General features: G+C 45.4%; 3 protein-coding genes, 2 non-coding genes and 1 pseudogene across 6 annotated transcripts; 4 read left to right on the forward strand and 2 right to left on the reverse strand.

The window, feature by feature from the left end:
* Positions 1 to 561: 561 nt before the first annotated feature.
* LOC139398825 (nucleolar protein 58-like) lies at positions 562 to 6,279 on the reverse strand. The gene is made up of 7 exons (XM_071144603.1): positions 6,087 to 6,279; positions 5,390 to 5,466; positions 5,190 to 5,242; positions 3,506 to 3,767; positions 3,152 to 3,216; positions 1,056 to 1,463; positions 562 to 842 (listed from the first exon to the last, which is right to left on the reverse strand). The coding sequence occupies exons 1-7, from the start codon at positions 6,129 to 6,131 to the stop codon at positions 595 to 597; spliced, it is 1,158 nt and encodes a 385-aa protein (XP_071000704.1). The 5' UTR covers positions 6,132 to 6,279; the 3' UTR covers positions 562 to 594.
* On the reverse strand, positions 925 to 1,002 carry LOC139398828 (small nucleolar RNA SNORD11B). The gene has a single exon (XR_011631657.1). It is a non-coding gene; the product is annotated as a small nucleolar RNA SNORD11B (small nucleolar RNA).
* A 2,238-nt stretch (positions 6,280 to 8,517) lies between the features above and the next one.
* LOC139398826 (FMR1-interacting protein NUFIP1-like) lies at positions 8,518 to 23,767 on the forward strand. Of its 2 annotated transcripts, none has more exons than XM_071144604.1 (10): positions 8,518 to 8,875; positions 9,398 to 9,468; positions 10,191 to 10,295; positions 13,953 to 14,015; positions 15,782 to 15,858; positions 21,346 to 21,438; positions 21,609 to 21,796; positions 21,896 to 22,027; positions 22,219 to 22,460; positions 22,608 to 23,767. In XM_071144604.1, the coding sequence occupies exons 1-10, from the start codon at positions 8,665 to 8,667 to the stop codon at positions 23,226 to 23,228; spliced, it is 1,803 nt and encodes a 600-aa protein (XP_071000705.1). In that variant the 5' UTR covers positions 8,518 to 8,664; the 3' UTR covers positions 23,229 to 23,767. The 2 variants fall into 2 exon arrangements, with proteins under 2 accessions (XP_071000705.1, XP_071000708.1); XM_071144607.1 differs by having other exon boundaries at positions 8,524 to 8,875; positions 10,194 to 10,295.
* Positions 23,768 to 44,230: 20,463 nt separating this feature from the next.
* On the forward strand, positions 44,231 to 44,408 carry LOC139398827 (U2 spliceosomal RNA; annotated as a pseudogene).
* Positions 44,409 to 45,280: 872 nt separating this feature from the next.
* On the forward strand, positions 45,281 to 50,731 carry LOC139398824 (nucleolar protein 58-like; the record flags this gene model as incomplete). The annotated part of the gene is given in 8 exon segments (XM_071144602.1): positions 45,281 to 45,473; positions 46,094 to 46,170; positions 46,318 to 46,335; positions 46,337 to 46,368; positions 47,777 to 48,038; positions 48,328 to 48,392; positions 49,918 to 50,325; positions 50,538 to 50,731. Coding segments are annotated over 8 exon segments (1,101 nt in total), but the record flags the coding sequence as incomplete, so codon positions are not given.
* On the forward strand, positions 50,378 to 50,455 carry LOC139398829 (small nucleolar RNA SNORD11B). Its single transcript, XR_011631658.1, has one exon. It is a non-coding gene; the product is annotated as a small nucleolar RNA SNORD11B (small nucleolar RNA).
* Positions 50,732 to 50,761: the final 30 nt, after the last annotated feature.

Consider the following 50,761-nt stretch of genomic DNA (forward strand, 5'->3'; position numbering starts at 1 on the left):
AGCAGTACTGTAGTGTGGAGAGATATTCTGATTAGAACTAGATCACACCTGGAACATGACAGCAGTACTGTAGTGTGGAGAGACATTCTGATTAGAACTAGATTACACCTGGAACATGACAGCAGTACTGTAGTGTGGAGAGACATTCTGATTAGAACTAGATCACACCTGGAACATGACAGCAGTACTGTAGTGTGGAGAGATATTCTGATTAGAACTAGATCACACCTGGAACATGACAACAGTACTGTAGTGTGGAGAGACATTCTGAAAAACAGCTTCTATCTCAAGGCCATCAGACTGTTAAACAGCCACCACTAACACTGAGTGGCTGCTGCCAACACACTGACACTGACTCAACTCCAGCCACTTTAATAATGGGAATTGATGGGAAATGTAAATATATCACTAGCCACTTTAAACAATGCTACCTTATATAAATGTTACTTACCCTACATGATTCATCTCATTAGCATACGTATATACTGTACTCTATATCATCGACGGTATCCTTATGTAATACATGTATCACTAGCCACTTTATATTATGCCATGACAACAGTACTGTAGTGTGGAGAGATATTCTGATTAGAACTAGATCACACCTGGAACATGACAGCAGTACTGTAGTGTGGATAGACATTCTACTTCTAGTGATGGCTGGAACAAAAGCCTCACCTTGCCCTTGTTCTTGGCCGAGGTCTGTCCCACCAGAGAGGCGTGGTAGATGAGACCATATTTGGGCGTGTCTCTGCGCGTCTTCAGGGCTCTGAACAGGGCCTTCTCTGCTCCCAGGATCTGGACTGTGGAGGCCGGGTGCTTGGCCAGGTTCAACAGGGACCCTGTCAGAGAGAACCAGAGCATTTAGGAGCAGTTTGGGCGTTTCCAGCTGCCTACTACAGGTGTCCAGGTAAAAGGTTTTAATTCAAGCTCAGATGAGGTAGTGACTGAAAAGCATCAGGTTTCAGGATTGTGACATAGTCATCATAATCACTGCTTGTTTTGTGTTGTGAATGATTCCTGCTGGTGTGATTGGCCGTTAGATCATGACTCACCAGCATGTGAGATGAGCCGTGCCCCTACCAGTTCCCCCACCATGACAGTCAGGTTGGGAGCGATAGCCATCATCCTGTTCTTCAGATAGTCGTACAGTTGGGTGCGGTACTCTGTAATCTCTATCACCTGGTCACACAGGTGCATGATGTTGCCGATGTCCTCCTCTGACACCTCTGTTCCCATGGAGATCTCTGCAGCCAGTTTGACCTCTGCCTCCACCTCCTCGGGGAGATGCTCAGACAGGTCGGTGGTTGCCACGTTGGTACGAGCGCCTATCTTCCGGACACTCTTGCAGTAGGCCAGGTTGTCAGTGATGATCTTCCCCACCTCAGGGAAGTGCCAGCCGTACCACTCCCTACAGCGCATGATGTAGTTGTTGAGCTCCTTGTCCAGGTCATCCAGCAGAGCTGCACAGATCAAAACACTAGTTACCCCTGTTACTGAGCTACAGCCCATAATACTAGCTACACCTGTTACTGAGCTACAGCCCATAATACTAGTTACCCCTGTTACTGAGCTACAGACCATAATACTAGTTACACCTGTTACTGAGCTACAGATCAAAACACTAGTTACCCCTGTTACTGAGCTACAGCCCATAATACTAGCTACACCTGTTACTGAGCTACAGCCCATAATACTAGTTACACCTGTTACTGAGCTATAGCCCATAATACTAGTTACCCCTGTTACTGAGCTACAGACCATAATACTAGTTACACCTGTTACTGAGCTACAGCCCATAATACTAGTTACCCCTGCTACAGACCATAATACTAGTTACCCCTGCTACAGACCATACCACTAGTTACCCCTGCTACAGACCATAACACTAGTTACCCCTGTTACTGAGCTACAGACCATAATACTAGTTACACCTGTTACTGAGCTACAGACCATAAAACTAGTTACACCTGTTACTGAGCTACAGACCATAATACTAGTTACACCTGTTACTGAGCTACAGACCATAACACTAGTTACCCCTGCTACAGACCATAACACTAGTCACCCCTGTTACTGAGCTACAGACCATAATACTAGTTACCCCTGCTACAGACCATAACACTAGTTACCCCTGCTACAGACCATAATACTAGTTACCCCTGCTACAGACCATAATACTAGTTACACCTGTTACTGGGCTACAGCCCATAATACTAGTTACCCCGGTTACTGAGCTACAGACCATAACACTAGTTACCCCGGTTACCGAGCTACAGACCATAATACTAGTCACGCCTGTCTACAGACCATAATACTAGTCACGCCTGTCTACAGACCATAATACTAGTCACACCTGTCTACAGACCATAATACTAGTCACACCTGTCTACAGACCATAATACTAGTCACACCTGTCTACAGACCATAATACTAGTCACACCTGTCTACAGACCATAATACTAGTCACACCTGTCTACAGACCACAATACTAGTCACGCCTGTCTACAGACCATAATACTAGTCACGCCTGTCTACAGACCACAATACTAGTCACACCTGTCTACAGACCACAATACTAGTCACGCCTGTCTACAGACCACAATACTAGTCACGCCTGTCTACAGACCACAATACTAGTCACGCCTGTCTACAGACCATAATACTAGTCACGCCTGTCTACAGATAATCAAGTGTTTTGTGTTTCATTTGTCTGTATAAAAGTGTCCTTGTTTTATATTGTCCCTTTACATGGACAGAGTAAGACAGGGATGAGCAACAGGCTTCCACTGGCCCACCTCCTGTAGGCCCGCGGACCCACATCCCTCTACTGGGGAGAGAACTCACTTCATTGGCCTGTCAGCATTTTACTGTGTTATTGTTAAGTTAACCGCTCGACTAATTTATCAATCACAGTAGTCGAATTACCGACCAGGGCCCATTGATCAGTCATCTTAAACTGCACTAATGTGCCTACAGTCTATAGCAGAATTGTAGGAAATGAACGCTAAAAGTTCAATTCTCTTCACTGTCACGCGAGGGGGCCGCTAAAATGTTTTGCTTGCAAGGTGGGGGGGTACTGATGTGAGATGTGTTGCGGCCCCCACCCCCATCAAAGATGCCCATCCCTGGTCTAAGAGGAGGTACTTACAGATAGCTTGAACGATCATGGTATCCACTTTGTCAGGGCTGAACTTCAGCTTGTAGCGGGACAAACTGAGGAAACAGAAACAGGTCAGGATCTGCCATAGCAGCCTTTCAGTTCTTCTATGAATACGACAGAGGGAGGTGCTGCCTCAGGGGTAGTGACGAATGCTGAGGAAATCCACACGAGGTTTCAGACAGCATGATATAATCATCGGCAACACACACACTACATATTGATGCGAGTAAATTATAAAGGCTTGTAATGTTTGTAATGTCTTTTGTTATAAGACTAGTTGGCGTCATTTAATGGGATCCTAATAAATCCAGAACACCAAGCGTTGTCTGAGTTCCACCCTACCTGTGAGCCAGTCCCAGAGACATGGCGCTGATCTCCCGGGGGGGCAGCCCAGTGATCAGGGACTCCATCTGTGTCCTGATGCCTCTCATCAGCTCTGCCACCGCAGGGCTGTGGACACAGCTCAGGTTCAACTTCTCCTTGATGACGCCCCCCAGCTTAGCGTCGCTGATGGCCAGCTGTTCATGAGCTTCTTTAGCCACCACTTTCTTCAGGACCTTCTTCAGACTCTTCCCCATCTTCCCTTCCGTCATGGCCGTGGCCGCTGGACATAGGAGAGATACGGTTACAACATGAGGACAGGAGAGACGTGTACACGCTACAGCACCCGGGAGTCTAGTTCTGTGAGCTCGTGTGGTCTACCACGTTGCGGCTGAGCCGTTGTTGCTCCTAGACGTCTCTACTTCACAATAACAGCGCTTAGTTAACCGGGACAACTCTAGTAAGGCAGAAATTTGGCAAAATGACTTGTTGGAATGGTGGCATCCTATGACTGTGCCACATTGGAAGTTACTGAGCTCTTCAGTACGGCCATTCTATTGCCAATATAAATATATATATATATTTCACTTATATTAAACCAGGTAGGCCAGTTGAGAACAAGTTCTCATTTGCAACTGCGACCTGGCCAAGATAAAGCATAGCAATTTGACACATACAGAGTTACACATGGAATATACAAAACAGTCAATAGAAAAAGTATATATACAGTGAGTGCAATGAAGTAAGATAAGGGAGGTACGGCAATAAATGGGCCATGGTGTCAAAGCAATTACAATATAGCGATTAAACACTGGAATGGTGGATGTGCAGAAGATGAATGTGCAATTAGAAGTACTGGGGTGCAAAGGAGCAAGATAAATAAATAAATACAGTATGGGGATGAGGTAGGTAGATGGGCTGTTTACAGATGGGCTATGTTCAGGTGCAGTGATCTGCTCTGACGGCAATGTTTGTCTATTGAGATTGCATGGCCGTGTGCTCGATTTGATAAACCTGTCCGCAGCGGATGTGGCTAAAATAGCCGAATCCGCTAATTTGACAGGGTGTCCACATACACTACATATACAAACGACTGTTATAGTTCCAACATTTAGACACAGGACATTAGTAATATGCATTTATTCATAGACTCAACATTGTTAGGGGGTGAGTTCAACAACCGGCTGCTGTCAGTGTTTGTTATGATGGTTAAGGTTAGCTGTGGTCTCAGTGGTAGTGAGGAATACTGCTGAACACCTAAAGGCTTCTGCCAAACAGTTGGGAATAGTTAGTGCTTAAGAAAAAAGCAGCGTGTTTGTTTGGTCTTCGGTCAGGTGTTTGTGCACACTTCAACGATACTCGTTTTCCATGCACATTTTCAAATTCATAAATACTGCACCTAACAGCTTACGTAGATTTAAAATTGTAAAAATAAAAGGGGGAAAATGATATTTCTTGAGCCATCTTCAATTATTTCTGACTAGTTTGAGGAAGTGTATACTGGCTATGGCTTCTCAAGTTGGACAAACACTACAATTGTCACTTTTCTAATTTTTCAAGCAACGGTCTTTTAATTAAGGGAGTATGCGAACACGCTGTTGGTTCACCTAGCTGAAGCATGCAGAAGCCTTGACTGACAGCCCTTGTGCACTAACTGGTAAACTATAGTGAGCAACAACAGGAGAGGTGAAAGTATTCTGTCTACCTGCCAAGGCCTCTGTTGTGTCCTGGAATTTCTCAAAGTGCTTCAACTTCACTCTGGAAGGAGAAATAGTGGCGACATGTTATTTGTCAACTCCAGAAACATGTTCCTTATGCTGATAATGTGTAATACTACTGTTCATTGACAACGTATTCCCCTCGAATCTAAACACTCCTCTCTCCAGACATGGGGCCAAAACTCACACTTTGTTGGCCTTCTCCGGAGTTTCGAACTCCTTCCATAAACTGTCCACCTCTTGGAGCTTTGACTCATCGAGGACCTGAAACAAAAAAAGGTTTATAGTCCTATCAAGTACACGGGCATACCATACATTAATTGCATTAACTCAACTCGGTTTACATGTGTTGTCATTAAAACCCGTCAGTAATATGGGACAAGAAAGCCAGCACGCGTTCCCTCCAAAGTACCACGCACCAGTTATGCTAACTTGGAAGAGAAGCCTATTTGAAATGTTGGGTAAACATTGGCAACAAATAAAGTATTTAACTTCGAAAATAGAACGGGTTCAAATAGTTGCATAATTACAAAAGCCAAGTCCAAGGTAGCAAAGTATCTGTATATCCAGCAGATCTAGGTAACTTGCCACATGCAACGTGGTTGCTTAACTGCAGCGTGTTGAATGAGAAGGCCTCGTTGCGGTAAAGGTTTGCATGCGAGAACTACCACGACGACCTAAATAGAGAAGCCATGTGTACTATAAACAATGTTAAACAGGTCTTGACATTGAAATACTTTGTATTTTAATACAATATCTAGCTACTCCAGGAAAACAACGTATTTAGCTAGCTACACCGCGAACCTCGGTTCAATTATTGAAAATTGTCATGCACCCATCTAAAATTATTAGAATTTAGAATATAACTTCAGCTAAATACTCACTTTAAATATTGCATAACCCGCAGCGGTTTCAAATAAAACAAGCATCTCTGACGCCTTTTCACCAAGTTTAAACCCGAAACAAACTTATCTCCTAGAAAGCCTTCGCTAATCGCAGTTCCAACTGGAATGTGTTCCACGCGGTGATCTGTGTGCCTCACCCGGAAGCACGTCCTCTCTCTAACATCGCGAGAAGTGGCAGAGTGAACTATTTGGAGACAAACAAATCCGACGAGAACATTTTGGTCGCGAACCGCGTACACGTATTTTGCAGTTGTTATCGCGCTTATGTTCCTAGCGCCAACAGTGCATGTGCCATACAGTAAAACCTTGCAGTACAAAACGATACACGCAAATCCCCCCAAAATAAGCCAGGAATTAATCCAAAATAAAAAACTTATATATAAAAGTTTACTGTCACACACCAGTTAGTTGTTTTACAGGGTCAGCTATGGTAGTACGGAGCCCCTTGAGCAAATTAAGGTTAAATGCCTTGCTCAAGGGCACATACTTTTTTTTACCTTGGAGGCTTGGGTATTCAAAACCGGGAACTTTCTGTTACTGGCCCAACATTAACCACTAGGCTACCTAGACAGAAATGTAAATATATATATAAGAATCTCTGGATTAACTATATAATGTTAGCTAAACGTAGTAAATAATAAATTGGCCACATTTTTTAAATGGACCATTCTGTGAACTGTCTTGTACAATTTTAAATTGACACAATACCTGTTAGCCAAGTTGTCAGCGAGAGATGCCATGCAGGAGCTTCCAGGCATTGGCAGTTTTGCATTATGTCTGTTTTGATGATAATTAGTATTTTCGAATCTGAGAGTAAATTGAGACTAATATATTGATAAAAATCACCTTGTCCAAGAAACACAGCCCTTATTTTAAGTGTTTCTAAAATCCCCAATGGGAAAAATGAATGGTGGAAAACCCATTGGAACCATTTCCCTCTTTGACCGTTAGGTTTTATGGGTGTAATGACACCTCTACAGTGGGGCTCTATGGGATGAACCAGGACTAGAATACAGTATTTACATATGAAACTTCTCAACGGCTGGCCATGCCTTCCTCCTGGCTACTCCAACCTCGCCTTTCCTTCCAGTTCTCTGCTGCCTGCGACTGGAACGAATTGCAAAAATCTCTGAAGTTGGAGACTTTTATCTCCCTCACCAACTTTAAACATCTGCTATCTGAGCAGCTAACAGATCGCTGCAGCTGTACATAGTCTATCGGTAAATAGCCCACCCAATCTACCTACCTCATCCCCATACTGTTTTTATTTGATTTACATTTCTGCTCTTTTGCACACCAGTATCTCTACCTGCACATGTTCATCTGATCATTTAATACTCCAGTGTTAATTTAATACTCCATAATTACAATCTGCTAAATTGTAATTATTCACTCCTATGGCCTATTTATTGCCTACCTCCTCATACCTTTTGCACACAATGTATAAAGATTCTTTTTTTTCTACTATGTTATTGACTTGTTTATTGTTTACTCCATGTGTAACTCTGTGTTGTCTGTTCACACTGCTATGCTTTATCTTGGCCAGGTCGCAGTTGCAAATGAGAACTTGTTCTCAACTAGCCTACCTGGTTAAATAAAGGTGTTCTCAACTAGCCTACCTGGTTAAATAAAGGTGTTCTCAACTAGCCTACCTGGTTAAATAAAGGTGTTCTCAACTAGCCTACCTGGTTAAATAAAGGTGTTCTCAACTAGCCTACCTGGTTAAATAAAGGTGTTCTCAACTAGCCTACCTGGTTAAATAAAGGTGTTCTCAACTAGCCTACCTGGTTAAATAAAGGTGTTCTCAACTAGCCTACCTGGTTAAATAAAGGTGTTCTCAACTAGCCTACCTGGTTAAATAAAGGTGTTCTCAACTAGCCTACCTGGTTAAATAAAGGTGTTCTCAACTAGCCTACCTGGTTAAATAAAGGTGTTCTCAACTAGCCTACCTGGTTAAATAAAGGTGTTCTCAACTGGCCTACCTGGTTAAATAAAGGTGTTCTCAACTAGCCTACCTGGTTAAATAAAGGCGAAATAAAATAAAAAGTGGGTAAAACGGTATGTAAATCTTATTAAAGAGACCAGTGTACAATCACTATGTACATAGGGCAGATATAATTCTACATGAGTTAGTTTTCATAAACTACACGAGTTATGGTACATTTTCATTATGCCTAAATCGTTGTTACTTCAAATAATGATATTATTGAATTGTTTTTGGTTTTTGTAAACGAGCGGATATGACGTTCAGTCTGGTGAACACGCTTTGCAGATGTAAACTTGTGGCGTTCATATGCCAGTCGGAACTAGGAAACTCAGAAATGTCCGACTTGCTGACTGGTTGAAAGCGGCACGTGTACATAAGTACAACCAATACTTGCATATTCGGAAATTTCAGTGTTTCCTTGTTACGACTATCACGTGAACGCGGCAACGGGAGCAGAAACACACATGTGTTGTAGCGGTTCTTATTATACCTCCGCGGTCGTAGCTGGACAAACATTTATACAAACGAATTTAATCCACAAAACATTGAAGAAGAGGCGCCACCTACATCATGAATGATTTTGGAAGCTACCCTCCGCCGAACTTTGTCTCTCCTCCTCCGGGTTCGATGGTGAGTCCGCCAACGTTCCTTCCACCTCCGAGCAACTTCCAGCCCGGTATGTGGAACTGGTACGAGCCACCGTCCGAGCCGTGGAGATACAACGGCCAGGGAGAACACTGGAACTGCGGCCCCGGACCAGGTCGACCCAGAGGCTCATATGGTGAGTATTATACTAACTAGGAGAGTTATGGTTCTAGCAGCGGCCTGGTAAAGAGGCTTCTTTGCACGGTCCCTAGGTTGACACGTGCCTGGCTGAGAGCCCCTGGTGGACTACTATGACCTATACCAATCAGGTCTGTTGAAGTAAACCCTCATGACGCCATTTAGTGGGGTAGGTCAGTAGGGCTGACCAAGCTTGGCCCCGTGTAATGTACATCTATCATTTGGGCAGAGGGGATGCTGGTTCACGTCTGGGTTGAACCAGTATCTGGGCAGAGGGGATGCTGGTTCACGTCTGTGTTGAACCAGTATCTGGGCAGAGGAGATGCTGGTTCACGTCTGGGTTGAACCAGTATCTGGTCAGAGGAGATGCTGGTTCACGTCTGGGTTGAACCAGTATCTGGGCAGAGGAGATCCTGCATCATTATTAACAGAACAGAAGTGTCAGATTGGTGATGACTGAACTGTACCCAGCAGTAGGTCGGCAAGTCATAATATTGTTGTTTTGACCTTTGACCCACAGGCCAGAACTTCCATCGTGGACACGGAGGCGGAAGGCAGGACTATGGTCGTCCCAACAACCATGGGAAAAAGGTAGTAAATCCACCATCAAACCAAAAGCCAGGTCTCTGATATATATGTTTTATTTTATTGCACCTTTATTTAACCAGCTAGGCCAGTTGAGAACAAGTTCTCATTTGCAACTAAGACCTGGCCAAGATAACGCAAAGCAGTGTGACACCAACAACAACACAGAGTTACACATGGAATAAACAATAAACAAGCCATTAACACAGGTAACTGCAAAAATAATGATAACACTTGAGTAAATGAGGGATACAAAGTACACCGAGTGTATAAAACATGAAGAACTCTTCTCTAATATTGAGTTGCAACCCCCTACCCCCCCTCCCCCCTCAGAACAGCCTCAGTTGGTCAAAAGCGTTCCACAGGGATGCTGACCCATGTTGACTCCAATGCTACCCATAGATGTCAAGTTGGGTGGTGGACAGTTCTTTAAATACACAGGAACCTGTGCCAACCTGTGCGCCTGGCACTGACTATTTTGTCTTGCCCGTTCACCCTCTGAAAAGCACACATACACAATCCATGTCTCAAGGCTTAAAAATCCTCCTTTAACCCATCTCCTCCCCTTCATGGATGGTGGTACACAGACACACTGTGGCCCCTCATGATGATTTGTTTGTTTGTGTCCCCCATCAGTTGGCCATCCCCGTCTTAGACAGTGTAACACTCCAATAGGGTGACTGACTGATTTGACTTTAATGGGTTCAAATGTTTTGTTTTCTTTCCAGCAGAAAAATAAAAAAGAACCAGAGTTTTCACATTTCTGTGACCCGTGTGACCGAGGATTCAAAAACCAAGACAAGTATGACCAACATGTCTCTGAACATGTCAAGGTAACTGATTCTCATGATCAAATTATTCTGATTTGACATGAGGTGATGAACCGAATGTAATGACATCATACTAGGTCATCAGGGTTCCAAGCTTCAAATCAAATTCTATTAGTCACATGAGCCTAATACAACAGTACTTTACAATACCTTACAGTGAAATGCTTACTTAAGAGCCCCTAACCAACAATGCAGTTAAAAAAAATAATATACAAATAAGAAATATAAGTAACAAGTAATTAAAGAGCAGCAGTAAAATAACAATAGTGAGACTATATACAGGGGGGTACCGGTACAGTCAATGTGCGGGGGCACCGGTTAGTTGAGGTAATGTGTAGGTAAAGTTATTAAAGTGACTATGCATAGATGATAACAGAGTAGCAGTTGTCTGGGTAGCCATTTGATTAGGTGTTCAGGAGTCTTATGGCTTGGGGGTAGAAGCAGTTTAGAAACCTCTTGGACCTAGACTTGGTGCTCTGGTACCGCTGGCCGTGCGGTATCAGAGAGAACAGGCTATGACTAGGGTGACTGGAGTCTTTGACAATTTGTAGGGCCTTCCTCTGACACCGCCTGGTATAGAGGTCCTGGGTGGCAGGGAGCTTGGCCTCGGTGATGTACTGAGCCGTACTCACAACCCTCTGTAGTGCGTTGCGGTCGGAGGCCGAGCAGTTGCCATACCAGGCAGTGATTCAGCCAGTCAGGATGCTCTCGATGGTGCAGCTGAAGAACCTTTTGAGGATCTAAGGACCAATGCCAAATCCTTTGTCTCCTGATGGGGAATAGGTTTTGTCGTGCCCTCTTCATGACTGTCTTGGTGTGCTTGAACCATGTTATTTTGTTGGTGATGTGGACACCAAGGAACTTGAAGTTCTCAACCTGTTCCACTGCAGCCCCATCGATGAGAACGGGGGTGTGCTCGGTCCTCTTTTTCCTGTAGTCCACAATGATCTCAGTTGTCTTGATCATGTTGAGAGAGACGTTGTTGTCCTGGCACCACACGGCCAGGTCTCTGACCTCCCTATAGGCTGTCTCGTAATTGTCGGTGATCCGGCATCCCGCTGTTGTGTCATCTGCAAATGTAATGATGGTGTTGGAGTCGTGCCTGGCCGTGCAGTCACGAGGGAACAGAGAGTACAGGAGGGGGCCGAGCACGCACCCCTTAGGGTCCCCTGTGTTGAGGGTCAGCGTGGCAGATGTGTTGTTACCTACCCTCGCCACCTTTTGCGGCCCGTCAGGAAGTCCAGGATCCAGTTGCAGAGGGAGGTGTTTAGTCCCAGGGTCCTTAGTTTAGTGATGAGCTTTGAGGGCACTATGGTGTTGAATGCTGAGCTGTAGTCAATGAATAGCATTCTCACATAGGTGTTCCTCTAGTCCAGGTGGGAAAGGGTAGCGTGGAGTGCAAAAGAGATTGCATAATTTGTGGATCTGTTGGGGTGGTATGCAAATTGGAGTGGGTCTAGGGTTTCTGGGATAATGGTGTTGATGTGATCCATGACCAGCCTTTCAAAGCATTTCATGGCTACAGACGTGACTGCTACGGGTCGGTAGTCATTTAGGAGGTTACCTTAGTGTTCTTGGGCACAGGGTCTATGGTGGTCTGCTTGAAACATGTTGGTATTACAGACTCGGACAGGGAGAGCTTGAAAATGTCTGTGAAGACACTTGCCAGTTGGCCAGCGCATGCTCGCAGCACACATCCTGGTAATCCGTCTGGCCCTGCGGCCTTGTGAATGTTGACCTGTTTTAAGGTCTTACTCACATCGGCTGCGGAGAGCGTGATCAGTCTTCCAGAACAGCTGGTGTTCTCATGCATGTTTCGGTCTTATTTGCCTCGAAGCGAGCATAGAACTAGTTTAGCTCATGTCACTGGGCAGGTCTCGGCTGTGCTTCCCTTTTGTAGTCTGTAATGGTTTGCAAGCTCTGCCACATCTGACGAGTGTCAGAGCCAGTGTAGTATGATTTGATCTTAGTCCTGTATTGAAGATTTGCCTGTTTTGATGGTTCGTCGGAGGGCATAGCGAAATTTCTTATAAGCTTCCGGGTTAGAGTCCTGCTCCTTTGAAAGTGTTAGCTCTAGACTTTAGCTCAGTGCGGATGTTGCCTGTAATCCATGGCTTCTGGTTGGGGTATGTACATACGGTCACTGTGGGGACATCGACATCAATGCACATGTTGATGAAGCCAATGACTGATGTGGTGTACTCCTCAATTCCATCGGAGGAATCCCGGAACATATTCGAGTCTGGTAGCAAAACAGTCCTGCAGTTTAACATCTGCGTCATCTGACCACTTTTTATTTTATTGATCTAGTTACTGGTGCTTACTGTTTTAATTTGAGCAAGAATCAGGAGAATAGAATTATGGTCAGATTTGCCAAATGGAGGGCGAGGGAGAGCTGTATGTGTCTCTGTGTGTGGAGTACAGGTGGTCCGGAGTTTTTAATGTGTATTTATTTATTCCAGTTCCCTGCCGGTGCATCGTGTAACCAGCCACGCCTCTGTTCTATCCTGCCGGTGCATCGTATAACCAGCCACGCCTCTGTTCTATCCTGCCGGTGCATCGTATAACCAGCCACGCCTCTGTTCTATCCTGCCGGTGCATCGTGTAACCAGCCACGCCTCTGTTCTGTCCTGCCGGTGCATCGTGTAACCAGCCACGCCTCTGTTCTATCCTGCCGGTGCATCGTATAACCAGCCACGCCTCTGTTTTATCCTGCCGGTGCATCGTATAACCAGCCTCTGTTCTGTCCTGCCGGTGCATCGTATAACCAGCCACGCCTCTGTTCTATCCTGCTGGTGCATCGTATAACCAGCCACGCCTCTGTTCTATCCTGCCGGTGCATCGTATAACCAGCCACGCCTCTGTTCTATCCTGCCGGTGCATCGTATAACCAGCCACGCCTCTGTTCTGTCCTGCCGGTGCATCGTATAACCAGCCACGCCTCTGTTCTGTCCTGCCGGTGCATCGTATAACCAGCCACGCCTCTGTTCTATCCTGCCGGTGCATCGTATAACCAGCCACGCCTCTGTTCTGTCCTGCCGGTGCATCGTATAACCAGCCACGCCTCTGTTCTATCCTGCCGGTGCATCGTATAACCAGCCAGCTGTATGTTGATAGTGTCATCGTTCAGCCAAGTCTCTGTGAAACATAACATATAACAGTTTTAAATGTCCTTTTGGTAGTTTAATTTTTTGCGTAACTCGCCGATTTTATTGTCCAAAGATTTCAAGTTTGCTGGCAGAATGGAAGGAAGTGGGGGTTTATTCGATCGCCTATGCATTTTCAGAAGGCTGTCCGACCCCTTTTCTCCGCCTCCTCTTCACACAAATCACAGGGATCTGGGCCTGTTCCAGAGAAAGCAGTTCCGTTGTTGGTCTACCTTCAGTAAAACAGGCAAAGCATTGTGTTAGTCAACCTTCAGTAAAACAGGCAAAGCATTGTGTTAGTCAACCTTTAGTAAAACAGGCAAAGCATTGTGTTAGTCAACCTTCAGTAAAACAGGCAAAGCATTGTGTTAGTCAACATTCAGTAAAACAGGCAAAGCATTGTGTTAGTCAACCTTCAGTAAAACAGGCAAAGCATTGTGTTAGTCAATCTTCAGTAAAACAGGCAAAGCATTGTGTTAGTCAACCTTCAGTAAAAGAGACTTCTGTTTTATAGTGCTCAGTTGAAGACTGCAGCTTCACTGCTCATGAGAAGCTGGTCAACATTCACTGGAAAAATGTAAGTAGACCGCCAGCCTCAGCTATTACCCATCAACCCCTCATCTATATAGAACCAAGCATTAACCTCTTCCTGTATATTCATTTTATTTTATTTAACTAGGCAAGTCGGGTTAAGAACAAATTCTTATTTCCCATGACGGCCTAGCAAAAGGCCTCCTGCGGGGACTGGGGCCTGGGATTAAAAATCAATACAATATAAATATAGGACAAAACACACATCACAACAAGAGAGACAACAATACATAAAGTGAGACCTAAGACGACAACATATCAAGGCAGCAACACAACATGGTAGCAACACAACATGGTACAAACATTATTGGGCACAGTCAACAGCACAAATGTCAAGAAGGTAGAGACAACACATCACACAAAGCAGCCACAACTCAGCAAGAGTGTTGCTTCTATACATGAATAGCAATACCCTAACTCCTCCTGTCTGGAACCACGTGTTTAACCTCCTCCTGTCTGGAACCGCGTGTTTAACCTCCTCCTCCTGTCTGGAACCACGTGTTTAACCTCCTCCTCCTGTCTGGAACCACGTGTTTAACCTCCTCCTCCTGTCTGGAACCGCGTGTTTAACCTCCTCCTCCTCCTCCTGTCTGGAACCACGTGTTTAACCTCCTCCTCCTCCTCCTCCTGTCTGGAACCGCGTGTTTAACCTCCTCCTCCTGTCTGGAACCGCGTGTTTAACCTCCTCCTCCTCCTCCTGTCTGGAACCGCGTGTTTAACCTCCTCCTCCTCCTCCTGTCTGGAACCGCGTGTTTAACCTCCTCCTCCTCCTCCTGTCTGGAACCGCGTGTTTAACCTCCTCCTCCTCCTCCTGTCTGGAACCGCGTGTTTAACCTCCTCCTCCTGTCTGGAACCGCGTGTTTAACCTCCTCCTCCTCCTGTCTGGAACCGTGTGTTTAACCTCCTCCTCCTCCTGTCTGGAACCGCGTGTTTAACCTCCTCCTCCTGTCTGGAACCGCGTAATTAACCTCCTCCTCCTGTCTGGAACCGCGTAATTAACCACCTCCTCCTGTCTGGAACCGCGTGTTTAACCTCCTCCTCCTGTCTGGAACCGCGTGTTTAACCTCCTCCTCCTGTCTGGAACCGCGTGTTTAACCTCCTCCTCCTGTCTGGAACCGCGTGTTTAACCTCCTCCTCCTGTCTGGAACCGCGTGTTTAACCTCCTCCTCCTGTCTGGAACCGCGTGTTTAACCACCTCCTGTCTGGAACCGCGTGTTTAACCTCCTCCTGTCTGGAACCGCGTGTTTAACCTCCTCCCGTCTGGAACCGCGCGTTTAACCTCCTCCCGTCTGGAACCGCGTGTTTAACCTCCTCCTCCTGTCTGGAACCGCGTGTTTAACCTCCTCCTCCTGTCTGGAACCGCGTGTTTAACCTCCTCCTCCTGTCTGGAACCGCGTGTTTAACCTCCTCCTCCTGTCTGGAACCGCGTGTTTAACCTCCTCCTCCTCCTCCTGTCTGGAACCGCGTGTTTAACCACCTCCTCCTGTCTGGAACCGCGTGTTTAACCTCCTCCTCCTGTCTGGAACCGCGTGTTTAACCTCCTCCTCCTCCTGTCTGGAACTGCGTGTTTAACCTCCTCCTCCTCCTGTCTGGAACCGCGTGTTTAACCTCCTCCTCCTGTACCGTCTCCTATAGAACCGTGTGTGTAACCTCCTCCTGTACCGTCTCCTATAGAACCGTGTGTGTAACCTCCTCCTGTACCATCTCCTATAGAACCGTGTGTGTAACCTCCTCCTGTACCGTCTCCTATAGAACCATGCCCCAGGGGCAAAGAGAATCAAGCTGGACACTCCAGACGAGATTTCTAAATGGAGAGAGGAGAGGCGCAGGTCAGTACTGTAGTATGTTTTTAAACATACATCCAGTCACTCATCAGCAATGCTTTTGTTTGCTCAATTTCTCTTGAAATGACTACTTCTGGATTAGATCTGATTCTGTGGTCCATATGAACAATGTGCTGTTACCACCAGTATCGGGGCCTAATATTAACACCTGCCAAATTTGGGTAGATTCTGGCAGTAGTAAGATGTCTATTTTACCATCCATGTGGACCGGTACCCCCTGTATATAGCCTCCACATTGACTCTGTACCCCCTGTATATAGCCTCCACATTGACTCTGTATCCCCTGTATATAGCCTCCACATTGACTCTGTACCGGTACCCCCTGTATATAGCCTCCACATTGACTCTGTACCGGTACCCCCTGTATATCGCCTCCACATTGACTCTGTACCGGTACCCCCTGTATAGATAAGAGGTTGACCGATTTAATTAGGGCCGATTTCAAGCTTTCATAACAATCGGTAATCTGCATTTTTGGATGCCGATTATATTGCAATCCACGAGGAAACTGCGCTGCAGGCTGACCATCTGTTACGTGAGGGCAAGGAGCCATGGGCAGTTGCTAGCTAGCATTAAACTTATCTTTGATTTGTTTTTTTAGAATCTTATCATAATCACTAGTTAACTACACATGGTTGATGATATTACTATTTTAACTAGCTTGTCTTGCATTGCACATAATCAATGCGGTGCCTGAAACTGTGTCACTTCTCTTGCGTTCAGTGTAAGCAGAGTCGGGGTATATGCAGCAGTTTGGGCCGCCTGGCTCGTTGCCAACTGTGTGGAAACCGTTTCTTCCTAACAAAGACCCTAATTCATTTGCCAGAATTGTACATAATTATGACATAACATTGAAGGTTGTGCAATGTAACAGCAATATCTAGACTTAGGGTTGCCACCCGTCTGATAAAATACAGAACGGTTCCGTATTTCATTGAAATAATAAACGTTTAGTTTTCGAAATTCTAGTTTCCGTATTCGACCATATTAATGACTTAAGGCTCATATAGTTCTGTGTTTATTACATTATAATTAAGTCTATTATTTGATAGAGCAGTCTGACTGAGCGGTGGTAGGCAGCAACAGGCTCGTAAGCATTCATTCAAACCACACTTTCCTCCGTTTGCCAGCAGCTCTTCGCTGTGCTTGAAGTACAGCGCTGTTTATTATTATTTTTTTTTTAACCAGGTAGGCCAGTTGAGAACACCTTTATTTAACCAGGTAGGCCAGTTGAGAACACCTTTATTTAACCAGGTAGGCTAGTTGAGAACACCTTTATTTAACCAGGTAGGCCAGTTGAGAACACCTTTATTTAACCAGGTAGGCTAGTTGAGAACAAGTTCTCATTTGCAACTGCGACCTGGCCAAGATAAAGCAAAGCAGTGTGAACAGACAACACAGAGTTACACATGGAGTAAACAATTAACAAGTCAATAATACAGTAGAAAAAAGGAGAGTCTATCTATATACATTGTGTGCAAACGGCATGAGGTAGGCGAATAATTAAAATTTTGCAGATTAACACTGGAGTGATAAATGATCAGATGGTCATGTACAGGTAGAGATATTGGTGTGCAAAAGAGCAGAAAAGTAAATAAATAAAAACAGTATGGGGATGAGGTAGGTAAAATTGGGTGGGCTATTTACCGATAGACTATGTACAGCTGCAGCGATTGGTTAGCTGCTCAGATAGCAGATGTTTGAAGTTGGTGAGGGAGATAAAAGTCTCCAACTTCAGCGATTTTTGCAATTCGTTCCAGACACAGGCAGCAGAGAACTGGAACGAAAGGCGGCCAAATGAGGTGTTGGCTTTAGGGACGATTAGTGAGATACACCTGCTGGAGCGCGTGTTACGGGTGGGTGTTGCCATCGTGACCAGTGAACTGAGATAAGGCGGAGCTTTACCTAGCATGCACTTGTAGATGACCTGGAGCCAGTGGGTCTGGCGACGAATATCTATGACTTCAAGCCCATCAACTCCCGAGGCTGGCAGTACTATAGTGCCTATAAGAACATCCAATAGTCAAAGGTCTATGAAATACAAATGGTATAGAGAGAAATAGTCCTATAAAAACTACAACCTAAAACTTCTTAACTGGGAATATTGAAGACTCATGTTTTAAGGAACCACCAGCTTTCATATGTTCTCATGTTCTGAGCAAGGAACTTAAACGTTAGCTTTTTTACATGGCACAGACCACTTTTACTTTCTTCTCCAACACTTTGTTTTTTCATTATTTAAACCAAATTGAACATGTTTCATTATTTATTTGAGACTAAATTGTGTTTTATTTATGTATTATACTAAGTTAAAATAAGTGTTCATTCAGTATTGTTGTAATTGTCATTATTACAAATATATAAACAAAAATCGTCGGATTTTAATCGGTATCGGCTTTTTGTGGTCCTCCAATCGGTATCAGCTTTTTGTGGTCCTCCAATCGGTATCAGCTTTTTGTGGTCCTCCAAAAATCATAATCGTCCGACCTCTTATAGAGCCTCGCTTGTTATTTTACTGCTGCTGTTTCATTATTTGTTCCTTTTATTTTCTATTTCCGTATCTATTTTGTACTTACAAATAAGTGTTATTTATTTTCTTAAAGCTGTTGGTTAAGGGCTTGTAAGTCAGCATTTCACTAAGGTCGACACCTGTTGTATTCGGTGCATGTGACAAATAAAATAGAATTTGACATGCGGCAATGTTGATGACAACAACGCTGTTTCCACTTTGCTTTTTAATATTAATCCACTAGCCTTCTGTAATTACACTATTAGCTAATGCTAATTGCTACCTAGCTAACAAATGTACTGAGTCCAAGCAAACGTAACGAGCAAATACAGCCTGATAATACCAGTGATGGTGTAGAACTAAATCTGCATGTTTTTTTGTGCAACAGTAACTTCTAAATCAGAGGAATTCACGAAGCTTCATGAAGTAGGTAAGAGAGAACATTCAATGTAGCCAAATATTATAGAGTCTCCTAGGAAACACTTGTCAACACTTTGGTTCCTACCCTGTCACAGTAACTCCTCCCTGGCATTTTCATTTGTTATATCAAACACTGTATTCGACGTGCCCACTATTATATTCTAACTATAAAATTTGAATAATCATTCTATTTCCATGATTCCAACAGTTCACCCAAGTGTTATGCTCTAAATCACAAGTCAAATTGCAATTTCAACATTTGGTTAAAAATAAGGCCTAGATTGTTTGCCCATATCATGCAGCCCTACGTGGCGTTGTGGAAATTCTCCAATTAGTGCAGAATTTCTTGACCAGTATAAAACAATCAGAATAGAGAAAGACCCATTGATATCACTTAGACTGTACAGTATGTGTTGCCACCCTGGGGTCATGTACAGTAGGTGTTGCCATGACCCCAGGGGTGGCAACACCAACTGTGGGTAGACATTCAGAGACTTGTCCCAAAGCCACTCCTGCGTTGTCTTGGCTGTGTGCTTAGTGTCGTTGTCTTGTTGGAAGGTGAACCTTCGCCCCAATTTGAGGTCCTGAGCGTTCTGGAGCAGGTTTTCAGCAAGGATCTATCTGTACTTTGCTCCGTTCATCTTTCCCTCGATCCTGATTAGTCTCCCGGTCTCTGCCGCTAAAAAACATCCCCACAGCATGATGCTGCCACCACCATGCTTCACCGTAGGGTGTGATGTGATGCTTGGCATTCAGACCAAAGAGTTCAATCTTGGTTTCATCAGACCAGAGAATCTTGTTTCTCATGGTCTGAGAGTCTTTAGGTGGTTTTTGGAAAACTCCCAAACGGGCTGTCATGTGCCTTTTACTGAGGAGTGGCTTCCGTCTGGCCACTCTACCAGAAAGGCCTGATTGGTGGAGTGCTGCAGAGATGGTTTACCTTCTGGAAGGTTCTCCCATCTCCACAGAGGAACTCTGGAGCTCTGTCAGTGACCATCTGGTTTTTAGTCACCTCCCTGACCAAGGCCCTTCTCCCCCGACTGCTCAGTTTGGCCGGGCGGCCAGCTCTTGGAAGAGACTTGGTGGTTCCAAACTTCTTCCATTTAAGAATGATGGAGGCACTGTGTTCTTGGGGACTTTCAAAGTTGCAGAATTTTTTGGGGGGTACAATTCCCCAGATCTGTGCCTCGACACAACCCTGTCTCGGAGAGATACGGACAATTCCTTTGACCTCATGGCTTGGTTTTTGCTCTGACATGCACTGTCAACTGTGGGACCTTATATAGACAGGTGTGTGTCTTTCCAAATCATGTCCAATCAATTGAAATTACCACAGATGGACTCCAAGTTGTAGAAACATCTCAACGATCAATGGAAACAGGATGCACCTGAGCTCAACTTTGAGTCTCAGAGCAAAGGGTCTGAATACTTATGTAAATTAGGTATTTCTGTTTATTTTTTATCGCAACACCTGTTTTCGCTTTATCCTTCAAGGGGTATTGTGTAGATTGCTTCTTTTTTTTAAATCAATTTTGTAACGTAACACGTGGTAAAATTCAAGGGGTCTGAATATTTTCCGAAAGTAGGGTGTTTTTGTTCCAGTTTGTGTAGCTGTCTATAGAAGCATATACAGTATAGGTGTTTTGTTAGCTTTAAGGGTATTTTTGTAGTGGTTATTTTTCAGGGGAGATCAGGTTATCATTCTCAATGGTGACCTGAGAACAAACAATTCAATATCATTCAGTAAAACAGACACAGCCGTTTCAGATTCACTACTTTTCAATAACACAAATTATTACAATCAACCAAAACACTCACAAACCAGAGTGAATCTATTCCTCATCGGCTTTCTAAACTACTGGAATTTTAGAGGTTCAGCTGACCAGCTGATAAGTGATGCATTGATGAGTATTAAACTTGTGTTCTCAGTCAACTTACCTGGTAAAATAAAAATGTGAACACTGCAGCCAAGAGTTTTAGAGTAATGGCTGCTGCATTCTGATAAATGGGAAGTCCCATAATGAGGGGCTGCAGGAACGTTGAGTGTCCAGCCGGCTTTCTGTTTAGGGAGAGGCCTGGTCTAGTTCTATAAAGCCTTGAATCTCAGCTTTACCAGCTCATCTGTCTGTCTTTTTTATTTTTTATATTTTTGCTAATCCAAAAGCCCAAATATTTATGGTTGGGAACCTGCTCAATGAGAGGACCATCACATAAATGTGTAAACCATCTGAAATATCTCAATGAGAAAATTAGAAAAAACAGGATGTATTTAGTTTTTTCCGCCGCATGAAGGACCAATTTCAAATCCACAAGGGCTTTCTGCAAGGTAACCGAATCTGATGCTCTAACAGCCTGGTCAGCAGCAGGGCCAATAGTGTTATCAGCATATAGATTAATGTTCGTTTTTTGCAGATATATTATTCATATAAATAGTAAAGAGGATGGGTCCCAAAATCAACCCTTGCGGGACACCTTTTAGTAATTTCAAGGTCACGTGACACTATCAGAAAGCACACATCAGAGCTTTGTCTCTGTCTGTACAGGAACTACCCGACCCTGGTGAACGTGGAGAAGAGGAGGAAGGTGATGGATGCCAGGGAGGAGACTGGAGCGGTGCTGGAAACCGCTCAGTTTGGGTACTTCTTCCTACATTTTCATTTGTTTTTATTGGTTGGTACAAGTTAGGTTACAAATACAACAGGATGATATTGTACTGATGCACAAGTTTCCTCCACGGAATAGTTGGGACCTATATTAGCTGAACTATTAAGGCCATGCTACAACATGCTGTGTGTTCTGTTGTCAGGAGGATGAGGGGTAGAGGTTGTGGACAGCGTGGTGGAAGGTTCCAGAGGGGCAGATGGGCCAGACCAGGTCCTCGTCAGTCAGAGAGACCACCACACCCCACTCAACCCCCCATGGAGAGGCCTCAAACCCTCACTCAGTACCCCAGGGAGGGAGACCCACTGGGGGCTCTTGCCAACAGCGACCCAGGTCAGTCAGTGATCCAGGAACCTGCCAGAGACACGTTTTTTTAAAGGTCCTAATGTCTGTTCCTGTATACACAACCCCTGTTGACTCTGACCCCTGCAGACTCTGATACAGAGGAGCCAGTCAGTGGAGGTGGGGTGACTGTGGCCCCTAAACAAATGACATCAGGGCTGGGATCTCTGATGGCCAGCTACGGCTCCATGACCGAGAGCGACAGTGACCAGGAACCACAAGGTGAGCTTTAAATGTCAGCTGTCTGTTTTCCCCGTATGGAGGCTTGTTTTCTCTGTGTGTGTGTGTGTGTGTGTGTGGAGGCAACAAACAGAAGACGTCGCCAATGATTCCACGGTTTTAGCTTCAATATTTTAACTTTCATTATATTTCGTTATTCAACACGTTGAGATGTAAAGTTAGTGGTGTCTCAGTCCTGCCCATCCAGAGGACCAGTCAGCTGCTGAAGGAGAACCAGGAAATGCTGAAGGCTCTGCCAGCCAAGCCCCAGAACAGTGCTTCATCTGGGGCTAAGAGACTCTACCCTGAGCCCCCCCAGGAACCACAGCCTGGGTCTGGTCCTCATAGACCTAGTCGGGGGAGAGGAAGAGGTGCGAGAGGAGGACGAAACAACATGGACACCCCCCAACAGCGCCGCGCCACTCTGCTTGAGATGGTAAGACACCGGGAAAGAGGCATCAAGGCACAACTGATTTTACAAATCGGTTGAGATAAAAGTTTAACATTTTCAAGTCTGTATTGTGAATGTAGGTAGCATTTTTTTCTACCTGCTGAATTGTTCTATGACCCCTGACCTTTACAGTTACTGGCCCCAGACATCCGCCATGAGAGGAACGTGCTCCTGCAGTGTGTTCGCTACATTGTCCGAAACAACTTCTTTGTACTGGAGGGTCAAACTCAGGACCAGGAGGGAACTCGGGGTAGAACGGTGATCTCAGATGACCCTAACCTTGACCTCCTGACACAGGAAGTGAGAGCAGATGATCTGAGGGCTCTACTCCCAGCTACCTCTGTGGTTGGTCCAGATGAAAAAGGTGACCAGGTGAGGTCATCACTAGAAGGTACCCAGAAACCACCAGTCTGTCAGGGACCTTCAGAGGTGGACATTTTGAATGGTGAAGATGTTCATCCTGAGGAGATGCCAGGTGCAGCCTCAAACCCTGATGTCATAACTCAGCTGAACTCTAACCCTGAGGTCCTGGGGACTGTGGCTGAGCAGTCTGTAGCCCAACAAGTGGGAGAAGACCAGAGCATGGAGGAGAACACACAGAGTGGGCCAGCCAGCTCACAGTCACATCCCCTCCATGAAACCCCAATGGACTTGGCTGTGAATGCTAATTATGGAGATGGTCACCCTGAAGACCACTCCCAGACCTCCATCCCCAACTATGATGATGAAGTCTGGGAGACCCAAGACCCCTGAAGTCACCCTGACCCTTCAATCAAGACTATCACCCTTAAATCAAGACTGTCACCCTAACCCTTAAATCAAGACTGTCACCCTAACCCTTAAATCAAGACTGTCACCCTAAAAGCAGATTTATTTACTCAAGCTCCGCATTGCCGTGCACCTCCAAATGTTGTAACCATGCAGAGCTCTGTATAGCTCCGTTTTTTACATAATTGGATGACTGTAGTTGGGGGCGGGACTTCCTGTATAAACACAAAATTCCTTCCTTCACAACAGCTCTGAAGTATGAATGCCCTGACTTCTGTAGAGGCCGTATCGCAGTAAATGCTGTACGGCCATATCGGATTGGCCATGCAGAGCCTGTAACCCTTAAATCAAGGCAGTCCCCTAGACCTTTCACCTTGTCTCTGATGTTGGCGAGTTATTTCCCTACAGTCATTTATGTTTTCATCTAAACATCAACTACCTCTGGCATTTTATTTGTACTCTTCTTTTTTCAACATGGAAATAAATGACTTGTTCTACTGTGGGAATATAACCCAGGAAATCGATAGTTCTTGGACCATCTTTGTCCTTTTTCGAATCAAATGTATTTGTCACATGCTCGTGTTTAGCTGATGTTATTGCGGGTGTAGCGAATGCATGTAAGCTATGTATCAGTCTTATGGCATGTGGATGGAAGCTGTTCAGGAGCCTGTTGGTGTCAGACTTGATACAACGGTACCACTTGCCCCGCGGAAGCAGAGACAAGTCTATGGCTTAGGTGGTTATAACGGTTCTGGATGGAGGGAGTTCGGCCCCAGTGATGTACTGGGCTGTCCTCACCACCACCTGATATAGAGGTTATGGATGGCAGGGAGCTGGGCCCCCGTGATGTACTGGGCTGTCCTCACCACCACCTGATATAGAGGTTCTGGATGGCAGGGAGCTCGGCCCCAGTGATGTACTGGGCTGTCCTCACCACCACCTGATATAGAGGTTCTGGATGGCAGGGAGCTCGGCCCCAGTGATGTACTGGGCTGTCCTCACCACCACCTGATATAGAGGTTCTGGATGGCAGGGAGCTCGGCCCCAGTGATGTACTGGGCTGGTCCGTAGCACAGATCACGAAGTCAGATAATTTTCACTCCATTCACATGCTTATCAGTTTGAGTCATACACGGGCTTGTCATGTTGTTATTTGAACAGGCCCTGGTCTACAGTGAAATAATCTAATTTCAGTCCTCCTTTATGATGATTATTTTTGTTCTATCTGTCGTAGCTCATTAGTACACCTTTGTGGTTGAAATGTATATCTATTGTGTGTCCTAGGATACAACAATTAATTGAACCCCTAACCCTGGTAACGGAGGACATCAGGTGGGTGTTGGGTAGAACCACTAGGTCCTGGAGAACAGGTAACGGAGGACATCAGGTGGGTGTTGGGTAGAACCACTAGGTCCTGGAGAACAGGTAACGGAGGACATCAGGTGGGTGTTGGGCAGAGCCCCTAGGTCCTGGAGAACAGGTAACGGAGGACATCGGATGGATCTGGGTGTTGGGTTGAACCCCCTAGGTCCTGGAGAACAAGAGCAGAGTTAGAGGTTAGGAGACGGACGTCAACAAGCAAACACACAGGTTACACTTTACTGGGAGAACATTTTGATGGATTAGTGCAGTGTTATAAATGGGAGATATTTACTTTTCAACACTGGGATGGTACAGCCTACCTCAAGCTGGTCCCCCTCTGACTCCGAGCACAGATAATCAGACTGATCTGAACTCACTGGTTCTGGTGGATGGGATACTTCCTGGGGAGCTCAGACAGTTGATGGTCCTCAAGTCATTTGGAGGTAAATTGAGGGACATTTTTATAAGCTCAGCATAACTACCATTTCTTTCTTTCTCAAATGTCAACCAAAGCTTAACACACTATCTATTGGGCTTCACTGAAGTGTAGGGCATCAGGGCTTTCAGTGGTCGACCGTCCAACTCCAGCATGTAAATCCTGGTGGGGCATAGGGGGGGGGGGGGACAGCTTTTAGATGCATGCCAGTGTTGACAAGGGGGGGCCACAAACTGTTAGGGACTACATCAATCTGTCCCAACACCTTACCACTGCTACACCTGACTATCAGCGGAGCCTTGTCTGGCAGCGAAACGGTTCATTCATGCTGTTGGATTCGTGGTAAACTTTGAACATTGAGATATTAAAGACATAATAGATCAGACGCATAGTGTATAAAAAGAGACTGGGTTTATGCCAGAAGGTAATGGGTCTCCGTAGAAAGACCGATGGCTTTGGAATGTGTTGGGTGGACGGGAGGAGATCACAGGATTGCTATAAGGGAAGTGGATGGACATCTGTGGATTAGGCAAAGGAAGGTTTGAGGTCAAGAGGTCAGGTCAGATCCCCTGAAGGGAGTAATAAGGGTTTAGTATCCTGTTTCCCTTATCCTGTGGAACCATAAGATGTAAGGATTGGAGAGAATGAGGAGTGTCCAAAGTGGGGTATATATATACTTGTGACGGTGAGAACATGTTTTTGTCTGAATTACAGCAGTAACGACCCTTTGGGGAAGAATTAAACTTGGTTAAGCTTCTCTAGTGTCCGTGAGTTATTTACTCTGAATAATTAGAACCAAACAAGCCTCATTTACTGCCTTTCAAAAAACATAGCTGATATGGCTGACTTGCTTAAACAAATGTGGTTTCTAATGACAATCGATATGTACAAACTATGGCATAAGGGGATGATAAGAGGCAAACCGAAATATCGATTAAGACGTTGATGAACGAGCTAGGACGGACATGGTCAAATCCAAATCAAATTGTATTAGTCACATGCGCCGGATACAACAGGTGTAGTGAAATGCTTACGAGCCCCTAACCAACAATGCAGTTTAAAAAAATAAAAATACAGATGAGAAGAGAAAAGTAACAAGCAATTAAAGAGCAGCAGTAAAATAACAATAGCGAGACTATATACAGGGGGGTACCGATAGAGTCAATGTGTGGGGGCACCGGTTAGTTGAGGTAATATGTAGGTAGAGTTATTAAAGTGACTGCATAGATGAGAGTAGCAGTGGTGTAAAGAGGGGGGGGGCCTGCAAATTGTCTGGGTAGCCATTTGATTAGGTGTTCAGGAGTCTTATGGCTTGGGGGTAGAAGCTGTTTAGAAGCCTCATGGACCTAGACTTGGCGTTATGGTACCGCTTGCCGTGCGGTATCGGAGGGAACAGGCTATGACTAGGGTGGCTGTAGTCTGACAATGTTTAGGGCCTTCCTCTGACACCGCCTGGTATAGAGGTCCTGGGTGGCAGGAAGCTTGGCCCTAGTGATGTACTGGGCTGTTTGCACTACCCTCTGTAGTGCCTTGCGTCGGAGGCCGAGCAGTTGCCATACCAGGCAATGATGCAACAAGTCAGGATGCTCTCGATGGTGCAACTGTAGAACCTTTTGAGGATCTGAGGACCCATGCCAAATCGGTTTTGTCGTGCCCGCTTCACGACTGTCTTGGTGTGCTTGGACCATGTTAGTTTGTTGGTGATGTGGACAAGCTCTCAACCTGCTCCACTACAGCCCCGTCGATGAGAATGGGTGTGTGCTCTGTCCTCTTTTTCCTGTAGTCCACAATTATCTCCTTTGTCTTGATCACGTTGAGGGAGAGGTTGTTGTCCTGGCTCCACACGGCCAGGTCTCTGACCTCCCTATAGGCTGTCTCGTCGGGGATCAGTCCTCCCACTGTTGTGTCGTCTGCAAACTTAATGATGGTGTTGGAGTCATGCCTGGCTGTGCAGTCATGAGTGAACAGGGACTACAGGAGGGGACTGAGCACGCACCCCTGAGGGGCCCCCGTGTTGAGGATCAGCGTGGCAGATGTGTTGTTAACTACTCTTACCACCTGGGGGCGGCCCGTCAGGAAGTCTAGGATCCAGTTGCAGAGGGAGGTGTTTAGTCCCAGGGTCCTTAGCTTATTGATGAGCTTTGAGGGCACCATGGTGTTGAACGCTGAGCTGTAGTCAATGAATTGCATTCTCACATAGGTGTTCCTTTTGTCCAGGTGGGAAAGGGCAGTGTGGACTGCAAAAGAGATTGCATCATCTGTGGACCTGTTGGGGCGGTATGCAAATTGGAGTGGGTTTCTGGGATGCTGGTGTTGATGTGAGCCATGACCAGCCTTTCAAAGCACTTCATGGCTACAGACGTGAGTGCCACAGGTCGGTAGTCGTTTAGGCAGCTTACCTTAGTGTTCTTGGGTACAGGGACTATGGTGGTCTGCTTCAAACATGTTGGTATTACAGACTCTGACAGGGAGAGCTTGAAAATGTCAGTGAAGACACTTGCCAGTTGGTCAGCGCGTGCTCGCAGTACACATCCTGGTAATCCGTCTGGCCCTGCGGCCTTGTGAATGTTGATCTGTTTATAGGTCTTACTGACATCGGCTGCAGAGACCGTGATCACAGTCTTCCGGAACGGTTGGTGCTCTCATGCATGTTTCAGTGTTATTTGCCTTGAAGCGAGCATAGGAGTAGTTTAGCTCGTCTCGTCATGTCACTGGGCAGCTCTCAGCTGTGCTTCCCTTTTTGTAGTCTGTAATGTTTTGACGAGTGTCAGATCCGGTGTAGTATGACTCAATCTTGGGCCTGTATTGAAGCTTTGCCTGTTTGATGGTTCGTCGGAAGGTGTAGCGGGATTTCTTCTAAGCTTCCGGGTTAGAGTCCCGCTCCTTGAAAGCGGCAGCTCTAGCCTTTAGCTCAGTGCGGATGTTGCCTGTAATCCATGGCTTCTGGTTGGGGTATGTACGTACGGTCACTGTGGGGAAGACGTCATCGATCTACTTATTGATGAAGCCAATGACTGATGTGGTGTACTCCACAATGCCATCGGCAGAATCCCGTAACATGTTCCAGTCTGCTCGCAAAACAGTCCTGTAGCTTAGCATCTGCTTCGTTTGACCACTTTTTTATTGATTTAGTCACTGCTGCTTCCTGTTTTAATTTTAGCTTGTAAGCAGGAATCAGGAGGATAGAATTATGGTCAGATTTGCCAAACGGAGATAGGGCTTTGTATGCGTCTCTGTGGAGTAAAGCTTTTGCTTTTTTGACGCCTTCTGGTTGCACATTTTAACATGCTGATAGAAATTTGGTAAAATGGTCCCTGGCTACTAGGAGCATCGCCTCTGGGTGAGCGTTAACTTGTTTGCTTATGGCGTAATACAGCTCATTCAATGCTGTCTTCGTGCCAGCCTCTGACTGCGGTGGTATGTAAACAGCTACAAAGAATACAGATAAACTCTCTCGGTAGGTAGTGTGGTCTACAGCTTATCATGATATACTCTACCTCAGGCGAGCAAAAGCTCTAGACTTTCTTAGAAATCGTGCACCGGCTGTTGTTTACAAAAATACATAGACCGCCGCCCCTTGTCTTACCAGACGCCACGTTTCTATCCTGCCGGTACATCGTATAACCAGTATGTTGTTGAGCTGTGACTCCGTGAAGCATAAGATGTTAGTTTTTAATGTCCCGTTGTTAGTTTAATCTTCCGCGTAACTCGTCGATTGTATTGTCCAAAGATGGCACGTTTGCTAGCAGAATGGAAGGAAGTGGGGGTTTATTCGATCGCCTACGAATTCTCAATCGATCGGCCTCTCTTTCTCTGCCGCCTTTTCACGTGATCGGGGCCTGTCCCCGAGGTAGCAGTGTGTCCTTCGTGTCGGGCTCGTCAGAGTCGTGAAAGGGGAAAAAAGGATTCTGCTAGTCCGTAGTGAGTAATCGCAGTCCTGTTTTCCAGAAGTTATTTTCGGTCATAGGAGATGGTAGCGGCAACATTATGTACAAAACAAGTTGAAAAAAAATATGTTTCAAACAACGCAAATAAACAATCGACTGGGGGCATGTAAAACGTCTGCCATCTTCTTCGGGGCCATCTTACAGGAACTTTTTGTTCAGCACTTTTGAAATGTACAGCGACAGAATTCAGAACATGGGCCTTTCTTACAGTATTCTCTCTGTACACAAAGTCAGAACCGTAGGATAAATAAAGGGGCATATAAGCAGACATTTAAAGCGCTTACAATATTCAATAATTACATTTCTCTAGAACAGGCTATGGAGAGTTCTGTTCTGACGTGCACCACAAGTTGCACAATTTATGCAGCAGCATACAATATATTTTTGGATTCATTCATTTTGTCAACAAAGTCCGGCATTCTCTGGATTTATGGTGCTTTCAAGACAACTGGGAACTCGGTTAAATCATGTCAGTGATCTTCAGATCGGAGCTCTAGAAAGAGGCCTGAGTTCCCGACTGGCAATTCCGAGTTCTATGACCATTTGAAATGTATTTTCCCAGTCTCAGCCCCCCCAAATTCAGAGTTTCCTGTTGTTTTGAGCACGGCAGAAGTCATGCTGGATTGACAGCATGGCCAATGTTGAATGTCTATCTGTTTAAGCTTGGAAAAGAGACCATTAAACCCAGACTTGGGACCACACACCCACTCCACTGAAAAGCAGGCTAGTGATTGCTTTGCAATGCTTGGAGTTAACCACTCATTGTTGAATATGCGTTTGCAATTTGTGTAATGTTTATGGCCGATGAGCACAAGTTTTATCTATACTTCTCTTCATATGACAAGGATTAAAAAGGATTTCCCAGTAGGTTGTTGACTTGATTCATGAGTGCTAGCTAAGATTTTGAAAGTATGATGTTGACATGATCAGTCCAATCAAAGCTACTGTAGATATTTGGTGTTTTATTAGGATCCCCATTAGCTGTTGCAAAAGCAGAAGCTACTCTTCCTGGGGTCCACACAGAACACAGAACACGAAACATAATACCTTATGACATAATACAGAACATCAATAGACAACAACAGCTCAAGGACAAAACTTTTTTTTTTTTTAAAGGCACAGGTAGCATACACATCAATACACACAAACTATCTGCGTCCGACGGGAGAGGCGTTGTGCCGTGAGGTGGTGCTTTATCTGTTTTTTATTTGACCAATATGAGATGGGAAGGAAGTTCCATGCAATAATGGCTCTATATAATACTGTACGCTTTCTTGAATTTGTTCTGGATTTGTGGACTGAAAAGTGTGTGCGTGTCAGAGTTGTATGTAAATTGACTATGCAAACAATTTGGGATTTTCAGCACATTGTTTCCTATAAAAAGAAGTAATGCTGTCAGTATCTCAGCGCTTAGCCAAGAGAGATTGGCATGCATTGTATTTATATCACCCGTCTGATTACAATTTAAGAGCAAGATGTGCCGCTCTGTTCTGGGCCAGCTGCAGCTTAACTAGGTGTTTCCTTGCAGCACTGGACCACACGACTGGACAATAATCAAGATTAGACAAAACTAGAGCCTGCAGAACTTGCTTTTTGGAGTATGGTATCAAAAAAGCAGAGCATCTCTTTATTTATTATTGACCTCTCCCCATCTTTACAACCATTGAATCTGTGTGTTTACAATCAAAGGTAATGCCAAGTAAGTTAGTCTCCTAAACTTGTTCAACACCCATACCATTCATTACCAGATGTAGCAGAGGACTAGAACTTAATACAACGTGATTTGCGGTCATTTTATCTGTGGCCAATGACCTTGCGCCTTCTTGGATGGCACTTCTAATGTTATGGCAGCGTCCAAGGGGTTTGAATTTTTGAGCTCTACCCTTAGATTTAGTGGTGAAGTACAGTGCTTTGGGGAAGTATTCAGACCCCTTAACATTTTAAACATTTTGTTAAGTTAGTCTTATTCTAAAATGGATTAAATAAAAATTGTTTCTCAGCAATCTACACAAAATATGCCATAATGACAAAGCGAAAACAGGTTTTAGAAATGTTTGCAAATGGTTCATCATGTAACCCGTCAGAATGTTGCAAGTTCTAGCAACAGCCCTAGCAACGGAAGCTAGAACTGATGGAATCCCATTGTGGGGGCATGACAGGCCCATGCCAATCTTTTTCATCCTCCTGAAGGGGAAGAGGCGCTGTTGCGCATTCTTCACGACTGTGCGCGTGTGGACCATTTTTAGTCCTTAGTGATTTCGCCACTGAGGAATTTGAAGCTCTCGACCCTCTACTGCAGCCCAGTCGCTGGGGGCGTGCTCCCCCCCCCACCCCTCCCCCCAATGTTTTCTCTAGTCCTCGATCAGCTCCTTGGTCTTACTGACGTTGAGGGAGAGGTTGTTGTTGTTGTTGTTGTCCCAGCACCACACTGCCAGGTCACTGACGGCCTCAGGCCTACCAAGCTTGAGGACGCTGTTGGTGTGGGTGAGGAGGGAGACTAAGCACGCACCCCAGTGTTTCCTCTGTGTTGAGTGTCAGCGTGACGGACGTGATGTTGCTTACCCTCACCACCTGGGGTCGGCCTGTCCGGAAGTCCAGGATCCAGTTGCAGAGGGAAGTGTTTCGTCCCAAGGTCCTTAGCTTAGTGACGAACTTGGAGGAGACATTGGTGTTGAACACTGAGCTGTAGTCAATGAACAGCATTCTCACATAGGTATTCTGCAATTGAGAGTGCCTCGTCAATGGTTCTGTTGGGGGCGGTATGCAAATTGGAGTGGGTCTAGGGCACGTGGCAAACTGATTCCACGGAGGCCTGTGTGGGTTTTCGCTCCTCCTTGATTGAATTAAGGTCACTAATTAGTAAAGAACTCCCCTTACCTGGTTGTCTAGGGTTTAATTGAAAGCAAAAACCCTAGACACTAGGCCCCCCATGGAATGAGTGACAGCCCTGGTTCAAACCATGTATTTCTATGTGGCGGCGCTGTCCACTCAGTGCTGATTTTGGGCCTCAGCTGAGCTCCTTTTACGTATAGATTTCCCTTTGTATTCCTCATGTTCGGTATTTGTTTGCCATGCGTCCTTGATAAAACAAATGTTTTGCCTTTTTATTCCAATGCATTAGATTTATTAGTTGATTTTTAATTGTTTGGTTTTGTCTGTCAGCCTACAGCTAGACACCAATGTGCATCCAATAGTATCCAACAAGTAGCGTTAATGACCGTAGGCCTATAAGGTGACTTTCAGTTAGAAGCCTTCCAATGTCAGAGGTCTACATTATTTTGGCTTTTGTGCTTATTAATAACTTATTTTCACGGTGAAACATAATGAACTGTTACGTAGGCATAATAACTTACTTACTGTGTGTTTTTCCAAGATCTCCAGATCCATGATTTGTATGGGGTTTAAGTATAGGGTTTAAGTTCAATGTTGTAAAGAAAATGTAGTTGCTTAATAATTTAAGGAGAGGTTTTTTTATGTCACATGGTCTGTGAAGACTCCAAGCATCATCTCATCAATTATGGACAACTCATGAACTAGGATTTAAAACATGTTTTGATTCAACTCGTATTATATTGAATGTAGGCTACCTGTTCTGCGTGTGTTCAGGTGTGTTAAATTGCCCTGGCTGAGAGGGTAGGCTACCTGTTCTGCATATGTTCAGGTGTGTTAAATTGCCCTGGCTGAGAGGGTAGGCTACCTGTTCTGCGTGTGTTCAGGTGTGTTAAATTGCCCTGGCTGAGAGGGTAGGCTACCTGTTCTGCATATGTTCAGGTGTGTTAAATTGCCCTGGCTGAGAGGGTAGGCTACCTGTTCTGCATGTGTTCAGGTGTGTTAAATTGCCCTGGCTGAGAGGGTAGGCTACCTGTTCTGCGTGTGTTCAGGTGTGTTAAATTGCCCTGGCTGAGAGGGTAGGCTACCTGTTCTGCATGTGTTCAGGTGTGTTAAATTGCCCTGGCTGAGAGGGTAGGCTACCTGTTCTGCGTGTGTTCAGGTGTGTTAAATTGCCCTGGCTGAGAGGGTAGGCTACCTGTTCTGCGTGTGTTCAGGTGTGTTAAATTGCCCTGGCTGAGAGGGTAGGCTACCTGTTCTGCATATGTTCAGGTGTGTTAAATTGCCCTGGCTGAGAGGGTAGGCTACCTGTTCTGCGTGTGTTCAGGTGTGTTAAATTGCCCTGGCTGAGAGGGTAGGCTACCTGTTCTGCGTGTGTTCAGGTGTGTTAAATTGCCCTGGCTGAGAGGGTAGGCTACCTGTTCTGCATGTGTTCAGGTGTGTTAAATTGCCCTGGCTGAGAGGGTAGGCTACCTGTTCTGCATGTGTTCAGGTGTGTTAAATTGCCCTGGCTGAGAGGGTAGGCTACCTGTTCTGCGTGTGTTCAGGTGTGTTAAATTGCCCTGGCTGAGAGGGTAGGCTACCTGTTCTGCATATGTTCAGGTGTGTTAAATTGCCCTGGCTGAGAGGGTAGGCTACCTGTTCTGCGTGTGTTCAGGTGTGTTAAATTGCCCTGGCTGATAGGGTAGGCTCCTGGCAGTGGTGTAGTCCTAGTTGGGGGTAAACGCCAGTAAAGTACAGGGAGCATTGCTTTTTTATTAGTTTTTTTGACCCGGCAGTCAGTTTACCCACTGATGTTTTCTGATCGGCAGTCAGTTTACCCACTGACGTTTTCTGATCGGCAGTCAGTTTACCCACTGATGTTTTCTGATCGGCAGTCAGTTTACCCACTGATGTTTTCTGATCGGCACTCAGTTTACCCACTGATGTTTTCTGATCGGCAGTCAGTTTACCCACTGATGTTTTCTGATCGGCAGTCAGTTTATCCACTGATGTTTTCTGATCGGCAGTCAGTTTACCCACTGACGTTTTCTGATCGGCAGTCAGTTTACCCACTGACGTTTTCTGATCGGCAGTCAGTTTATCCACTGATGTTTTCTGATCGGCAGTCAGTTTACCCACTGATGTTGAGTGGCCTTTTTGTCCTAGACTTGGCACTCCGGTACCGCTTCCCGTGTGGTAGTAGAGAGAACCGTCTATGACTGGGGTGGCTGGGGTCTTTTTTAGGGCCTTCCTCTGACACCGCCTGGTGTAGAGGTCCTGGATGGCAGGCAGCTTTGCCCCAGTGATGTACTGGGCCGTACGCACTACCCTCTGTAGTGCCTTGCAGTCGGAGGCCGAGCAATTGCCGTACCAGGCAGTGATTGTGGTAGCAGAATCAGAATCCTTTAGGTAGCATTTATTAAAAAAATGTCTTATTCATTTTCTAAGTATGCTTATGTGGGAAAAGTTACTTTTCCCATTGGGGAGAGGTTAGGCCTGTCTTCTTATGGGAATGTGTCTAACTATTTACATGTCCCCTCTGAGGTTGCCCTTATCTTGATTTAGTATATGGCCTAGGAGGCTCACTGTCTCCGTGAGATGGGATGGGAGTATCTAAAATGACAATTGATATATACCATTGGATGAGGTAATGCTCCTCTCTCAAGTAAAATTCTTCCTTTGTGCAGTTTTCCTAAGACCTGTGGTTTGTCATGTCGACTAGGGTAGATCTTTGCCATAAAGGATCTCAGTTGCCATTATGCTGACACTCTCTGAGAATTCATTTATAGACACTGAATTGATCTGAGAGTCACAGGGCTATGGTGAAGCTCATATTTATTAAAGATGGACTTTATGATAACTCTGACTTGTGTGTGGTTTGCTCTCTCATGATTTGGTAATACAGGAAATTTCCACGACATGATGCAACCGGTCAGGATGCTCTCGATGTTGCAGCTGTAGAACCTTTTGAGGATCTCAGGACCCATGCCAAATCGTTTTAGATTCCTGGGGGGAATAGGTTTGGTCATGCCCTCTTCATGACTGTCATGATGTGCTTGGACCATGTTAGTTTGTTGGTGATGTGGACACCAAGGAACTTGAAGCTCTCAACCTGCTCCACTACAGCCCTGTCAATGAGAATGGGGACGTGCTCGGTGCTCCTTTTCCTGTAGTCCACAATCATCTCCTTAGTCTTGGTTACGTTGAGGGATAGGTTGTTATTCTGTCACCACCCGGCCAGGTCTCTGACCTTCTCCCTATAGGCTGTCTCGTCGTTGTCGGTGATCAGGCCTACCACTGTTGTGTCGTCTGCAAACTTAATGATGGTGTTGGAGTCGTGCCTGGCCATGCCTTGTTCAGGTACAGAACGATGGCGCTCTTGCTGCAGGTGATTCCTTGATCCACGTATACAGAATGGTGTCATCTGCGTAGACATCTGGCCCTTCTTTGGACACAGTGTTAACAAACCTCCAAACAAGCTTCAATGCCATACAACACTCCTTCCGTGGCCTCCAACTGCTCTTAAACACTAGCAAAACTAAATGCATGCATCCCGCCCACACCCGCCTGACTAGCATCACTACTGTGGACGGTTCTGACTTAAAATATGTGGACAACTACAAATATCTAGTTGTCTGGCTAGACAGTAAACTCTCGGTTACTAGTCCAACGCTCTAACCACTAGGCTACTCTTCTGCCACTCCAATAAACGGAATAAACGTGGTGAGTGAAAAACTTGATGAAATAGTCCACTCCCTACCCGGTATCTTATTCTGCCACTATAAAACTTTGTAAGCGTTGTTTGTTGGCAACCTTGTTATTTCCGAAGATTTTGGAACAGATTCCCTTTGGATCATTCTACAAATTATACCCACCCTGGTAGTGGTGGAGTAGGGGCCTGAGGGCACACAGTGTGTTGTAATGTTTTAAAATTGTATAAACTACCTTAATTTTGCTGGACCCCAAGAAGAGTAGCTGCTGCTTTGGCAGCAGCTAATGGGGATCCATAATAAACCCCAAGAAGAGTAGCTGCTGCTTTGGCAGCAGCTAATGGGGATACGTAATAAATACAAATATTAAATGTACAGGCTACAATGTGGGGATCTCATGCACAGTGATGCCAACTTAACCATTTAGTTGATTTAGCAACTTTTCAGAGTACCCTGGCAACTTTTCTTTCAAACAGCACCTAGCAACACATTTAGCTACTTTTAAAATGTGACTCAAACGCTAAAATGCATTCTCCCTCTAAATAACACAAAACCGATTTTCTCTGTCACACACTCCATCACAACACACGTGTCTGGCTGCAAAAGTGCAGTGTGAGTTAAATGCAGCAGGCACTCAGCTCCTGCACAGGCAGCAGCAATTTCAGCAAATTGCAAATCATTGTTGGCTGACAGCAGCAGCAGTAGTACGAGTTCGACGAGACAAATGTTTGATCTAGAATAGAACTTACAACATCAATCAACATTTCTCAATCAAAATTGTACAGCCAGAAGTACAGAAAAGAGTGTGAGTCTGTACCTTTTTAAAGGGTGTCTGAAGCCAGTAATTGGGGATGATTGTAGGCATACTGTGCCTACTACAGATCGGATCTGCTTGCAACAATGTATGACATCAAAAAACATTGCAAACATTTGCAAAGCATATAAATAAAACCGTACAACCCTGCACCACAGTCTACATTACCACAGTCTACATTACCACAGTTGGTTATTAAGAAAGTGGATAACTGCAAAAGCGCAGAAGCTACCATATGCCATTGCAGAGCATTGTTCGCTGCTAGCATGCCACCATTTAGGTATGGCTTGCAAAGCTGCCTTTTCAGATTCTGTGGCAGCAACAAACTTCCATATGCACCGCACCAAGTGCACAGAAATTATTAGGGGAGTACTGGCTCCTTATTTTCTCCAAAGGGTAACATCAGATGTGGGGGATGAGAAGTTCAGTCTCCTTTTGGATGAGTCCGCTGATCAATACCTGGGTGTGGTGATTTGGTATTTCAGTGCTAAAAAAAAGAACCGGTGTGTCCACATTTCTCGGGCTGGTTGAATTGGAGGGGGGCGATGCCAGATCAATAGCAAAGGCGGTAGTTGAGTTTCTTGAGAAGTGTAACCTTGAAAAAGAGAATCTTCAGGGTTTTAAAGGAAGAATGTGCATTGCCCAATTTGATTCTCATCCGCTGTGTGTGTGCTATTCTTTACAATTGGCTGTCAGTGCAGCATCCAAAAGAAACCATCCCTAGGAGTGTTGAGTACTTAATCAGGGAAACCTACCACTGGTTTTCGATTTCCTCAAAACGGCATGAGGCGTACAAAGCAGTGTATGCCACCATGAATTGTGGCCAGAAACCCCTGCATATCACAAGTGTGTCACACGTTGGCTATCGATTGAGCCTGCAGTAACTTGTATATTGAGCCAGTGGGAAGAACTGAAACTCCACTTTGAGTTGACCAAGGCCAGTGAGCATTGCTACATGGCGGATGTGCTCCACGCCACGTACATGGACAAGATCAACTATGTCTACCGGACATTCTTCAAATCAATCCTGTCCAACGTACAAGTTGCAGTGAAGTCATTTGAGGGAGATCAAACAGATCCTGTCAAGCTTTTGGACAATCTGGTACATCTCTTAACATCAATTTGCAGCAGAGTAGTCAACCCTATGGCAAAAATGGATGTCCTGAAGGATCCCGTTGATGGACATCTCAGCCCATCACCATACCTTGGGTACCTTTTCGAGAGCATGGTGTACCAACTCAGTCTTGCGCCAGAGGACAAAAAGGTAATTCGGAGACGGTGCAGCAACTGCGTTGTTGCTTTAAGCAAGGATCTGCAAGCAAGGCTCCCAGACAACATAGAAGCCTTGCGAAACATGGCCTTGTTCAGTGTTAAGGAAACGCCAAAGCACAATAAAGGCACCACTGAAATTATTAAAGTAGTTGAGCTACTGGGATACCAGCCCCAAACAATTGATAAAATTGTTTCCCAATTGAGAAACATCCATCTGTTTAGGTGGAACTCAACTGAAAATACAGTTGAGTTTTGGAGTGAAGTCAATAACTACACGGACTCTTCCGGGTCAAATCCATTTGAAGAACTGTGCAAAGCTGCACTCACTGCCCTCTCCTTGCCACACTCAAATGCGGAGTTTGAACGGCTGTTCAGCCAAATGAGTGTGGTCAAGTCAAAGTTAAGAAATAGAATGTCTCTGCACACTCAACTCCATACTCCTGGTGCGGTATGGACTGAAGCTGGCTGTTACCAGCATAAACTACCAAGTGAAGTTCTGCAGCAGTTTGGCACCACAGCAGCGTACAGCTTCAAGGCCTCTCCATCCTCTTCTGCTGTTTAAAGCTCCGTGACAATGCAGTTGGACAGTGAAGATGAAGAGGATTTCCTTGCCAATCTATGATTTATCATATTATCCTCTTACAGGAAATGGGAGGATATGTGGCAGCACGGGCCCTCAATTTGGAGTGGTTCCAATTTTAACAAGAACGACGGCGTTGCCATTTTAATCAAGACCCCACAGGTGGTGGTGAAGGGGAGCACAGTGGTGGTAGGTGGGCGTGCTCTTTTAGCCAATTGTACTTTTATGGGGAGGGATTTTAATGTGCTAAACGTGTATGGTTTTAACGACCAACATGACCGGTGCACACTTTTAGAGGACCTGCAGTCCCACATGCTAGGGAGGGATCCTCTAGTGGTGGGTGGGGATTTTAATTTTGTTTTTAATAGAGCAGACAGGAGAGGGGCATGAAAGGATTTTAAGGTAGACAGGTCAAGTGTTTTATTGCAAGGAAATTGGACTGCTCCCTTTTAGAAGATGATAGAGTAGTTAGTCAGTACACGGAGCAGTTCAGCCAGTGGCAGACGCTACAGGACTTATTTGATACACGAGCACAGTGGTGGGAAATGGTGAAGGGAAGGACGAGGACTTTCTTTAGAGAGATAGGAAAGGAAAAAAAGCAGAGAAAAAGATAGACGCATGGTGGGACTGCAAAAGCGACTGGAAAGGTATTTTAACCTATGCCAACAGGGCCTTGATTTTAACCAAGAAATTAAAGAAGGAAATTGTACTTTTAGCAGAACAGAAAAGCAAGGGGGTTATTTTAAGAAGTAAAGAAAGGGAATTAGAAGAGGGGGAGAAGTGCACTATGTACTTTTTAAAGAAAATAGTAAGGGTAGGTTAATGACTGGTTTAAAAAATAAAGATAGGGTTTTAAAAACAGATACAGAGGGAATAAAATAAGTAGTCGAGGATTTTTATGGGGAACTGTTTGGGGTAAAAGATGTATGTGAAGAGACCATGGGGGACGTTTTAACCTACATCGACAAGACCTTACCCAACACAGACGACCTGAAAAAAGACCTGACGAGGACAGAAATTGACCAAGGACTGAAACATTTTAAGAGGGGTAAATCACCGGGGGAGGACGGCCTCCCTTTGGAGTTTTATTTGGCCTTTTGGGATGTTTTAGCCGACGAACTTCTGACTGTTTTTACTGACTTTGAACATCTTGACAGACTACCTGACAGTTTTAGAGTGGGGATCGTGACTCTTTTATATAAGAAAAATGACAGGACGGACCTGAAGAACTGGAGCGATAACCCTTTTAAACTTTGATTGTACACTTTTTACCAAGGTTTTAACACTCAGAATATCTTCTGTTTTAGGGGAGGTGATCCACCCGGATCAAACCTGTGCCGTTCCCGGAAGGAAGATCACGGACAGCCTGATACTGATCCGAGATGCCATCTGTTATGCGAGAGACAGAAACATGCGGCTTGTAGTCCTAAATTTAGATTTTGAAAAAGCCTTTGAACGGGTCTCGCACCAGTACCTCTTTAAGGTACTGCAAAAAATGGGTTTCCCGGACAGGTTCTTAGTTTGGGTGGGAATGCTGTACGGGGACATCACCAGCAAAATCCTTGTAAATGGGCATCTGTCAAAAGCAGTGGGAGTACACTGCGGCGTCCGTCAGGGCTGTCCGTTATATCCTCTTCTGTTCGTGGCCTGTATTGAACCACTGGCACAGGTCTTGAGAAGGGACCAAGGGATCAGTGGGGTGGGTATCCCGGGGAGTGGGGGGATGACCGCCAAGTGCGTCTTTTACATGGACGACGTCAACATTTTATGTACCAACCTTTTATCCGTCGACAGGACTCTGGACAGGACTGACTGGTACGGACGAGCCTCTGGGGCGAGACTGAACAGAGACAAGACAGAGGCCCAATTTTTCGGACCGTGGGCAGACCCAGACTTGACCAGACTACCTCTGACAGTTAAACTGACGGACATAAGGGTACTGGGGGTAAAGTTTGACCGGGAGGGGGGAGGGAGCGGTAACTGGAGTGGGATCCTGGGGACAGTAAGACAGAGACTGGGTTTTTGGGGACTACGACAGCTGACTTTTGAGGGCAAGGTTTTAATCATTAAAGCTGTGATTTTACCTGTGCTTTTATTAATCAGTTCTGTTTTTATTCCCCCTCAAAGGAGTATTTTAGACCTGGAGTGGATGCTTTTTTACTTCCTGTGGGGAGGCAAGTGGGAGAGGCTGAGGAGGGAGGTGGTCAAGAGGCCCAGGTCCAAGGGGGGTGAAGGCTTGCCTGACCTCTACTTGTTTCTGGGCAGCCGCTACACAGCGTTACATCTGACTCTTGCCACCTCCCCGGTCAACAACAAGACTCAGGCCCTCGCACGGTTCTAATGAACATTGACACTAGTTCATCTTGAATAATGTTTTTACGTTAACAATTAAATAAAGTTTAAACAATTAATACAAATTGAATGAATCAACATATAATTTCAAAATGTACAAATTAGATAACTTGTTTACAAATGTTAGACATCTTAGTAAGTAGGCTGTTATTACATGAGCATCATTTTGGGAAAACAAATATATCCATACCAGAGGTGGAACCTTGATCCCTGATCTACTGGGTGTGCAGACTTCTATTCCAGCAATAATACACATTATTATCAACTCATTAGGTTGGATAAATTTAGCAGACTTCTATTCCAGCAATAATACACATTATAATCAACCCATTAGGTTGGATAAATTGAGCAGACTTCTACTTGTACACTACTAGTCCCCTACTGTGGTCCCCTACTCTGCTAGTCCCCTACTGGGGTCCCCTACTGGGGTCCCCTACTCTGTTAGTCCCCTACTGTGGTCCCCTACTCTGCTAGTCCCCTACTGTGGTCCCCTACTCTGCTAGTTCCCTACTCTGCTAGTCCCCTACTGTGGTCCCCTACTCTGCTAGTCCCCTACTCTACTAGTCCCCTACTGTGGTCCCCTACTGTGGTCCCCTACTCTGCTAGTCCCCTACTGTGGTCCCCTACTCTGCTAGTCCCCTACTCTGCTAGTCCCCTACTCTGCTAGTCCCCTACTCTGCTGGTCCCCTACTCTGCTGGTCCCCTACTCTGCTAGTCCCCTACTCTGCTAGTCCCCTACTCTGCTAGTCCCCTACTCTGCAAGTCCCCTACTCTGCTAGTCCCCTACTGTGGTCCCCTACTCTGCTAGTTCCCTACTCTGCTAGTCCCCTACTGTGGTCCCCTACTCTGCTAGTCCCCTACTGTGGTCCCCTACTCTGCTAGTCCCCTACTCTGCTACTCCCCTACTCTGCTAGTCCCCTACACTGCTAGTCCCCTACTGTGGTCCCCTACTCTGCTAGTCCCCTACTCTGCTAGTCTCCTACTGTGGTCCCCTACTCTGCTAGTCCCCTACTCTGCTAGTCCCCTACTCTTCTCCTACTCTACCGGTCCCCTAATATTGTGCTGACCCTGGTTTATCCCTTCAAATCAGAAGAATCAGTGGAACAGGCAAAGCCATGGCGAAGTCTGACACATACCAACACAAGAGGTGAGTTAAACCTGGAGACTACTGTATTGGGTAACTAAACTTCTGTCATCTCTCTGGTAACTAACCTTCTGTCGTCTCTGTGGTAACTAACCTTCTGTCTCGTCTCTCTGGTAACTAACCTTCTGTCGCGTCTCTCTGGTAACTAACCTTCTGTCGCGTCTCTCTGGTAACTAACCTTCTGTCGCGTCTCTCTGGTAACTAACCTTCTGTCGCGTCTCTCTGGTAACTAACCTTCTGTCGCGTCTCTCTGGTAACTAACCTTCTGTCGCGTCTCTCTGGTAAATAACCTTCTGTCGCGTCTCTCTGGTAAATAACCTTCTGTCGCGTCTCTCTGGTAACTAACCTTCTGTCGCGTCTCTCTGGTAACTAAACTTCTGTCGCGTCTCTCTGGTAAATAACCTTCTGTCGCGTCTCTCTGGTAACTAACCTTCTGTCGTCTCTCTGGTAACTAACCTTCTGTCGTCTCTCTGGTAACTAACCGTCTGTCTCGTCTCTCTGGTAACTAACCTTCTGTCGTCTCTCTGGTAACTAACCTTCTGTCGTCTCTCTGGTAACTAACCTTCTGTCGTCTCTGGTAACTAACCTTCTGTCGTGTCTGGTAACTAACCTTCTGTCGTCTCTGGTAACACCTTCTGTCGTCTCTGGTAACACCTTCTGTCGCGTCTCTCTGGTAACTAACCTTCTGTCGCGTCTCTCTGGTAACTAACCTTCTGTCGCGTCTCTCTGGTAACTAACCTTCTGTCGCGTCTCTCTGGTAACTAACCTTCTGCCGCGTCTCTCTGGTAACTAACCTTCTGTCGCGTCTCTCTGGTAACTAACCTTCTGTCGCGTCTCTGATAACTAACCTTCTGTCGCGTCTCTCTGGTAACTAACCTTCTGTCGTGTCTCTCTGATAACTAACCTTCTGTCGTCTCTCTGGTAACTGACCTTCTGTCGTGTCTCTCTGGTAACTGACCTTCTGTCGTGTCTCTCTGGTAACTGACCTTCTGTCGTGTCTCTCTGGTAACTGACCTTCTGTCGTGTCTCTCTGGTAACTGACCTGTCGTGTCTCTCTGGTAACTGACCTTCTGTTGTGTCTCTCTGGTAACTGACCTTCTGTCGTGTCTCTCTGGTAACTGACCTTCTGTCGTGTCTCTCTGGTAACTGACCTTCTGTCGTGTCTCTCTGGTAACTGACCTTCTGTCGTGTCTCTCTGGTAACTGACCTTCTGTCGTGTCTCTCTGGTAACTGACCTTCTGTCGTGTCTCTCTGGTAACTGACCTTCTGTCGTGTCTCTCTGGTAACTGACCTTCTGTCGTGTCTCTCTGATTACTAACCTGACCTCTACTTGTTCCTGGGCAGCCGCTACACAGCGTTACATCTTACTCTTGCCACCTCCCCGGTCAACAACAAGACTCAGGCCCTCGCACGGTTCTGGCTGGGATCTTACCTCAGAACTCTGGGGCTGATCCCAGTCGACCTGCGAGCCCCAGTCTCTTTCCTGCTACCCCCGCACTACGCCCAGCTCCAGAAGTTTTTAAGACATTTTAAACTGGAAAAATAAACAGTCACAGTTTTAACTAAACACCGCTCTCTTCTCTCTCTTGTGCAGGATCGGGAACCAGTGTGTCCAGTGCGCGGGCTCGCTCTAGGCGAGCCCACAACGGTCTGGCGCAACGTGGCCCATCCTGCTCTCCTGAATCGGCATCGGGACCTGTCCTAGATGGTCGCCCATGAGATCCTCCCGGTCAGGGCCGTTATGCACTCACCGGGCATGGCGAGGACATCCGCGTGCCCCCGACCAGGCTGCGGCTAAGAAGAGTCGGTGAGGCACATGCTCTGGGAGTGCAGAGCTGCCAGGGACCTGTGGAAGGAAGCAGGGCTCCTGATCACCCCGTGTCTGCCAGCAGGGGAGGACCTAACACCTCAGCTTGTGCTGTATGGGGTGGGCCGAAGGCCTATTCCATCAAAGGCCTTCACAAAGTTCTGGCCCACCCTCACGTGCCTGAAGGAAGAACTGTGGTCCTCCCGCAACCTGCTGGTAGGGAAAAGCGTAGAGACCACCCCCCAGGCAGTGGCCATGGTAGCCATGGAAGCCCTGGGATGGTACGGAAGGAAGGGGGCCTCGACCCCAGGCGAAGGGTCCCCCACAACACCCTAGGTCCCGGCGGCCACGGCCTGACAGCGCTGCGGCGCCTAGGGGAGGGATCTCCTCTGGGCCCCGAAGGAAGGGACGGTAATTTATTCAGAGGAGCAGGATGAGGCGAGTTTGATAAGGACTCACCCCGTTCCTGTACAAGGGACCGAAGACAGCCTTTTAACAAAGTGACTTTTTAACATGTTTTTCATGTCTTAAAAATTAGATCATTAGTACACATTTTAAATGGCTTTTACAGATTTTATGTTTTTACAAGGAAAGTACTTTTATTCATGGTTGTTTTCATTGGTTTTAACATGTACGTTTTAACTAATTTAAATGTAACTTTCAAATGCTGTGTTTTATGCCTTTATTGCCGTTTTTATGTGTATAAATGATGTAAAAAATGTATGAGCTGTTTTTAAAGGAAATGTGTAAATAAAACTTTTTCCAAAATAAAAAAAATCTGTTCTTATCAGTTTAATATCTGATACGTCCCTTATCTGGGGACCATATATTACATAGATTTTTGGAATAGGGAGATGGAATAGGGGCTTGCTCCGTCCACTCCACGCATCGACCTGGTATTGCAGTACCTCCAGGAACGGTGCACCCCCTTTCATTGTAAAGAGAAATCAGACAGAGGAAACAGAGTTGCTTCGTTGGTCTATATTGTATTTTCACATTGAGCAACATCATTTCAATATAAGTGATGGCTCGATGGTGCTGGTCAAATCGGTCACTGTTTTATTGACTACGATAGCTGTTGGGAATGGGGTGCGTTCATCTTCCAATCAAAGATTTTTCGTCACGTGCACGGGATACTTACTTGCAAACTTTCCTCAACAGTGCATGATCAAAAATATACACACATAGCTAAGTAATAAAGTATTTAAACATTTTTTTTGTTATGATTGGAAATATATACAGTAGAAGACTAACTATACAGAATAAACTATGAAATGTGCTAAAGTCATGTACTGGTAACATGGACTGTCTCACAAGCAACTGTCTGTATGTATTAGTTTCTCTCAATCACATACAAGCATTTCTTTGGAACAATGTTGTCGATTTTCAAAACAGAGTCCACAAGACACACAACTTTTGCAAAACAGTAAATGCATTTCGAAAATGTTTTTTAAACACATAAAAACATGAATAAAACATATATTGTACCGTCAAAATTGCAAATACATTCATCAAAATAACAACTGTACGCAAAAAAATGGGTCTCCGTACTATTTACTATTGCTGACCACTAACTGGTGTGTGACAGTAAACTTTTATATATACGTTTTATTTGATTAATTCCTGTCTTACTTTGGGGTGATTTGTGTGTATCGTTTTGTACTGCAAGGTTTTACTGTATGGCACATGCACTGTTGGGGCTCGGAACATAAGCGCGATAACAACTGCAAAATACGGGTACGCGGTTCGCGACCAAAATGTTCCCGTCGGATTTGTTTGTCTCCAAATAGTTCACTCTGCCACTTCTCGCGATGTTAGAGAGAGGACGTGCTTCCGGGTGAGGCACACAGATCACCGCGTGGAACACATTCCAGTTGGAACTGCGATTAGCGAAGGCTTTCTAGGAGATAAGTTTGTTTCGGGTTTAAACTTGGTGAAAAGGCGTCAGAGATGCTTGTTTTATTTGAAACCACTGCTGGTTATGCAATATTTAAAGTGAGTATTTAGCTGAAGTTATATTCTAAATTCTAATAATTTTAGATGGGTGCATGACAATTTTCAATAATTGAACCGAGGTTCGCGGTGTAGCTAGCTAAATACGTTGTTTTCCTGGAGTAGCTAGATATTGTATTAAAATACAAAGTATTTCAATGTCAAGACCTGTTTAACATTGTTTATAGTACACATGGCTTCTCTATTTAGGTCGTCGTGGTAGTTCTCGCATGCAAACCTTTACCGCAACGAGGCCTTCTCATTCAACACGCTGCAGTTAAGCAACCACGTTGCATGTGGCAAGTTACCTAGATCTGCTGGATATACAGATACTTTGCTACCTTGGACTTGGCTTTTGTAATTATGCAACTATTTGAACCCGTTCTATTTTCGAAGTTAAATACTTTATTTGTTGCCAATGTTTACCCAACATTTCAAATAGGCTTCTCTTCCAAGTTAGCATAACTGGTGCGTGGTACTTTGGAGGGACCGCGTGCTGGCTTTCTTGTCCCATATTACTGACGGGTTTTAATGACAACACATGTAAACCGAGTTGAGTTAATGCAATTAATGTATGGTATGCCCGTGTACTTGATAGGACTATAAACCTTTTTTTGTTTCAGGTCCTCGATGAGTCAAAGCTCCAAGAGGTGGACAGTTTATGGAAGGAGTTCGAAACTCCGGAGAAGGCCAACAAAGTGTGAGTTTTGGCCCCATGTCTGGAGAGAGGAGTGTTTAGATTCGAGGGGAATACGTTGTCAATAAACAGTAGTATTACACATTATCAGCATAAGGAACATGTTTCTGGAGTTGACAAATAACATGTCGCCACTATTTCTCCTTCCAGAGTGAAGTTGAAGCACTGGGAAATTCCAGGACACAACAGAGGCCTTGGCAGGTAGACAGAATACTTTCACCTCTCCTGTTGTTAGTGCACAAGGGCTGTCAGTCAAGGCTTCTGCATGCTTCAGCTAGGTGAACCAACAGCGTGTTCGCATACTCCCTTAATTAAAAGACCGTTGCTTGAAAAATTAGAAAAGTGACAATTGTAGTGTTTGTCCAACTTGAGAAGCCATAGCCAGTATACACTTCCTCAAACTGATCAGAAATAATTGAAGATGGCTCAAGAAATATCATTTTCCCCCTTTTATTTTTACAATTTTAAATCTACGTAAGCTGTTAGGTGCAGTATTTATGAATTTGAAAATGTGCATGGAAAACGAGTATCGTTGAAGTGTGCACAAACACCTGACCGAAGACCAAACAAACACGCTGCTTTTTTCTTAAGCACTAACTATTCCCAACTGTTTGGCAGAAGCCTTTAGGTGTTCAGCAGTATTCCTCACTACCACTGAGACCACAGCTAACCTTAACCATCATAACAAACACTGACAGCAGCCGGTTGTTGAACTCACCCCCTAACAATGTTGAGTCTATGAATAAATGCATATTACTAATGTCCTGTGTCTAAATGTTGGAACTATAACAGTCGTTTGTATATGTAGTGTATGTGGACACCCTGTCAAATTAGCGGATTCGGCTATTTTAGCCACATCCGCTGCGGACAGGTTTATCAAATCGAGCACACGGCCATGCAATCTCAATAGACAAACATTGCCGTCAGAGCAGCTCACAGATCACTGCACCTGAACATAGCCCATCTGTAAACAGCCCATCTACCTACCTCATCCCCATACTGTATTTATTTATTTATCTTGCTCCTTTGCACCCCAGTATTTCTAATTGCACATTCATCTTCTGCACATCCACCATTCCAGTGTTTAATCGCTATATTGTAATTGCTTTGCCACCATGGCCCATTTATTGCCGTACCTCCCTTATCTTACTTCATTGCACTCACTGTATATATACTTTTTCTATTGACTGTTTTGTATATTCCATGTGTAACTCTGTATGTGTCAAATTGCTATGCTTTATCTTGGCCAGGTCGCAGTTGCAAATGAGAACTTGTTCTCAACTGGCCTACCTGGTTTAATATAAGTGAAATATATATATATATTTATATTGGCAATAGAATGGCCGTACTGAAGAGCTCAGTAACTTCCAATGTGGCACAGTCATAGGATGCCACCATTCCAACAAGTCATTTTGCCAAATTTCTGCCTTACTAGAGTTGTCCCGGTTAACTAAGCGCTGTTATTGTGAAGTAGAGACGTCTAGGAGCAACAACGGCTCAGCCGCAACGTGGTAGACCACACGAGCTCACAGAACTAGACTCCCGGGTGCTGTAGCGTGTACACGTCTCTCCTGTCCTCATGTTGTAACCGTATCTCTCCTATGTCCAGCGGCCACGGCCATGACGGAAGGGAAGATGGGGAAGAGTCTGAAGAAGGTCCTGAAGAAAGTGGTGGCTAAAGAAGCTCATGAACAGCTGGCCATCAGCGACGCTAAGCTGGGGGGCGTCATCAAGGAGAAGTTGAACCTGAGCTGTGTCCACAGCCCTGCGGTGGCAGAGCTGATGAGAGGCATCAGGACACAGATGGAGTCCCTGATCACTGGGCTGCCCCCCCGGGAGATCAGCGCCATGTCTCTGGGACTGGCTCACAGGTAGGGTGGAACACAGACAACGCTTGGTGTTCTGGATTTATTAGGATCCCATTAAATGACGCCAACTAGTCTTATAACAAAAGACATTACAAACATTACAAGCCTTTATAATTTACTCGCATCAATATGTAGTGTGTGTGTTGCCGATGATTATATCATGCTGTCTGAAACCTCGTGTGGATTTCCTCAGCATTCGTCACTACCCCTGAGGCAGCACCTCCCTCTGTCGTATTCATAGAAGAACTGAAAGGCTGCTATGGCAGATCCTGACCTGTTTCTGTTTCCTCAGTTTGTCCCGCTACAAGCTGAAGTTCAGCCCTGACAAAGTGGATACCATGATCGTTCAAGCTATCTGTAAGTACCTCCTCTTAGACCAGGGATGGGCATCTTTGATGGGGGTGGGGGCCGCAACACATCTCACATCATTACCCCCCCCCCCCCCCCCCCCCACCTTGCAAGCAAAACATTTTAGCGGCCCCCTCGCGTGACAGTGAAGAGAATTTAACTTTTAGCGTTCATTTCCTACAATTCTGCTATAGACTGTAGGCACATTAGTGCAGTTTAAGATGACTGATCAATGGGCCCTGGTCGGTAATTCGACTACTGTGATTGATAAATTAGTCGAGCGGTTAACTTAACAATAACACAGTAAAATGCTGACAGGCCAATGAAGTGAGTTCTCTCCCCAGTAGAGGGATGTGGGTCCGCGGGCCTACAGGAGGTGGGCCAGTGGAAGCCTGTTGCTCATCCCTGTCTTACTCTGTCCATGTAAAGGGACAATATAAAACAAGGACACTTTTATACAGACAAATGAAACACATAACACTTGATTATCTGTAGACAGGCGTGACTAGTATTATGGTCTGTAGACAGGCGTGACTAGTATTGTGGTCTGTAGACAGGCGTGACTAGTATTGTGGTCTGTAGACAGGCGTGACTAGTATTGTGGTCTGTAGACAGGTGTGACTAGTATTATGGTCTGTAGACAGGCGTGACTAGTATTATGGTCTGTAGACAGGCGTGACTAGTATTATGCCTGTAGACAGGTGTGACTGATATTATGGTCTGTAGACAGGTGTGACTAGTATTGTGGTCTGTAGACAGGTGTGACTAGTATTGTGGTCTGTAGACAGGTGTGACTAGTATTATGGTCTGTAGACAGGTGTGACTAGTATTATGGTCTGTAGACAGGTGTGACTAGTATTATGGTCTGTAGACAGGCGTGACTAGTATTATGGTCTGTAGCTCGGTAACCGGGGTAACTAGTGTTATGGTCTGTAGCTCAGTAACAGGGGTAACTAGTATTATGGTCTGTAGCTCAGTAACAGGTGTAACTAGTGTTATGGTCTGTAGCAGGGGTAACTAGTGTTATGGTCTGTAGCTCAGTAACAGGGGTAACTAGTGTTAAGGTCTGTAGCAGGGGTAACTAGTGTTATGGTCTGTAGCTCAGTAACAGGTGTAACTAGTATTATGGGCTGTAGCTCAGTAACAGGGGTAACTAGTATTATGGGCTATAGCTCAGTAACAGGTGTAACTAGTATTATGGGCTGTAGCTCAGTAACAGGTGTAGCTAGTATTATGGGCTGTAGCTCAGTAACAGGGGTAACTAGTGTTATGGGCTGTAGCTCAGTAACAGGGGTAACTAGTATTATGGGCTGTAGCTCAGTAACAGGGGTAACTAGTATTATGGGCTGTAGCTCAGTAACAGGGGTAACTAGTATTATGGGCTGTAGCTCAGTAACAGGTGTAACTAGTATTATGGGCTGTAGCTCAGTAACAGGGGTAACTAGTATTATGGGCTGTAGCTCAGTAACAGGTGTAGCTAGTATTATGGGCTGTAGCTCAGTAACAGGGGTAACTAGTGTTTTGATCTGTGCAGCTCTGCTGGATGACCTGGACAAGGAGCTCAACAACTACATCATGCGCTGTAGGGAGTGGTACGGCTGGCACTTCCCTGAGGTGGGGAAGATCATCACTGACAACCTGGCCTACTGCAAGAGTGTCCGGAAGATAGGCGCTCGTACCAACGTGGCAACCACCGACCTGTCTGAGCATCTCCCCGAGGAGGTGGAGGCAGAGGTCAAACTGGCTGCAGAGATCTCCATGGGAACGGAGGTGTCAGAGGAGGACATCGGCAACATCATGCACCTGTGTGACCAGGTGATAGAGATTACAGAGTACCGCACCCAACTGTACGACTATCTGAAGAACAGGATGATGGCTATCGCTCCCAACCTGACTGTCATGGTGGGGGAACTGGTAGGGGCACGGCTCATCTCACATGCTGGTGAGTCATGATCTAACGGCCAATCACACAGCAGGAATCATTCACAGCACAAAACAAGCAGTGATTATGATGACTATGTCACAATCCTGAAACCTGATGCTTTTCAGTCACTACCTCATCTGAGCTTGAATTAAAACCTTTTACCTGGACACCTGTAGTAGGCAGCTGGAAACGCCCAAACTGCTCCTAAATGCTCTGGTCCTCTCTGACAGGGTCCCTGTTGAACCTGGCCAAGCAACCGGCCTCCACAGTCCAGATCCTGGGAGCAGAGAAGGCCCTGTTCAGAGCCCTGAAGACGCGCAGAGACACGCCCAAATATGGTCTCATCTACCACGCCTCTCTGGTGGGGCAGACCTCGGCCAAGAACAAGGGCAAGGTGAGGCTTTTGTTCCAGCCATCACTAGAAGTAGAATGTCTATCCACACTACAGTACTGT

The sequence above is a fragment of the Oncorhynchus clarkii genome, unplaced genomic scaffold (assembly GCF_045791955.1).
Source record: "Oncorhynchus clarkii lewisi isolate Uvic-CL-2024 unplaced genomic scaffold, UVic_Ocla_1.0 unplaced_contig_5882_pilon_pilon, whole genome shotgun sequence".
Lineage (NCBI taxonomy): Eukaryota > Metazoa > Chordata > Actinopteri > Salmoniformes > Salmonidae > Oncorhynchus > Oncorhynchus clarkii.

Bases quoted from the DNA above. Each gene is read 5' to 3' on its own strand.
- LOC139398825 (XM_071144603.1), bottom strand. From the start codon at position 6,131: ATGCTTGTTTTATTTGAAACCGCTGCGGGTTATGCAATATTTAAA. The intron at 5,467-6,086 runs GTGAGTATTTAG...TTTTTGTTTCAG, and splicing joins CGGGTTATGCAATATTTAAA to GTCCTCGATGAGTCAAAGCT. The intron at 5,243-5,389 runs GTGAGTTTTGGC...TTCTCCTTCCAG, and splicing joins CCGGAGAAGGCCAACAAAGT to AGTGAAGTTGAAGCACTTTG.
- LOC139398826 (XM_071144604.1), top strand. From the start codon at position 8,665: ATGAATGATTTTGGAAGCTACCCTCCGCCGAACTTTGTCTCTCCTCCT. The intron at 8,876-9,397 runs GTGAGTATTATA...TTTGACCCACAG, and splicing joins TCGACCCAGAGGCTCATATG to GCCAGAACTTCCATCGTGGA. The intron at 22,028-22,218 runs GTGAGCTTTAAA...GTGGTGTCTCAG, and splicing joins CAGTGACCAGGAACCACAAG to TCCTGCCCATCCAGAGGACC.